We start from the raw sequence: 71,103 nt of genomic DNA, 5'->3' as shown, positions 1-71,103 counted from the left end.
GTAGGTGTTCCTGTTCACTGCAAGGGAATTGGACTAGGTGACCTTTAAGGGTCTCTTCCAACTCAGGCGATGCTATGATTCTATGTTCCCCTACTTTTTAAGACAAGGTACGTAATATCCTTTCATCACCAGTAACAAGGACATTCCCATAGAACAGCCTTGAAGAGCCTTGGAGAGAACTTTTAGAGTCATGTAAAAATATCATCTATCTGTAGTACCAGCCAGAACTTCACTGTTGCTGCTGCAGGAAAGAGAAAAATCTACCACCTCTGAATGACTTGAAGCAAGAGTCAATTAAAGCTATAATTCCAAATGGACAAGTTTTTACCTGGAGTACAGATTTGGAGCCTGCTGTTAAATAATATTTAACAGGAATCTCAGGACATTAAACTCTGCTACACACTGCAGGCACTGTAACATCCTATTCATTATGCTTTTTAATAGTAAATAAAAAACTCCAAGTACCAGCTAAGGTTAAGTTGTATGGTCGTGCATCTACTTGTAATGGGGCATTTTGTAACACAGCTGAATACAAAATACCATATTTATGTCAGACGTGAGCAGGGCCCACAACACGTGTGCACTGCCTTCCATCCCATTAGAGCTGCTTCTCAGCTGGGTGAACAATGCTACTTGAAGCTGTGTGCTGCTGGGACAGAACCACCTCCTTTACCTAAACAGCGTATTTGTCTTGGGTGTTTTGCAGTCTAAATCACAGACAAATCCAGGATTAGCAGCTGGAGAGCAGAAGATGAGCTGAGAAAGTTGCTCCTTCAGCCAGGTCAATGTAACAGATGAGTCCTGGGGAATGGAAGTTGAGGGTGCACCACAGTTCGAAAGAAATGCGTATCACTGTCTCCTAAAATGAGGCCTCTGAAAGGATTGCCTGTACCAATTAAACTAAATCAACTTCACAGCCTATCTTTCAGCACAGCACAATCATCTGTAGATGGTGTTATTTAAATTAAGAGCATTTTCTCTCAGTTTAGATTAAGCCAATTCTTTGCAGATTTTTAAAACATCAGTATAAACCACTTCTGAAGTAAAATCACAGCGTTGACAGCACACCATTAGCTGATTTCATCAAACCTTGATAAAGCAACTTCCCAGCAAGACATACAAAGTAATGAGCAAGGTTTTTGTTTCTTGAGAAGAGATTTATTATTACTACTATGATTTCCAAAATTCATTTCTAAAGCATTGTAGGACTTCACTTTAACATGGCTGGCTTTTTGCCTGAGTGCCACAAAGCAATTTGTCTGAACACCAAGGAGTTTTTTTGTTGATAAAAGATATTGAGAACTTACACCCTCTTAAGCTTGGACTATTATATGGTCACTGAGCATCTACCAAGTCCCAGGTGCAGGTTTTTTTTAATTAACATACAGATTTGTTTGAGCAAATATTAGATAACTTTTTTAAATCTTCTAAGAGATTTTTTTTTTTTTTTTTTTTTTTTTGCTATAGGAAAAAGAAACTCTTGAACGGTGATGCCAGCAAATGGTGTTGGTTGTTGAGTACCATCCATCAGATGTTAAGAACATTCAGAATTAGAATTGAAGTGTTCGGTCAGACTGAAACAGATTTACAGAGAAAGGGAAAGAGTGAGAATATTTGAGTTAAATTGTTTACTGGGGATATGTATTGGAGTTTTTTTTGTTCCCTGAAGCAGGGTTTTATTCACCTCATCAGAAACAAGATCCACTCCTGGAATAATTTTCATTATAATCATTTCCCATGCATGTATGGGAAAGGAGGGAGAGAGAAAAAGAGACAGAGAGGAAACTAGGGAGAGGAAAAATGAGATCGGATGATGTTTTCGGACTTGACAGCATAGATGTATTTCTGCTGGAAAATCACTGTAGCTCTTTTTTCTTTTACTCATGTATCTGGTATAAATAGGAATACCAAATGTAATATTTTTGCTGTAAGAACCTTATAAAGACTACAGTATATTATACAACTGTGAGCAATCAAATTACTACTGCTCAGCTCATAGTTCACAGAGATGTAGTGAACTGTTTGCACATCCTCAGTCCAGTTTAGTGTGAAGCAGGTTGGACCATTCTGGCTCTGGCAGTTTCAGGTACAAATTACCACTCCCACAGCTTGAACAGTTTCAACAACTTTCAGTCTGGGAGCTAGCTAAGCAGTCACAGCTTCTGCATCGAAAACCTTTTGAACCATTTCAGCTGGGGATTTTGCACTTCTCTGGTTATACTATAAGAGGGATGAGCAGTACAGCTATTTCACTACAGTACCTTTCTTCTACAATAGCCTATGCCCATGATCCAGGAAGACGTGATCGGGGGCTCTACTTGCAACATTTTGACAGTATTTCATGGTCCCTCCTCCTACTAACAAGCAGAAATATCAGCCTTCAAGCCACAGATAAGCAAAGATTCAGTGCCATCCCTCTAGCCAGCCCTCCCAGATCACTGCTACCCAGCCATATTATTTCCAAGAAATCACACTGGTATGACTTCTATCAGCAGCTCCAGCCTCTTAAATTGTCCTCTGGGAAGTTTTCCTCACCTAGAAAAGTTGATAACAATCTTACTTCAGTAGAGAATACATTAGTTTTCTGTAAGCAATCTACTGAGCAAGCAGGGAAGAGCACAAGGAAGAATATATATCAAGAAGACGCAATGTTCTTCTCTGGCAGTGTGGAATGACTGGCACATCATAATGTTCAGGAATACTAAATGACTCTCTAGCACTTCCACTTGCTACTTGATCAATAGGCTTAACATACTGACGTATCTGAAAAACAACTATCAGCCCAGATCTACAGACTGTGAAGGTCAAGGTAAGGGCAAAGGAGAACTATTAAAAACTACCTGAGAAATTTAGGATGAAAACAGAAAGAGTTAAAAGCAGGTTACATTTTTTCTTTTTAATTTTTGCTCCTAAAAATAATAATAAAAAAAGCAATATCTCAACTAAAAAAAGAATATATTGTCATCAAAGACACGTACAAAGTTGAAAGTAGTAGCTGCCATTTGAGTGACTCATGTCACCTCCGCTGTAGGCTGAGTTCTGTGATCAAAATGCACATCCTGTTATGCCTGAGGACATCATTCCTCCTCAGTCACGTGAAATCACTGCTTTTGGGAAACCTGGTTAAAAGGGCAGAATGGAAGTGTGAGGAAAATAAATGACAGTTTTCATAAGGATTTGGCACAACACTTCCAAATCCAAAGATTACTTTTGTTTCCAACGAAAAGAAGTACAAATTTCTGCCAGAATACCACTGAGTAACTATTTTATTACATTTTAATGATTAGAAATGTTGCCTCCTCAAACTTTGGGAATTCTCCTCCCTGATTCATAAGAAACAACAATGGAGTGATCTTTCTTCTTACATTAAAAAAGAGAGAATGTGGTGTTATACAACTTGGCTAATTTTGCTAGACTTTGAAATCTAGTAATTGTATTCTTCATAATTGATTTAGTCTTTCTCAATTCCACTTAAGTTAACTTTCTGCTTTAATTAAATCACAACATATTTTACGCCAGGAAAATGTTGGTCATTTTGAATTGGTATAATTACAAAATACCACTGCAACGCACAAGAGAATTCTGAGCTCGATGGCTATAAATAAACTTAAGAGTTAATTTTATGCTTCTATTTTCCTTACAATATTTACAGCACATTTGCATTGCTGATATGTTTTATGCTGCTATGTTTTATAGTGTTTTGCAGACAGTGCTGCAATTCTCAGCATGCAATAATAGGAATTAAATATTTATGGTTGTGTATAACTTCAATTATCTCTGCAGTCTTCAGGTTTCCTCTCAGAAGTCAGCATTTGTCAGCTCAGAGCCTGCACTGGCGCCAGCAGTGGTTGTACCAGCACCGCCTCTCACTGCAGCAAGGGCTCTCTCCAGCCCCAGCTCATCCATAATTCCAGCGCATTTCATCCCATATTCTTCACAGAAGAAGTTATCAAAGTCAAAAATGTTGCCCTACTTTTCAAATATGAAGAATACACTTGGCTGAACACAAGCCAACAGCATGCCCAGGTGGCCAAGGAGGCCAATGGCATCCCTGCTTGTATTTGAAATTGTATAGCCAGCAGGAGCAGGGAAGTGATCATACCACTGTACTCAGCTCTGGTGAAGCCACATCTCCTGTGCTGTGTTCAGTTTTTATACAAGAAAGACACTGAGGCACTGGAGCATATCCAAAGCTAGAAAGAAGTCTGGAGCACAAGTCTTATAGGGGGTGGCTGAGGGAACTGGGATTGTATAGTTCGGAGAAGAGGAGGCTCAGGGAAGACCTTATTGCTCTCTACAAGCTTTCCTGAAAGGACATTGTGGCAAGGTGGGTGTTGGCCTCTTCTCCCAGGTAACATTGATAAGATTAGAGGGAATGGCCTCAGCTTGTACCAAGGAGGTTCAGGTTGGATATTAGGAAAAATCTCTTCTCAGAAAGAGAGGTGAGACATTGGAACAGGCTTCCCAGGCAGGTGGTGGTGTCCCTGGAGGTGTTCAAGAAATGTTTAGAGTCGCACTGAGGGACATGGTTAGTGGGGAAATATTGGTGGTAGATGGATGGCTGCACTGGATGATCTTGGAGGTCTTTTCCAACCTTGGTGATACAATGATTCCGTTCTATGAACACAAAGCCTGAGAGATGAAATTTTGCCTTTACTTTACACATCTCATGCATACCTTGGAGTAGAGGTTTGATTCGGTATGTGAGAAGTGCAATTCACGCTTCTGACCAGGCCAGGACTTCAGCCTTTTCTGCATCTGACAAAAGGTCACATAAAAGATGCAAGGAAGAGGTATACTGGAACTCCCCATGGCATTTGATTCTTGCTGGAAAATGCATTGAAGGACTGATGGAGCAGGTTCCCAGGAACAGCCGGTCTTCTTCCATCAATAGCTACTACAGAACAGGACCAGAAGAGTATCCAACCTCTTAGCAGAGCCAAAGTCACAGCTGACGAACACAGTGGTTCAGACAAGTTTTTGCCTACTGCTGTCTTGCCCCCTTCTGGGTCTGGGTCTCATCTTTAAAACTGCTTCTGGCAATGTTCCCAAGTTTTAAGATCTTTTTCTCACTAGTAGACAGAAAAGTCACTGAGGAATTTAGCTGACACAGAGAAAATGGAGATGGTAACTTTAAGGAGGGATGTACTTTAACTATGGGTCACCTCATGTCCAGTCCCCAGCAAACACAGGCACAGCATAGAACCACTGCTTCCTTCCTGCCTCAAGCCAGCAAGCTGTAGCAAGCTACAGGTACACAGAACAGAAAACCAAAACCCATAAAGAATCAGAAGCCTCAAGAAATGCTTCTAAGGATCAGCATCACCACTGATGTGAATGACACCAGCATCTGATGTCATTGACCTTACCATTTACCTGAGAATTTAAAGCAAACAAAACAAAACAAAGCAAAACAAAACAAAAACTCACCTCAAGTTACTATTATCTCTACTGTACAAGATCAAATGGGCCTCAGTAAATCCGCAGCCTCTTCTCACAACTTTCAACCTCTCCATGTAAGTGATAGGGAAGGAGGTAATAACCATATCATTGTCATAAAGTAAGCTTAATTTCTTTCAAAGGAGCCTCAAAAAAGAAAGCTTACTTACAGTGTTCAGAAGGACACTCTATCTATCTATCTATCTATCTATCTATCTATCTATCTATCTATTCTCTATCGTCGGAACCCATCTAATACTAGTCCTTCATTCCTACAAGACAGAGAGCAACCTGAATTATCTGTATCTGTATTCACCTCCTGTGTTTATAAACATTTGCTTTATTCCCTTCCTGGCTTATTCTCTTATTGGATTTGTTGTTTTCTTCTCAACATAATCCGTTAGAGAACTGGTAAATCACTTTACATGGGCACACGTTGCCATTTTCAATCTTGAGTGTAACCATCTAAAGAAAAAGGGCAAGAAAGTCAAATATTCTTGTACTGTATGTACTCTCATATATTGTTCCTAAATATAATTTCCATTTCTGTCTGGCAGAAAGTAGGAAGGGACAGCAATGATTTCTCTTAAAAATGACAAAAGCTTAACAAATCCTGGAAAATGATTAATGTTTCCAAAGGCCTATTTGCCCAAAATGCCCTGCGTGTGTGTCTCAGTATGAGCAGAGGAGTTACATGTCTTCTTGTTTAGACATCAGACTGTTCCCAAGTGCCCTTTCAGAAAGAACATACAGTTTGTTACTCAGACACTCACTAAATAAAAGAAAAGTGAGGATAACCTTTTTATAACTGTGTGCATAGACATAGAAAATGATCCCTTACACATAACTGCATATGCAAATTTCAATTTTTTATACATGTGTATTTGTAAATATGTGTATTTTTATAATGGCATCTATGTAGAGAGAAATAATTAATTAGACAGATAAAGCACTTCTACCTATTCTGATGGTAAAAAATAATGAATATCTTAATGAAGTACAACTGTGTGGTAAGTAAACTTGTTCAGAAGGTGCATGATGCCATTATGCATGCATGACAACATTCTGCTATGTCTACCCTACATCTCTATTGGTCCAGAATTAATTCCCATTTCAAAAAAAAACATTCCAAAATGAAAGCAACTAGTTAAAGCTAAGAAAAACCATCTTGGCTTTTAGGTTCTACCATTACGACCAAAAGCAATTAGCATAGTTCAGTCCTGATCTTATGTTTAAATCACTTAGATGCCATGTAGGACATGCTGATGTAGTAGATACAGATATAAGACTTACGGTGAAGAAAATAAGCAAGTCACGATACATTGGTGCAATACAGATATGCAACATAAAACAAAAAGAAATCATGTTATCAAGAAGAAAAATATAAAGGAAGACAATTGTCCAAACTTCTCTGTGTAAAAAGTTGGGAACACGGTAGTTTTTAGGTCAATGTTTCTCACATGTCAATAAATTTAGGACAATGATTTTCTTCATTAATTGGTCAAACTTCAGATGATTAGCTCCAAGCAAAGTCTCAATAAGTAAGACTTTAACATTCAACAACAGACCAACTCACTTTTCTACCACAAACCAAAACATCATTCCTTGGGCACATGGCGTCAAACTTACCCAGAAAAGTTGTTTGTCCATGACCTAATCAGCATATGGCTTATTTGGTGTGGTGTGGCTTGTAACATTTAAGGTCTGGCCTTCTCTGCCTTTCACCTAAGGAGGTACAGCACAGAGTGAAGACATTACTTGTGTCAGTATTACATCCTCTTTGTTATATACATATAACTGATAAAAATTGCCTTGAAAGTGAAAGTATAGATTAAAAACTGGGGCAAAGAAGTCTTAAAACTACAGAGTTAATAACAGAGCAGCAGCTAGCAAAGTTTACAAACTATGTGCCATATAAACGGGCACAAGGACTCTTCAGTTAGTAACTTTATAGAGAAATAATGTGGGCGGTGTCTGAAGAATTTGCTCAAATATCAGCTACGTATGAACAAAGCTAGCCCCAGCCTTGCCAGAAAGCTGCAGAGAACTGTAGCTCTCATCTGAGTACCCAAACATAGGTGTCACCCATCCCGGAAAAGGAGTGCCCAAGGGATTTCTGCCCACTGATCACTAAATCTAAACCCCACATTCACAAAGTAGAGCCGCCATCTAGAGGTACTTTGACAGGTTTGAGAAGCAAGGCCATGCATAATTCATAATCTTCAACAACACTAATTGCAAGGTTCTGAAAACTTGGATAAGGGCAATCCCTAACATGAATATAGGCTGGGCAATGAGGGGATGGAGAGCAGCCTTGCAGAGAAGGACTTAGGGGTATTTGTGGATGAAAAGCTGAATATAAGCCAGCAATGTGCTCTTGCAGTCCAAAAAGTAAACCATATCCCAGGCTGAATCAAAGAAAGTGCAACTAGCAGATGAAAAGAGATGATTTTCTCAACTCTAGTTCCCTCTCATGAGAGCAACTACACCAGCATTCAGCTCTGGAACTGCCAGCACAAGAAGGATGTGGGCCTGTTGGAGATTGTCAAGAGGAGGGCCATGGCGATAATCAGAAAGCTGAAGTACTCTAATCTCCTATGGAGATGGGCTGAGAGAATTGGAGTTGTTCAGCCTGTAGGATAGAAGGCTCTGGGAAGACCTTATAGAGACTTTCTAGTACCTAAAGGGGGCTATAGGAAAGATTGAGAGGGACAATTTACTTGGGAGTGTAGTGACAAGACAAGGAGCAATGACATTAAACTAAAAGAGGGGAGATTTAGATTAGATCTTAGGAGGAAATTCTTCAGTCACAGAGTGATGAGACAAATTACCCAGAAAAGCTGTGGGAGCCCTGTTCCTGGAGGTGCTCAAGGTTGGATGGAACTTTGGGCAATGTGGTCTACTGGAAAGTGTCTCTGCCCCAGAGACTAGATGATCTTTGAGGTGTCTTCCATCCTAAGCTATTCTACGTCTAGGCTTATAGTAAATACATGCTTAAATCTCTATGAAGCCAATCATATATAGTCCATTGGGATGGGACAAGCCTAAGTAGGGAATATCTTTTTGTTTACTGAAGAGTAGCTGTGAAACTCGGATTTGAATTACTTGAATTATCATTCTGCTAGATGTATGTTTGATTTTTAAAGAAAAAAAATCAAAACCAAAATGACTTATTTTTATGAATTCTGATTAGACTCAAAATTTACAGACAACTTACTAATTGTTGGGCACAAATTCTCTTCTTTAGCATTCTGACAGTGACAGTCCATTTACTTTTCTTAGATGACTCACCTACAGTTAAATCTCACTGTCTGATTTAATTCCGAATTTTCAGATTAATTTTCTCTTTTCTTACCAATGTTTTGTCATTTGAGTGCACTTTCTGATCCTGGTTATTAAGAAGAGAGTTTTATTCAAGTTTTAAATTACAACAGCATTCTTCTCAGGACTATGTGCTGATAAACAATGCTATGCAAGTTTTGTGACCTTTCTCTTACAAATAAGAAAAAAAAAAAAACAATCACCAAAGCAATAACACTTTTATCTAAAGAGCACAAATATGCTGGAGGTGACCAACAAAGACAAAACAGCATTTCAATAGTTTAAATATTCTACAAAGTCAGCAGAGTAAGGATGAGTTTGACTGAAAAACACATCAATCAATAAAGCAACAATCATAATTTTAAATCACTCAGGGAAAAAAAATATGTTTATCTGTGGCTGCTTTTAAGACTGGAAAACTAATTTAGCAAACTTTCAGAGGTATATAAATGACCTTTTGGCAGAGTCACCATAGCAAATGTTTAATTACTTTCTAGCTTGTTGCAAGAGCATCCCATGTGGCAAGTGTAGAGTCACACCAGACAGGCCAAAGGGGGGTTCTTAATACTACCAGTTCAAGTCCTCTATTATAGCTACACTGATTTGAATAAAAAAGAAAACAGAGAAGGATGCATAGGCTAACTGAAATCTGTGATAAGGTGTGCTGCTACATTTTGGATCAATTGCAAGTGGCAGGTCAGTTTTACCAAACAAGATTGGAGTAACAGTTGTTAAATCTCGTAAAAGCATGGGTTATTATTGCCAGATCAATATATGATAAATAACAGTGTATCCCACGTGGACCGTGTATCTTAAATCAACCCTGTCAAACTATGTCTGTTGAAGCAAAGTTAAAAATGACATTGAATTTTTTATGTCATTTGTACTTCACAGTGAATCCATTCAGCCTGAATAGAAGTAAAGGAAAAGCAGATACTTTCAGAGAAATTATACTTATCTAGCAAGAGCATTCCTGCTTCCCCAGCACTGAGGACATTTTTAAAGCATCTAACTAGCAGTGTCGCTCAGGTATTCCTTCCCACGGAATTGGGTCCTTAATTGAAGAGTACATCGAGCATAAAATACAGCAGTGAATCACAACAGTCTTACCCCCCATGTCTCCTTATCTCCCTAGACACCTCCACTTTTGCTTTCAGTAACTAGTTTCCAAACTTTTCTGACAAATGAGTTACCATCCATCCACCCATGGCAGAAAAGAAGCCGCATGCAATTTTTTGGTGCTGAGAAAGGCTCACCCATTGCTACTGAGTGACTTGGGAACAGCCACAACATACAGCCCAAGGTGTGGGAGAGCAGGCCTCAGCACTGTGACCATATCATAGAAGCATAGAATGGGTTGGATTGGAAGGGACTTTAAAGATCAAGCTCCAACCCCCTGCTGTGGGCAGGGCTGCCACTTACTAGATGAGGCTGCCTAGGGCCCCATCCAACCTGGCCTCATGTCCCCCATTACAGTGCAGATCCTCTCAAAAAATGGCTGAGGGCTCCAGTTAATGTACTATAACCACTAACAATTTGGTTATTCCTCAAAAAATGGTGATTTTTATTTAACTATTTGAAAGAACCACCTCCTACTTACCACCTTCCCTCTGAATCTCCAAGTTTACCCAAATACTTCACTCCGTGCCTATCTCACCCTGTGTGGCTGCTTTTTCCACCTTCGTTTCCTTCTCTACTTGTTCTCTCTATTACCAGTAAGCTTCGTTTAATATTGTTTCAAAATTACAGTTTTAGATTAGTCCATCTAAACTTACTCTGACAAAAAAAAAAGTAAATGGCATTAAGTGTATTTGAAATTTGTGCTAAGCATAATCTGAAATGAAATACATATCTAAAAGCTTCTGCAGCTCTTTGCCATGTTATACTGATATTAGCCCTATTAGCTAGCTAATTTCTTAAAGTATGAGCCCTTTTTTTTTGCTTTGTATTTTCTCAGACACAAAATTCTTATTGTTTTATTAGCCCTCTATTTTTTTTTTCCTCTGGAGGATGTCTCTTCCCAATAGAACCACATAATCATAGAATGATTTGGGGTGGAAAGGACCTTTAAGGTCATCTAGTTCCAACCCTCCTGCTATAGGCAGGGACACCTCCCTCCAGACCAGGTTGCTCAAAGTCCCATCCAGCCTGGCCTTGAATGCCTCCAGGGTGGAGGCATCCACAACCTCACTCGGCAACCTGTTCCAGTGTCTCACCATCCTCACAGTAAAGAATTTCTTCCTAATATCTAGTCTAAATCTACTCTCTTCCAGTTTAAAACCATTTCCCCTTGTCCTGTTGCTACATGCGCTTATATATATACATGCTGTTCTGAAAACATCAGCAATAATTTCTGATTATAGGTAAATCAGCAGTATTAAATTATCTCCAAAGCACTTCTGTGGATGGTGCAAAATGTATATAAGCTATTACAGCCAGTTACTGACAGAATTATCTACCTTCTGGTGCCATTACACTGAGCAGACTAATATACATAATTACAGTGATTATGCGGAGTACAGTAAAAACAAAACCAAAATGATACGCTGCTTCACGCTGGCACTCTTTCAATCAAATTCATTTTCACATTTACAGTATTTCAAATACGGACAACATTATTAAAACATTATTATGAGTACAACTGCACACTAAGTTTGTGTTTTCCATCTTCACTACGTTGTAGGTTGCTGCTTTGATGTCTTCTTGATGGTACATTAAACCAGTGTATGTCCAAAAACCTGCAAACCTCTCTCTGCTTTTCTATCAACCATATCACTGAAAGTTAAACATTCCAGTATAGGTAGTCATCTCCTGTGTTCCCTGATTTACACGGCAATAGAGCTGGTCAGAATTATCAGATAAAAAGTCTTAGCATCGTGCCCAAAACACTGGTCCAAAAATCACATCTACAGGTATGTGGTTATTTAAGAGAAGATGGGAAGCATGGGGAAGACCTTGACAACAGCAGCCTGGCTCCTTCAGCCACTGCCATGGAGTTTCCCAGTCCCAAAGGACTGCTTGAGCAGAAAACCACAGATTGTTTCCAGACATTCCTTTAACCAGCTTCAGTTCTTATTTTAAGAGTGAAAGCTAAAACGCAAACATTTTAGGAAACAAGGCTATGCAACAATGCTCTCTTTTTGCCTTCTTGTCATTTGGTTCAGCCTGTTGGCCAGTTTTCTTTTAATACAACAGGCAGGAAGTCTCAAAGACTACACACTTCCAGAAAATATGGTGTGAGTATAAGAACTTCTTGATGCTGCCTGTGAGGGAAAGATTAGCGGGCAAATTCCCACCTCTTTAGGAACCAGACTGCAACCAAGAGAGAAAGCAAAAAGTAATGAGTACCTCAAGTATGTGAAAAGCTTCACACAGCTGCAGATGATACAAACAAAAAACTCAAGTTACAGGAATCCAAACTCCCTTTTTAATCTGTTTTTGACATTTGGTCTCACCATTTGGGATAATTCTACATTTTTAGTGTCATTACCTAAAATTAGAAAGGGACCGGATATGTCTGTGTGTGGGGCCAACTGTGCACATCTCTGAGCTCACAGAAGTTTGATACAGGAAAGAAACAAACCTCAAATAAAACAAACAAACAAACAAAAAAATTACTCATGCACATCAACTGCCCCGAGCCTGGGAAACTGCTGTCTGTAAGTGCTGATAATTGATGGTCATTGATGAAGCTCTGGCTGCTAGGTGAATCACGTTAAAGATGGCATTATATGAGCAGGACAACTTCTTACAGGAAAGGAAAGAAAATGTTTGATTTCCACAAAACAGCTTAAAACTGTGATGAAAGCTTTATAAGCAGAATTGAGGCTGTGGTTCACATATTAGATAAATATTCTGCTTCTGTGTGGAGATGTTATCCAGCTGACAAGAGCAGCTTTGACTCTTTGATAATATTCTCTATTTATGCTTTAGAGTCAAATAGCAGCCAGTTCCTCACAGTTCCTCCCCTAACTTGCTAGCCTCAGTTCTTGCACTCCTACCACGTTCTGGCAACAAAATAATCCTCAGTGGTCTTCACCTCGAAGCTACAGCAACTGCTTACAACAACAGCCTAAAAGAGTTTTTCGAACATCCTTTTTAATCTTAAATTGATTTTTACCTCAATTTCTAGAGAAAGAAGAAAAAAAAAAGATTAAAAGGTTTTAAGTAGGAAGTGTGATGTTTTTATTTAACTTTTTTTTAACCATAGCATTTTCAAATATTTGTCCTTCTCAAAAGAAAAACTTCCACTATGAGTACATCATGATATTTAATTTCTGCATCCAATTTATTTTATGGGAGTGTTATGTCCATTTTACTTCATTCCATGATGTTGCTAGTATGAATTAATGTTATGCTTCGATCAAACCACCTCCCTGATACGCTTACTTATTCTTTTGGCCATGCTGCCAGAGTTCAATGGAGCGCAACACTGAAACTGCTGAGACAGCACATCCAAACCTGCACAATACCAATGAGAGATCAGTTCTATTTCAAAAAAAATCATACAGCCACAACAGTATTAGAGCTAAAAGCCTGGCTTCTAAGCAGGTATATCCAGGTTAGGTGAAATATGGTGCTCACACTACTGTGACTGCTTCCTGTCTGCAGCAAATCTGATGGATAATCACTACTAGCTCAGGTATTTCTGCACATTGAACAGGGTAGATATTGCCCATGAGAGGGAAAAAAAAAAAAAAAAGGCAATGGGATTGGATGGAAATTAGCTATCTACTGACTCCTGTAAGTATATCAGTTCAATACAGAAACCCTCAAAATAGAGAACGAAGGTCTCTCTCACAACCTATGTAGGCACCTGCATTTTTAGCCATAGTGTTCCTCTAGTGCCCAAAGTTCAGCCCTTGAGCACATCCAGGCATTTGTGGGCAGATCAGGACTTGCTTCAGTCACAGGATCCCCCCAGGATATACAAACCCCAGCATTCATCCGCTCATGCACCTCATTGCTTCTGCCAGCTGCAGTCCCAGAACCACTTGAGCATACAATAGACCACACAGGATAGGGATGTAGGCAGAGAAGAGTATAACCAGGGAAAAAGATGACTGCAGACATTTGGGATGAGTGGTCCCAGCGGTGTTTGGGGAACAGCCTTCTCATTCATGTGTGCCCCTCGAGCACCAGCACTCCATAAGGGAAGCAGCCATTCTCCTCTAGGTCTAGCATATGTCTGCTTGAGCTTCCCCCCCAGTGCCAAGGAAGCAGTGACAGCAGGTGATAGAGGAACTACCAATGAACAATCACTGAATTTCACATTATCCAAGAAGGAATTTTCTTAATGAGTTCTAATTAAGAGAGGCTGTTTTCTTCCCTTTCTTGGAACATCTTAAAAGATACAGAAAGCTAGCATCAGTATTCACAAATTCTGTCACGAATTAAGATTACACTGAAGGCAGCCACTAATGGCCAATGGGCAATCTTCCATAGTTTTCATGGGTGGCAGCAGGATAAATCTAGAATTACAGCCAGTCCCCAGGAGGATGGCTGTCTGCAAGCTTTTAGTTTTCAGAAAAAGAGGCAAAAAGCTATGGATTTCAAGGAGCCCAGGTTGACTCAGTAAAGATCCTTTTTGGAGTCATCTTAAACTATCTCTACTGGACATAAGGGCTCTGTTCTTTTCTCCTTTCCTCATTAGAAGATCCTAATCAAAATGTAAAAATGTATTCATGATTCAAAAAATTGCAGATTGGTTGAGGCTGGAAGTCATCTGGTCCAACCCCCTGCTCAGAGCACAGTCAACAAGCAGGTTGCTCAGGGCCGCTACATCCTGTTGGATTTTGAAAATCTCAAGATCTCCAAGGAGGGAGATTTCACAGTCTCTCTGGGCAACCTGTGCCAGTGCTTGGTCACTCTCACAAAGAACCAGACAATGTACTGGTACATGCAACTGTTCCTCCTCAGAGGCAGACATCGGCATTTTCCTTCGCTGAATTTCTTGAGGCACCCATCAGAATACTTCCCCAACTGGTTGGGGTCCCTCTGAGCCGCAGCACAACTAGCTGGTACATCAACCACTCTTCCCAGTTTTGTACTATCAACAAATTTGCTACTCTCAGATGTGGCTACCCCCTTCCTGAAGTAACTCCAGTTTTATTAGTCAATCACCTGAAAGCACCAAGAACATTTCTCTCTGCATGGACTTTATTCATGTATTTGGTGATCTTCTGGCAGGAAAGAACAAGTTTTTTCCTATAGAGCTCAACATTAAATGAAGCAATGTTTCTATAAAAACCTTTATCTATAGTTTAATAAGAGATCTTTCTCCCTAAAACTTCACATCTCTTACAGACCAAAATCGTTGCTGCCAGTACTGCTGCTATTGCTACTATAAAATTTCAATTTTCTTATATGGCTTTAAGAGCAGGTTTTATGGATTCTTCACCAGTAGACTATTACTGACACACTTTCAACTGTGTCATAGGTTTTTTTGTTAAATTGTTATAAATCACACTTATTATTTGAAGATTTAGGCCTTCAGTTGAGAGGTTCATACAGAGAGTAAGGAAGCACACAGTACTGGAGGGGTACATTGTAGAGCTGCCTACTTCTTCCAAGACACCAAAAGCAACATCTCCACCACTACAGCCACCCTACTTTGCATCAAGTAGTGCTTTCCCTTTAACATCTGAAAACTATTCCTTATTTTAAAATGGCAGACAATTAAATAATCAGAGATGCATCTGCCTGTGGAGACCACTAAGTCCCAGACACAAGTGTGAGAATGTTTTTTTTTCCTCTCTAATTAGCACGAAGGCCGATTTCCTCCTTAACTCTTTATCTTACTACACATTTGAATTTCTCAGGGCATTCACTTTGACTCTAAGAAAAGCAGTGTTTAAAATGCTTCCACCTCTGCTGATGTCCGGATTAGCACTCCTCCTTTAGCAAAGCATTCCACAGAATGGCTCTGATTAGCAGGACTTGGCACCCTGTGTGCAAATCAATCCAGGCAATTTCAGGGTCACTTTTAGCAAAGGAAAGCCTGCCTGTTAAGACCAGATAAGAATGAGGTCATTGATTTATTTTTTCCTCATTATCTGGCAAGGTTTCAGTTGAAGCCTAAACCCATTATCTTGGAAATACAAACATGAGTTGGTCCCTTGAAGCAAGTTAATTTAGTTTGAAAACAGTTAGGGAGTTATCGTCTGAATTCAATTAGCTAATAACTCCTGGTGGGTATGGGTCAGAGCAGATCAAGGCATCGTGCTGGTTCAAGCTGAATGCAATTGCAGGTGATATCAAAGAGGTGTGTTTCCCTCGTACTGAACCACAGCTGCAGCTTCCAGCCACTGTCTCCAAAATCTCCACTAATGAGAGAGAAATTCAAGTTAAGGGGGGAATGCCTTGGGGATGAGGACTGCGGGAGCACTTTAGAGCCACAGAAACTTCCCTTTGTGCAGGAAGGAAACCAGTGGGGGAAGGCTCGTTCCTTGCAGCCGGGCTAAATAGGGCCCCTCCATTCCCTCTTGGTGATTAGACTGGATGGATGTCAATACCCAAAGCCCTCCATGCAACAAGACCGCAGCGCAGTGTGGGATCCATTTTCTATTCCCAGGCAGCGAGCAACGTCTGTTTTCCTACGTTTCTAAAGAAGTGACACTTCTGCATCATTCACGGGCCAACAATGCAGGGCTGATTCAGCTTGGGCTGGGAAAATATCTCCAGATTAACAGCCAGATTAGAAAACAACAGCCCGAGAGAAGCACTGGCAGGTCAGACTGGAGCACGCTTGCTGCTTTTGCTGTAATGAAGGGGAAGCCAGCAGCACACGGTGATGTCTCCCTTGAGGGAATGTGGGACTACAGCAAGCTATGTGCAGCTGCCTCCTACAGACACTACAGACTATTCCTCATGTTGCATGAAAGCCCTTTTCTTCCCAGTATTACCTCAGGACGTTAGTGGGATTATAATTCTTGTGTTTTTCCAAACTGCTTTCTACCTTAATTTGATTTTGAGCACCTGATTAAATTTGGCCTCCCTAAGGAAACAGACATTCAATTTAATTCCAGCTCGACATTATACTTGCACCGAAAATGCAGTGCTCATGGTTGCACTTTTAGTTAAAGAGCAATTTTGTCACTGTTTGGAAGTGGCACTCCCTAACCAGGGACAATATATTTGCTCCCTTCTGCATGCCTGCTGCTCTACACAAGCTCAGAAAGCAGCTAGTGCAATGCAATGTGCAGTGCAGAAAGGGGAGCCGGGCCTCCAGAGAACTACCACATGTCAGGTTACAGGACAAGGCCATGCATCACACCTGCTCAGTATATTGTGTGTGCCTTTCCCAAGTGACTCCTTCCATCCCACAAGTTGCACTATGGTACCATGCACAAGATGCAGCATCAGTGTCATCCTATGTGTCATCCTGCAGGGAAATGAGTTCAACACCCAAAAGCACAGGGCTCTTTGGTTCATTACAACAGCCCTCAGGACCCTCCCATTTTCACGTGGCTGGAATAAGACTTTCTCCTTTGAGATTCTGAGAGGATATCCAAACTATGTCTAAATTATGTCAGTGAAGAGAAAGCCTCAAGAGCTTGTGAGTCTCTGGTGTATTTCACATGCCTTTCTCCCAGGCTGACTCCTCATAAAAAAAATTACACAGAATAATTATATCAGATCAGATCAAAAGTCCATTTGGTCCAGTATTCTGCTGCTGACAAAAGCCAGTAGAAGATGCTAATGGAAATAATTTTTAAAAGGAGCCATCGTGCAGGCTTTTTTTTCTCCTTTACACCCAACATCCAGCAGCTTGTCACCCTGGGGACTCCTGCAGCAGGGTCATCAACTCTGTGATTATTTTTCCCACTACTTTGTGTGATTAGTTTTGAGCCCATTCAAGCCTTTGACACCCACAAGATGCTGTGGGGCTGATTCCAGTGTAATCATAGAATCATCAAGGTTGGAAAAGACCTCCAAGATCGTCCAGTCCAACCATCCACTAACCATCAATATTGAGCACTAACCATATCCCTCAATGCCACATGTAAACATTTCTTGAATATTTCTAGGTAACTCCACCATCTCCCTGGGCAGCGTGCTCCAATATCTCTTTCTGAAAAGAAGTATTTCCTAATATCCAACCTGAACCTCCCTGCCACAACTTGAGGCCATTCCCTCTCATCTTATTGCTGTTACATGGGAGACGAGGCCAACCCCCAACTCACCACAACCTCCTTTCAGGCAGTTTTAGAGAGCAGCAAGTTCTCTCCTGAGCCTCCTCTTCTCCAGACTGTACAATTCCAGTTCCTTCAGCCACTCCCCATAAGACTTGTGCTCCAGACCCTTCACTGTGAGGAAAAGGCTGTTTGCTGTTGTTTGCTTAAACTGTAACCTGTCAGTTCCACATGATGTCCTACATTCTTGTTTTGTGAGAAACACAATCATCTGCTACATATGTCCTCCATGCCTCTCGTGCCTTTTTACCTCCTCTTTTGCCTTCTGAGGAGTCCATTTAATCAGTCTCAATTCAGAAGCCATTCCATTCCAAGCAAACGCTTGTCAGGTTCCTCTGCTCCTTTCCAGCTCAACTCTACTTTTTCTCAGACAGGAAGATCAGAAGTGCTCATAGTAATCAAGAGGTAACTGCACAACAAAATAATTATTTTGTTTACTGTGTCTTCGCTAGTAATTTTTGACAATCTGTTTGCTGTTTTGAACATTGCTCTGCCAGAGACAACATTTCTTAGAACTACTCACAGCCACTCTGAGCTCCATTTCTGGAGAGGAAATGGGTAACTTAAAGCTCATCTTCAGCAATGTACAGTTGGGTTGATTTCATCCCACGTGCGTTATTTTGCACATGTTAGCTCTGAATGGAGGTTGCCATTTTACTGCAGTGCCTCTTGGTACGAGATTCTTTCACATTTTCAAGGGCAGATTTTTGTTTTTTCTACCCTGAATAATTTAGTTTAACAACCATCTAGCTCTTTGATGTTCAGCACACTTTCCAGGCCAGACATCACAGAAGCTAGCAAAGACCCTTGAGGGATTCAGGATGTTACCTCATCCTCCCATAGTACTCCATTCCCAGAACTATAGGGCTCTTGGATTTGGAGAGGACTTTAAAGACCATAAAGTTCCAACCCCATGCCATGGGCAGGGCTGCCCCCCACCAGCTCAGGCTGCCGAGGGCCCCATCCAACCTGGCCTTGAGCACCTCCAGGGATGAGGCACCACAGCTTCTCTGGGCAGCTGTGCCAGGGCTTCACCACCTCTGAGTAAACGGTAACCACCCACACTGTTTAGAACTGCAGCTTCTCTCTCACTCCCCACGACAACATTCTTCCAACTTCTCCAGAGAAGTGGCCTACAGATGCTGCTGGGTGTTTCCCACAGCTATTGGGTTCTGGGCATTGTTTCCACTCTGCTCATGCCCTCCACACCACTTGCAGAACAGCAGATATTAAATAAGTGAATGCCCATGACAGAATTCTTCTAATAGCATCCATTTGGCTGTAGATATGGTAGTTATTCCAAATTAGTCTGGTTACTCAAAATACGATTTAACTACACAAACATATTTACGTTCTTTCTAATGTTGCTTATTTTTGTGTTAACAGACTTATTTTTGTCATCATGCTTTTTAGATTTTCCCCTCAATGCCTTGAAATACAAAAATGCCACAAGACAACTCACCTTCTCAGATTACAACACAACTCCTTAGAGCTTTATAAATGCAATACATAAAAAATCCACCAAGATCGTAGGCACTGTTTTGCATGTATGAAGTGCTATCTGTAAAAGAAATCAATCAGAAAATTCATTACCAAATGTGAGAAATGGCCCAGAACCTGCAGTTCTAGCTGCAGCTGCAGCGTTCTGTACAAAGAATTTTATAAGTGGTATAAAGAGAAAATTGTTTCCAGAAGGTACCAGACAGATAAGACAGTAAAGATAAAGACTTCCAGACAAGAAGTCAGCAAACAGACCACACAGTGATGCCCAAAAAGGCATCAGTATAATTCAGATTACTAACATTCCAGTTAACTCTAAGCAAGTAAATATGTACCCACTCACATGAAATAAGACCTAGGATTAAAAGTGTTCCTGTCTCTGAAAGCAGATATTATGGAGTACGTTAATATTAATGGGGCATCCTCTATTGAAGTGGTAAAAGAAAAAAACAAGTTCATTTGAGTTTTCTCACCAGCACCTGTCTGAGCGTGTACATACACATAACGAGCTCACAGAACACTGTGGAAGTACATGCAGCAATCTTTGCACTGCCCAGCACACACATCCTTTTAAAACTTCAATAGGAAACAGATGAGGTGGTGCTACTTTCCCCTTGTAAAACATTCAGACATTTCATTTCAGAAGGAATGCTCTCTGGATGGGCCAGATGGGGCCATTTGTGTCACCGTGCTACAGTAAGTGCCACTAGTCAATAACCAATATCATTTACTGCAAAGTGTAGTGTATAAAAAGCCTCCTTCCGCAGCACTCAAGCAGGCAGGACGACACGTATAAGGGATGTTTCAGTGCTTAGCACTCATAAAGAAAGGAAACTCCAGCAGCATTAGATCCCAGACCCAACCATATTAAGACAATCACTGCACAGAAGCACAGTGTGAATGACAACTTCTGGCTAATTAAAATCTAACAGCTGAGCTGGAAACATTGCTGGGGCATGTCTCACTATTTTTTTTTTTCATTAATGTTCATTTCAAGTAATATTTTAGCAGTGTTTGTGGCTCCTGAGTCTCCTGATTGTAAGTCCTGATACACAGAGCGGGTCCAGCTTCCTTGCATCATTCTTCTAAGCTAAGCGCTGCACCCATCTTCTTGCGCAGCACCACAGACTAGGCCTGACTTGTGGCAGAAAAAAGGGACTCTTCAGTCCATCACTGTCACTATCTCAAACCTCCTGACTTTTTAGCATTTGGATTTGGCAATGCTGCATCAAAGCTGAAGGGATGTGACTCATCATGGCTTCTTCTAAGTAGCTTTTGCAGCTGAGGAGGGTTTTTATATAGGAAATTTGTCGTTGTGACAGTACAGAGATATACCTGCAAAATTCTAGGAAACTGGTTGCCTGACAGGTCTGGGGTTTTTCTGTGACATTTCAGTTCAGCTATTTCCTCTGTTCTTGTGCTGAGAAGTGCATTGCTGCTTCTCAGCAGCGAGCAAACCTCACACTGCTTTACTTGTGAGAGTAACACCAACAGCAGGCTTCAAACAGAGATTTTTGGGCTAAAAGCAGAAATCTTCACAGCTTTTGAAAAGCAGAACATCCTCCGTGGCTGCAGACAGAATAGATCTGCATTTTTTTTTTGAGAGGTGCGGACAGATTTAGCACACTTACTGAGCGGACTATGCATCCCATCTCCCGGAGCCTTCTGTTGGCTTCTTATTTGTGACTTTTCCAAAAATCACAGCATTAAAACAGGGCTGGCAACCCTGTTAGGTAATGTGGGGAGACAGCTGTGCACTGTGCTGCTGGGGACAGTCCTTTCCCGTCACCTCCTCCCTGTTCACTGCCTTGCAGCTCTCCCAGTGTTATCAGAAGTACCAGCAGATGAGAAATGTGGATACACTGAAGCACAAAGCAAAGTGGGACTGCAATGAGCTACTGATCCTTAACAGATAATTTGGTAAGTGCAAACAGCCGTTACCTATGGTCACCTATTCTGATACACCCAGCTGATCCGCATGCCAACAGGTAAACTTGCACGGCACGCTGCTGCTACCTGCAGAGGAAGGGAGAATAAAACCCATGGCATGGCGAAACTGCTCACCACAGTTGGTTCCAACAGCATCCAGAGTGCTCCAGTAAATAAACTGGCCTTGCAGAGAACTAAAGTGAAATCACCAAAGAGATGACCTGGGGCATTTGTCATGGAGCAATTCTGAATTATGCCTTGCTAACCAGCTATGTGTTCCATTCTGCTCATAATGCTGCTACCAGGAATAAAAGTGTTGAATCAGCCCTCTGTCAAATGGCAGCAAATCCTGCAAATGACCTTGAAGACTGCTTCCTTACAGGAAGATCAGGAGATATGAAACCTGACTTTTCAGAGGTCTGTTTTCTTTTTGTAAGTGTTGCTTGCTTCACTTCCATTAAAAATACCATCTGGCAGAAATCTTATCTCAGAAATCAACACTCAGGTCTAAGAGAGGAACTCTGCCCCAAAAACCATTCTGTGTTATCAACGTTTTTAGCTGGGAACTTCAACTCACTCAGCCAACTTTCAAGGAGAAATTCAAAGCATACGCCTGCAAAACACTTCCATTTAACAGGGAGCTGTGTAGTATAGATCAACACATTATTTTATTTATCCCACCAATACCTACCATCTCAACCACATGACCCAATCCACTTTTTTACTGCATTAACACTCTAGATTCCACACTGAAGAAAGTTGTGGTAGTATTTTGGGTTTTACTCTTCTAATTTCAGTACTTAAATTGCATACTGTGCTTTACCGTAGGCTTTGAAAAAGAGAGCAGCAGATACAACAAAATCATCTGCATACAACGTAGAAACGATTAGTCTTTTCTAAACATTTTCCTCTATTTTTTTATTCTGTAATGGTGAGATCATAGAATATAGGCACGTAAGTAGTATACTTTAAGTGTAGCATCCTGAACATTTTGTATCTTGAAATCTCTACGCTTTCACGTAACAGATCATCAACAAAGTGTGAATAATCCTCTTCTGAAGAAGTAAGAAAGAAATAATAAATGAAACTCTTAGATGGTAAATCTTTTTTTTTTTTTTTTTTTTTTTTTTCATTAAACTATGGGAAAACAACAGCACTCTTCAAGGTTTAGTCGTGGTAGGTCAAATATTGGCTCTTGCACAGAGGCATGGTTTCTCAAGGTCCTTTGAAGCTGACAGTCCAAAGCAGAGAAGGAGCTTTGGCCCAACAAGAGATTATGTTAGAATGTGATGAAATTACTGTACAGTTCACCACTGATGCAGCTTATATACTAAATCAAACTCTGCACAACACACGAGGAGATACAAGATCTTGAGATACCTACAGTATATTATATCATTTCCAATAATAAAGAAATTTTCTTTAGCAAGAAAATATCTAACTACTCACATTTGACAGGACAAGAGGTAGTGGCCTTAAATTGCACCAGGGGAGGTTCAGGTTGAATATAAGGAAATACTTCTTCTCAGAGAGTGGTGAGGCAGTGGCACAGGCTGCCCAGGGTGGCGGTGGAGTCACTGGCCCTGAAGTGTTCAAGTAATAGGCAGATGTGGCACTGAGGGACATGGAGGTGGACTGATGGTGGGGCTAGATGGTTTTAGTGGTGGTTTTCCAACCTCAGAAATTCTATGATTCTGTGATTGCACTAAGAATTTTCAGACAGCTGAATCTCAGAAATGTATGCAAGACTGAATTGGAATAGATGATAATATTAACATTAGAATGGTAATAGAATACCATTAGAATTTATAGTAATTGTAAATGGAGCGAAGACACCTTAGACTCCTAGTTTTTTCCTCTCAGAGATGTTATAACACCTGTAGATTTCATATTCTAGAAAAAATAAAAAAAGATTTGAGGACTTCATAGGCAATTGCAGAATGTCCAACTTCCTCTGTTTTAATTGGAAGAACAACATTTTACTGCCACCTAGTGAGCAATGTAAAACAGACCAACACATTAAGGTGTGTGTTTCTGGTCAAACACAGTTTTTCACTTTCATGTGTCCAAATAAATCAGAAAGGCAAAACTAGATATTGAACAACTAGGAAGTTAATAACACAAAAAGACTTTGTTTTTCAACCAGGAGAGAGGAGGAGCAGGCAGGCAGGATTGAGCTGGGAATTATTTAAGACCATATTATCACAAAATCACAGAACTGTAGGGGTTGGAAGGGACCTCCAGAGATCAAGTCCAACCCCCCTGCCAAAGCACTATCCCTGTCTCATGGAAATATCACATCCTCTTCTCTGCATACCTTGATGGGTTTCATGTCGTGGGCTTGACTGCAGGCCCGAGGAGGCAGAACCAAGGTCAGGACCCCAAAAGGGCAGATGAACCACTGCAAAGGACACCGACAGGGATCACTGAACTTGACACAGCTGTGCTTATCACTCTGTGGTGACGTGATAAGCTCCCCTCTGCGGGCTCAGTGCAGGTAGTTGGGTCGGCCTTGCTCACAGGCTCCCAGCTGTGCTGGTCTTGGGTTAGGTCTTGATGTCTGCATTGCTATTGAGGTGAGGTGCAAACATAGTTCATGATGATGATAGTAGATGATGAACATCTAACAGCTACAGTTCAGTGTTGATATTCTCTGTCCTCACTGTCCAAACATTGCACTAATTCTCAGAGAAATGGGAGGCGCTTTAATATTTGCTTTTTAACACAACAAGAATTGAAATACAGAGCGAACACATTAGTACTCACCTGCAAGGTGACAGCCAAAGCAGAACTGACAGGGCCCTGCAAGGACAACATTATTTGTTTGGTCAAGGAGACAGTTTTGCAGGACTTGTTTGTATTCACTAGTTGGTAGATCCTGTCAGCCCTTACACAGGTAAAAGAAAGCTTTGATCGGATGGCACTTTAGCAGCTATATTCCCATGACTAGAAATATCGAGTGCTCTTTTTTGTCATGCTCAGTCAAACACATTAATAACACACTCAGTTCTGTCTCTATCACACAAGCCCCTCAGGGTTCCTGACACTGATGCCACAAGGAAACAGAGCTGGCTGCAGTACACTCACAAGGAGGAGAAAGGGAAATAAATTAAGCACAGCTTTCCTTGGCAGCTGTGTTTGCAGAGGAAAAACACCACTTCATCCCCAAACACCAGTGCATTCCCCAAAGGTAGGCTACAGGAATAAGTATAGCTTTTATGCCACTCCACCACCTAGCGACGGACTTTATGAAGTTGCTGTTTACATTTAACCAGCCCTATTGCTTCAGCAGTGCCACTTACACCTGCAGTTAGGAGCCAGAATGACCTTGTCAGCAGACATACGGCTGGTCCCACCAGCCTTGCCTTATCAGGAGCCAACAAGGAAAACATTTCTCTAATTGGTGATTTTAACAGTGATCACTTACAAAACAGTTATTTTCTACCATCCTTTCTCCAGCAAAGTTTTCTACACTATAAATTTTTTGGCAAGCAAGACAATGTATTTATTAAAATGTAAGCTATGACAAGGACAAAACCAACTGCTAGTTTCACCAGCACGATGTTGAACATCTGGTGCGTCTGTTCCAGGAAGTGGTGATTGGCATCTCACTGCAGTATACTCTGCTATATTTTCCATTACATATTTTCTTTCTTTTCTTTTCTAGCAAGGTGAGGTGTTTTCTTTTAACAACAGATGAGCAGACAGAACATGTACAACCATTTTTAGCCTACTTGTAGCAGTGACACCTTGACACAAACAAGCACTTGCCCGAAGAGGGTGGGAGAATGGGCTGCCCAGAGAAGCTGTGGATGCCCCTCCCTGGAAGCATTCAAAGCCAGGCTGGATGGGGCCCTGGGCAGCCTGATCTAGGCTAGGGGGTTGGAATTAGATAGGTTTTAAGGTCCCTTCTGTTGGAAATGTCCAAATAATTTTTGTCAGGACGGTATCTCTGATAAAGCAGATTTTATTCGCAATTGCAATGGCAGGCGTCCCACAAGCAGGAGTGCATCTGTGGACAACATGACAGTCTTTATACCCTGTTTTCTCACCCTTGCCTCCTCTCCCTCCCCTGCTTCCCCACTGGCTGGGTACTCCAGGTTCACAATCTCATCAGAAGGTTTTACATCTGTTAATTACTTATTAATTTGTTTGTTATCTGGTGTCAGTCCTGTCTCCAAGATGTCTCAACACTCTTCTTGTTCATATTGATTTTGTTCAGAGTCCTTGTTAAACAAAGAGTACGGAAGGGAGATGCCCGATCTTCCTCAATACCTTCTTCAGGCACTCCCTGAGGCATGTAATGAATTGTCCTTTTAAATTGCACAGGATACTGTTGCAATGTGTGTGACATATATTCTCAATGCTGGCTATACATAAGTTGTTACTAGCTTATATGTGTATGTACATACATATTACTTTACTTATATACCAAGTATGTGTTGTTGGGGAAGATTTATCTATGGGATTACCAATGAAAACTTATCAGAGAACCCCAGTAAAGTAGAAAGGCCCCTGAAAAGAACTATTAGTTCTAATAAAGGACCCAAATGGTTGAGAGGCCATGACATTAACAAAATTCTTATTTTGTTCGGATGCAGAAACAACATTCAATTCCCACACTTCCATCCCCAGCCATTCCTTGATTCTATAACTCAAACTGAATCATAACTGAGGGCCCAATTGTGGCACGGCTTGCAGTAACGTAGCCTTTCATGCATCTGATAAAAGGAAGGATTTATAAGCAAGCTTTCACTTCACACATGGTAAACCCTACCTACTTCAGAAGAGCTGTACAAATGGATGATATTCAGCGGAGTGATCAATGTAGCACAGTATTTCCACTGTTTTATATTAACAGTATAACTAATTTCAGCAATTCAAACACAAAAATCAATCTTTGGGCCCATCAATGGACAAAGAGAGAAGGGTGCCTGTGTTATTGTAGAATCACAGAATGGCCTGGGTTGAAAAGGACCACAATGATCATCTGGTTTCAACCCTCCTGCTATGTGCAGGGTCACCAATCACCAGACCAGGCTGCCCAGAGCCACATCCAGCCTGGCCTTGAAGGCCTCCAGGGATGGGGCATCCACAACCTCCTTGGGCAACCTGTTCCAGTGTGTCACCACCCTCAATTCAGTGTTCCATTTGAACACTGAATGAAAAATATTTGGATTTCATCACGGATTTAATCTACAAAATTTTTCCTGTTTTAATGACATCCAGAAATCATCATAGTACTACAAGAGCCAGACAGTCTTTCTTTCTGATATTTTGAACTCTGAAAATGTCTACAAATACATAATTACACATGACTCTCAAATTAGTGTTAATATTATATCCTGCAGATCAAACCCGCTGTCCTTCATCATTTTCTCCATTCACAAGCAGTTCAATTCCTTTTTATTTTAGAGCATTATTTTTACTGGTTTTCTCTCTCATTTATTGGTATTTGGGAAGTTCTATTGACTGTGGGATGGTAACACTAAGCAAAGTGTTCAACCCTTCAACCTCTCTGTTTTTTTTCCACCTTACTTTATGACTATTCTTCCAATGACCACTCTTTCTTATGGTTCAAAACACCAGCAAAACAAGAAGAGTAGCACAACTAAAACAATTTTCTGTGCATGCATGGAGGCCATAGCTGTCACTTTCCTTACAAGCAGGGAGATTTAGGAAGACTTGGTGTTAAATGCAGTACTACTGGAGCTGGATCATATAAGACAGTACTCTATCAATTACCGTATTTTAGGAACATTAACCATAAGGTACACCTGAACTCAAGATGGATGGGAGTACAAAGACTCTGTAAGTGTTTTTTTCCTCCGGGGCCAGAGTGCCTAACACTTTGCATGAGCAAATGGGTTTTGTTCATCTTCCCTTTAATGACTTGTTCTTGATAGAGGAGGAAAGTGGAACTTAAACAGCAGCATTAAACTGAAGATCAGATTTTTTCCTGCTTCCAATATTTTAGGAGATATCATCAGATGCTGGACACCACCAACTCACTGCGAAAAAACAGGATGAGGGAACATCAAACCTATCCACTCTGGTGTGGGTGTTGCACCATCCTGGAAGTGTGTCTATCATAGGTAGAGATAGGATGTGATGCAGATGTTCCCCTGCAAGAGCCTGAACTGCTAGTTTCTCCAGAAGATGGCATCCGTGGTGCTCCGAGAGCAAAAGGTTACTGATGTCCCCACTTTGGAGGAGGCATACCTTCAGCTCTCTCACATATTCATTTCCAAGGACCCCAGTTACAATCTAACCAACCCATTTGAACCATGGTACATCGATAGGCTCAGCATAGCCCAAGGCAGCCAGACACTGTGCTGCCATGACCTACTGCTTGTCATGGAGCCATAGAACACCCAAGTTGGAAGAGACCCACAAGGATCACTGAGCCCAGCTCCTGGTTCCACACAGCGTCACCCAAAATCCAAACCCTATGCCTGAGAGTGCAGTCCAAATGCTCCCTGGACTCCAGCAGCTTGGTGCCGTGCCCACTGCACTGGGCAGCCTGGAATTATAGACCTACAGGATCAGAGGGGTTGGAAGGGACCTTTGAGGATCACCAAGTCCACCCCCAGCTAAAGCAGGCTCCCTACAGTTGGTCACAGCGCTCATCTATCAGTCTACTATGAATTGCTGCACACGTGGCACCTACTCAAGAATTTGAACCAAAACCAGCATGTTGCTCTAAACTGACTACATCTATTAGGGCAGAACACAAAAGCTCCAAGCCAGTACAGATTGGTAAAACCGCACACGATGAAATGCCCACTTTGCCACAGATGAGAGCTATCAGATGGGAAATCTGATACAGCGGTACAGTTCCCTTCCTCAATCACGCACCGCACGCACGCTCTCCCTCCACAAATACCACTTCATTCTTTCTCTCCAGGGAAGCACACGACGTACCACTCCCTGCGGGGGTCAAGCAGCCGCCACTTCGGGGCGGAGCCGCTCCCCCTGGCGGCGCAGCGCCTTGAGGCGACGCCGGAGCCCTGCCCGCTCCGGAGGGCGGCCAAGCTCCTCCCAGCCACCGCCCCTCCGCGCCGCGCGGCGGGGACGTGCACTCGCTCGGCGGGCCATGGAGGCGGCTCGGCGGGGCCCGCGGGCGGGGGTCGGGAGCCGCGCGTTGCTTCTGGCCTTGCTGCTGCACGGGGCGATGGGGGCGGAGACGGAGGAGCCGCGGCCGCCGCGACAGCGCGGGGACGAGCAGTGCCACTACTACGCGGGGGGACAGGTCTACCCCGGGGAGGCGGCCAGAGTGCCCGTCACCGACCACTCGCTGCACCTCAGCCAGGCCAAGAGTAGGTGCGGGGCGGACGGGCGGGGAGAAGCTTCGGGTGCGGGGCTGGGGGCGGATGGGTCGGGGTCGGGGCGGCGGCGGCGCGGCCACGTCAGGACGAGCGGTCGGCGCGGGGCGGGACGGGAGGGGGAATCTTTTGTGCCCTCGTTTGGATTAGGAATAGCGAAAGGCCGCCTCGCTCGCTCGCTTTGCCCGTGTCGCTCCACGTCAACCCTGCCGCAGCGAAGCGGGCGGTGATTGGAGTGCCTGCAGTCGGTGCGGGGTTTGGTTGGCCGCCTGCCTCTGTGCTTCTGCCCGTCATTCCGCGGCCGCGAGCTCTCGGGGCGGCACGTGGGCAGCAGGAGCCTCCTTTGGTGGAGCGGAAAGCGCAGAGATCCATCGGAGGCGATCTTCGCCGTGAGAGCTCACGCTGTTCGGTCGTTCCCCTGCGGCTTCCATTTTAAACGCTCCTCAGCAGACGGAATGAGAACGGACAACCAGTCAAGATGCACGAGGATTGTTTGTGTTTTTCTCCCTTTGTAATGCGGCTCTGCAGCGTCTCAAGACAAGTATTTCGAAAGGAAAAACAAAAACGCCTGAGTTTAAAAGCAGGTCAAAATACAGCCTATTTTCTCTTCCATCTCCCCCCTAATCGGCTGGAGGCAGTGCTTTCCTACAAAGAGAGGTGATTAGGGTTGCTGGTTTTGTGAAGAGTGGCGTTTGGAAGGCTTTGGGACAGCTCTGAGTAACTCAGGCATTAATCTCAGCTTTCGCTTGAGAACAGTCCCTTACCTACACTAAAAAAGCATTAGAAGTTCTGAGCTTGAGATCTGAGCAAAAATAATTCTACACAAGACATAAGAGGAAGAGCATTTCTTAAAAGTAGACTGAAATCATCAGTCGTGGCTGCTGATTCTCTCTGCTTGCATTACCGCATCCCTGTAGCTTACACAAGGTGAAACTGACAGAGGCCATTCCCACTTACAGGCCCTATGTCTGGGGCAATCCCTGCTACATCTCCTCACCAGCTGAATTCTGTAGCTGTGGGTCATTCTATGAAAACAAGCTTAACAGCACAGTCATCATCTGGATAATAATTAAGGTTCTATATATTTTTCTCAACAGCATAATAATCTCCTGGGGCAGTGTGTCAACATTCTGGACATCACAGGTGTCTTCACATCAGCTGGGTTCTACCTTTTGTATCTGACATACTCTACCCTTTGTCTCAGAATTCACACTGTTACAAAAATGGTATCTGTCAGAATAATTTTTAATATTTTTAAATTCAAGGCTCATCCTTTCAATAGGAAATACATTTCATGTGTTCAAAAAAGCACAGCTGTCTTCAAGTTACAGTTTGCTTAGGAGCTGTAATTTGGCTAATATATACCCCATTTTTAGGCATTTGCTTCTGAACATGCTGTAGTATGTATTTTCACATGAATTTGAATTGCAAATGGTTTTTCATGCCTACAGGATGAATTTGAACCATCTTAAGCTTCTTTTTCCTAACAGTTACTCAAAACAAATAGTGTGATTTCCTGAAATCTAAAACAGTCTCTCCTTCAGTCTAACAGATGTTCTCTTATGAGCTGATAGTAGGCTTGTGGTTTGTTAACTATGAAGAGATAATGCTTGTGCAGCCTTGATTACCAGTGATTTGAGAAGCTCATGCATAAGCACGAATTGGTTGCATTAGGGGGGGTTGGACTCGATGTCCCCTTGACGTCCCTTGCAAAGCCCTGCAGTTCTGTGATTCTGTCATTAGCTGCTTTCCATGCAACTAAAATGCACGTTCCTTCACTGTTGTGTTACCTCTGCCGCTTTGACCTCTGCAAAGTAGTAAGAAAGGTTGATTTTGTGACTCTGCAGTAGGTTGTTTTTCAAGCAAAAGGACAACAGTTGTCCTTGTGCATGAGCTAACGAACAGCTTGCTTTGAACACGTGCTTCATACTCTGACTTTAATTTGAATGTCCTTCATATTTCAGTCTCGAAGCCAGCGCCTTACTGGGAAGGAACAGCAGTCATTAATGGAGAGTTTAAAGAGCTGAAATTAACAGATTATGAAGGAAAATATCTTGTCTTCTTCTTCTATCCTCTTGACTTGTAAGTATGATATGAGTAGGCAAAGCAACACTGAGTTCACCTACACAAAACATCTAATTCCTTCATTTTTCTCTTTTATTTCTGTTTTGTTTTATTTGGGAAGGGTTTGAGGTAGAAAAAGAGAGCAGTAGGAGAAACTACTCTCTTTGCCATCGTATTATCATTGTGCACTGGTAAAATTAAAACATGATGCTTGTTGTACTAGGTGTGTCTGCTGATTTGCGTTTCAATTCAAAAGATTAATCTTCAGTCTCTGGTACCCAGTAGGGCAACCTCAGCATTCCATATTATGCTGTACATCGCTGCTGCAAACAGAGGGCAGCATCCCATTTGTATTTTCCAGAGTGTATGTAGGACACTGAGGGATGGTGTTTTCCACTGAACAAGAAATTACCAGTATGATCTTGTGAAACGCTTGGCATATCGTGCTTAAATGCAACCAGTTAATATTCAGAAAGTCTGTAAAAACATTTGTATCTAGACTGCAAACTAACTGTAGGTTTATAACTTTCAGTAATAAAGCATTTGGAACCAAGCTAGGATCAGACTGCGAAACTTGCAGGCAGCATTTTGCTAAATACTTGAAAAAGCAGGAAAAAATATGTGGAAGCTGAAATAATTTCTGATAAACCCATACTTTCCATTATTTTATGTAAAAATGTAAGTGCTTTGACGAGGCTGCTTATTGATATGTTAAACAGAGAACTTACTGAACATATCATGAAAATATGACTTTATTTTGTTTAAAATTACCTAGCACATTTGTATGTCCAACCGAAATAATCGCCTTCAGTGACAGAATTGAGGAATTCAGAGCAATAAATACTGAAGTAGTAGCATGTTCCGTGGACTCCAAGTTCACTCACTTAGCATGGTACGTATCTTACCCTTGTCTTTTGCTGAAAGTTATTCATAGGTCCATCTGAGCTGAGGAACCACATCCCCAGATTTCATAATGTGTAACAGCATGATGTTATTGATACAAATGTTAGAATTGCTTTTCAGTGATAAAATGTGTTAACACTCTTGTATGAAGATATCTTTATCTTTGAAGCTTGTTAATGTGCATTGTTTGAAATGTGCCCTGTCCCAGTCCAAAATTCTTCAAATACTAAAAATGAGATACAGATGCTAAAATCTATAAAAATGAGGTACGCTCTCCCAGTTGTAGGTATGTTAGTATAAAGCAAATATGACTGACAAGAAAGAGGTCACTGTTAATTGATGTGGCCAAACACTGCAGAAGAGCTACTGTACACGTTGCTGGAACCAGAGATAGCATTCACTTCCCTGGTGTGCAGAACAAAAAAATGTCACTTGCATTGAATTCTTCTGTGAGTACTATAATGGCTTTTGGCTTCTAATTTTGTGTAAAGAACAGAAATCATTATGAATAATACATTTGTAACTCATTACTTTCAAAGGATTAATACTCCTCGAAAACAAGGAGGACTCGGACCAATGAAGATTCCACTTCTTTCAGATTTAACACACCAGATTTCCAAGGACTATGGTGTATATCTGGAAGATCAAGGACACACACTTAGGTATTCCACTTGGTTACCGTTCATTTTGTCTTGATGAACTACTGCTTGCTACTTCATATCTAAATATACACTGACATCTCTCTTTTTTGCTATCCATTGAGCTGTATACATTAATATTGAAGTGGCTCATTTTTTTTGTACAAAATAGCACATCTCATCTAACACTGTTAGCACTCTGAGCTCTTCTTTATGGCTTGTTAGCAAGCCCGCAGTATGTACATACAAGAGGTCTTACCTTCTCATGTAAACAGTTTAAATTTTCTAACAACACATCATGCTGCTTATTTATCCTTAAAAAAAAGTAATATATGCTAAGGAACTTTTAAATGAAGTCTTCCTTTACTGCTTGAAAGCACACGAGTACTAAGCAGTCTGAGTGAGATCATAGTAATCCCCCAAAGATGTTGGCATACTCCTTTGACAAACTACACAGAACCAAAATGTGGTACTGTTGCAGAGCAAGAGCAGTTTTTGCTTGACAATTCATACCCAGAGCAGAGATAAGAATGCACAAAAACAAGCTGTAATGAGTCAGAACAAAAAGCATGGTTGATAACCCTGCATTACAGCCAGCAGATGTGAGGGCAAGGCAAGCACATGGTAAGAATTCCCCTGAATTGTTGTTACTCAGGGACTTCCCAAGTTCAGCTGGAGTCAAGAATACTGATAACTAACAGCCCCAAGAGGCAGGTCTTCTGTAAACCTCTGGGATCCACCTGACACCATAGCACCTGCATCATCCCCTGGTTGGGCTTGCCATCACTTACTTGTATGTTCTGCATAGAAGTGTATTTTCCTTGTTGTTTTTAACTTGCCCTCATCTCATCCCATAGCTCAGGTAGCCCAGTGGGTTAGTAGTATCATAAGGAGGTGGGTATCGTGTAGTGCTTGCAGAGATGAAATTTCTCCCCATCCAGCAGACATAAGATAGTGTGTGAACACGAGGCAATTAGTTTTGTTTCATTTAAAAAAAAAAAAAGAACTTGTTTGTTACAGGGGCCTTTTCATAATTGACGATAAGAGAATCCTTCGACAGATCACCATGAACGACCTTCCCGTGGGGAGATCAGTGGATGAAACGCTTCGTTTGGTACAAGCATTCCAGTACACAGACAAACATGGAGAAGGTGCTCTTTTAAGTATTTTCATGTTGAAGATTGTTTTACTTAGACTGGGAGTTGTATTTATAGATTTTTTTTTTTGGAAGAAAAGTACTCAGTAGCATTAGAGATTAGCCTTATCAAGTGAATGAAGTGGTTTGATGGTTCTGATACAATAATCTCTGGCTGGTCAGGGCTCTGAGACCTCCTGTAGCTGTAGGTGTCTCTGTTCATGGCAGGGGAGTTGGACTAGGTGAGCTTCCAACTCAAAACAAAGCATTCCCTGGTCTGAACAGAGGCATTATGTACTGTCAAAAGGATAAAGCAGTATAAAATACAACGCCCTGAAGAATCAGGGCAAATATTTCAGTATGTTTTGATGTCCTGAAAGAATCAAGATGTGGGTAGTCCTTGTCCTCTGTGGATGTTGCATGACAAGTAACTGTCAAGAAACACAATTATGCTGTGAAGGTTATGCTGCCACTGCTGTATTCTTTATAAGCACTATGTGATAATTTTCCACTGACAAATGTTTCACTGGCTTGTTATAACTTTGTCTCAAGTATGGCTATATTCCCTCACTGCAGTTCATGCATATGATGAACTTGTCATGTTGTTGGGTTTTTTTAAATATTCAAGTTAATGTATCTGTTTAAACGTGTTTATTTAACAATTAATGTATGTGTTCAGCACTTTAACCTCTATTTCAACTCAGGTGTGGGTTTTTTTTTTTAGTATTTAAATGTACCTTTATCTAAAGGTACAAATCATCATTATGTTTTGGTATACAGAATTCATAAAGCTGAATGCTGGTACTTAGGATATTTGTATCTGAGTGAGGAAGTTGAGTCTCCCTTTCTGAGTTACAAAGTCTCTACAGTGCTTCTACTGGATCTGTTGCACAGAACAGGAGGAAAAGTTCTCTGCAATTCCTGAATTGCATTGGATGTATTTAATCTGACAGAGCACCTTAAAGCAGTGTAGTAAGGCATAATGACAGTGGCTGAAGCATCACAACAGATGAGAGTTTCAATTTGGAATGTGCAACTGTTGAGATGGTCACAGAGCTTTTAGTTGCGTTGCATGTTAACTATGTGCTGTCATCTCCCGTTGCTCCATTTTAAAGAAAGGCAGATAGGTGTGTAGTCACCTGAACTTTATCATGAAACTTCTGTGCTTAAACAGAATGGGTGTTCATTTTCAGATGCTGTGCTTTGCCTAAAAAGCATGAGAATTAAACCAAGCTGTAGGCATCCATCCAGAGAGAGACAGTTTTCAGTTAACAGAAATGCTACGTGGTACCAATTATGAACTGTGTTACTGACACCATCCCATGTATAAAGATGACTGCATATCAGTTATTTGTAGATCCTTATTTCTGACACTTCAGCGGTGTTCTACTTCAAGTTCAGGAAGAGAACATGAAAGAAATTCAGAAAAGGAAGCGTGTGTAAAAATACTTGTACAAACTTTGTCTTTTTTTTCTTTTTCCTCCAGTTTGCCCTGCTGGTTGGAAACCTGGCAGTGAAACAGTAAGTCACTGTTCATGTTTAAATGCATATCCTATTAGGAAACACCAAGATAATTTCCTCTAAAGTCAAATCCAGAATCTTTGCAACTCTGAAGAAGATGATAGGAGTCAGTTCACATTACTGTAGTTAAAGCTTGAGTGGAAGTTGAAAGGTTGAGGTTAGGTTGACTCCATCCTGTCTTCTCAGTTATATGGCCATATAAATTCTTGGTTCTGTGGAGTCTCGCTGTGGATCCTAGGCACTGCCATAAAAAAGGATGCGAGTTCACAATCTGCTTTAGAATCTGGTAGAGAGAGTGTGCCACTATCACATCTCCAGCAGAGAGCACTGCTTTGCTACACAAAAGCTCTCGTGCGTTTGTTGGTACTCACCCACAGTTAACACAAGCAGAAGAGCTGGGGATCAGATAAACACCCATTGAACTTGTTTGTGTTCTCTGGGCTTGGATCAAGCTTCAGCAGGATAATGAAGCTTTTACTGGAGGTCTGAGCTGCTTAGGACACATGAGATCACTATCATTAATTTGAGAATGTGGCTTTCTTTTAAACCATTTGGTGATGACCGAGCACTGTTGTTTAAGAGCTGTCTCAACTGAAAGCAGGTTCCAGTAGCCTGTAAATATGGAAAGTAGTGAGCATTTTTAACTGATAATAAAAACAGCGGAGTGTTTCTTTACTGCATGTGAAAATGTTCGTTGATGACTACAGTCTATGAGTCACCTCTTTGCAGCTAGCAGAGGAGAGTCTTAGTGGGCGCCGATGGATTTTAAAATTGTAAGGTAAAAGAGGGCTGGCTGATCTAATGGAAAGACACATTCTGGCACTTCAGAGTTCTGCCTGCCCTAGCCATGGGTTACCTAAATAATACAAATTAGCATATTTTCTAAAAGCCATCAAAATGCCGAGAATAGGTCCAATAGTACTATTTTAAAACTGCTACGTAAGCAGTTGTTTTTCTCCTCTCTGCAAAACATGCAGATAATTTAAATAGCAGGGTAGCTCAGATACTTTCTCAAAGATGTAGCCATGCCTTGTAAATGTGTTTGATTTAATTAGATCAAACCAGAGGAAACCATGAGAGTGTGGTGGCCAAGGGAAGAACTGTAAGTAAATTCTAAGGCACTTGATTATAGAAACTAATTTATTAAAATATCTTGCTTCTGGGGCAAGGAGCATAAAGGTATTTGCTTTTAACTGCCAAAATGCTTCCATTGGTAGGCTGCACTCTCTCTTCCCCAATTAATTAACTAGTTTTGCTACTCCCATTAAGTATATTTAGTGATGAATAGTAATCTATTATCAGGTCAAATGATAGATTATTCTCCAGTGGTTATTGTGGGTTGGCTTTGCATCCTGATGAGATGCATCTGCAGGTCCTAAAGGAACTGGCTGATGAAGTTGCTAAGCCACTATGCATCATATTTGAGATGTTGTGGCAGTCCAGTGAAGTACTCACTGTCTGAAAAAGAGGAAATACATCTCCCATCTTTAAGAAGGGAAAGGAAGGAAGACAGGGAAGTACAGAGCAGTCAGTCTCCCCTCTACGGCCAGCAAGATCATGGAGCAGATCTTCCTGGAAGCTGTGATAAGACGCATGGAAAGCAAGGAAGTGATTAGTGACAGTCAGCATGGCTTCGCTAAGGGCAACTAATGCCTGAAAAATTTGGCTTCCTGTGATGGGGTTTACAGTATTGGTGGATAAGGGAAGAGAAGCTGATGTCATCTACCTGAGCTCATGCAGAGCGTTTGATACTGTCTCACACAAAGTCCTTGTCTCTGAAATTGAGATAAATGGGTTTGATGGAGAAGGAACTGCCTGGATGGTCACACTTGTAGAGTTGCTCAATGGATATGGGACTGAGTGCACCCTCAGCAAATTTGCTGATGACACCAACCTGCATGGTGTGATCATGGCACTGGAGAGGAGGGCTGCCAGCCAGAGGGACCTTGATAGGTTTGAGAGCTGGGCCCATGTGAACCTCACGCAGTTCAGCAAGGCCAAGTGCAAGGTTCTGCACGTGGGCAATCGCAAGCACAGATACAGTCTGGACAGAGAATGGATTAAGAGCAGCCCTGAGGAGAAGGATTTGGGGCTTATTGGTTGATGAAAAACATGAACTGGCACTGTGCATTTGTAGCCCAGAAAGGCAACATATCCTGGGCTGTATCAACAGCAAGTCCAGAGGAGGTCGCAAGGATGATCAGAAGGCTGGAGCATGTCTCCTAGAGAGATGGGTTGAGGGAGCTAGGCTTGTTCAGCCTGGAGAAGAGAAAGCTCCAGGGAAACCTCACTGTGGTCTTCCAGTACAAAAGAAAGCTTACAGGAAAGCTGGAGAGGCTTCTTACAACAGGATGTAGTGACAGGACAAAGGGGAATGGTTTTAAATTCAAAGAGAGGAGATTTAGATTAGACATTAGGAAGAAATTTATTCAGAGGGTGGTGAGGCACTGGAACAGGCTGCCCAGAAATGTCCCATCCCTTGGAGGCACTCATGGCCAGGCTGGGTGGGGTTTTGGACAACATGATCTAGTGGAAAATGTCCTTATCCAAACCACAGGTCTCTGATCTGAGTAATCTTTAAGGTCCCTTTCAATCAACCATTCTACGATATTTTCAAGTATTGTACTGTTCTGGATTCACAAGTTCTTGCATTTGCATAGTTTTGTTTTTAGACTAACATTTTCATTTTCTTTCTTGTGCAGATAATTCCAGATCCAGCTGGAAAACTGAAGTATTTTGATAAACTAAACTGAGGCTGACTTCTACTTAATTACTTAGGTCACGTTCAACTTGATTTTTGCCAATAAAATTTCGTTAATTTTCTTAAATTTCATGAGTGTGACTAATATATTATCTGCAGCAGACAAGTAAAGCTCTGGTAGCTTAAATACTTGTTAGAGGTACAAATACTATATTATCAGAGCATGCTTGTGAAATACATGTTTACCCTGTAAGTTTTGTTTAGGTGCTTGGTTTTCCTAAAACACATTTTTCTTAGCACCTTGAGCTTTGATTCACAAGTTTTGCTAAAGATAGATAGCTTAATTTTTGCAAATATCATTTGCTCAGTCATGCTGTTAGAGCTACAGAACAGGCGTTTGGTTGTGGTATGACCATAGTCAGGTAGGAATGGCAGCTAACCCTGAAGCCAGAAATACAGTTGCTGAATTAAATTTCCAGTTTTGCAAAGCTAGAAGATATTTTTCATTAAGCTCCTATGCACATACCCTGGGCTTCATTATTCAGTACATCTGCATGAAATAAAATACTGCTATTGTAGTTCATCATTCAAGAACTGAACCAGGATTTTTTCTTCCATGCTTGTATTTGTAGCTGATATGCTGATAAGATCAGTTCCATTACAGGTTATCTGCATTTTCCCAGGTCTTACACTGGTACTGAGGTCCATACTGGTTAGTGTTCTGCTCTGCCCCTCTCACTAGCCATAGCTCCTAGCTGTAAGGGAGCAACCCCAAGGTGAGTGTTGATGTGCCCAGTGGCCTTCAGAAACTCCTGTGGGTCACGTACACACATTTCTTCTTTCAAGGGGAAAAAAAAACAATGACCTTATAAGACACACTTAATCCTTTTGTGCATTGGAGCCCCCTTCCATAAGCATGTCTTTTATTGCTTGTTCCTATCTCACCCTCATTTTAATGTAGCATTCTAGTGTTTGTGAAGCTGGATAAAGATCATCTGAGAGCAGAAGATGACCTTCACCAAGATCATCCTTGCAAAGAAGGCAGAGAAGGCTTCCCCCCAGTTCTAATCCAGAAACGCTGCATTGCTAGCCTCGGGCCCCGTGCTCCTGAGACCTCAGTTCCTCTTCCCCCACCAGACCATACAATAGCTGTCCCTGTGCACACACCTCACTAACTAAGGTTCTGCAGAACTAGCCCAGCAGCTTTGTTTTCACCATGAAGTTACCTGGCTTTGTAAACTTTGGTGAGTACTGCCCAGCTGTGTCACTGCAGACAGGGAGCACATGCAGCTGCTGGACCTCAGCTTCAGCTCTGACAGAAGTAATAGCTAAGTGCATGTTTCACTCAGGCAGGCAGACACTGAGCACCACCGCCCCATCCTCAGGAGGCCTGGGGAAAGGAGGAGCATGTGGCAGAGGCACAGCTGTATGAAGAAAAGTGCCAAGGGCTGCTGACATGCTGCTGCAGCCCCTGCCATCTCCAAGACTGGAGGATGGCATGTAAAGAGCAGATTTCTCATGTAACTGTGGTGTTAGTCAGCCACTTGATTTTACTCAGGGTTTTGCCTAAAGCCTTCAACAAGCCTGAAGCACCTAAAATATTATCAACGTCTTCCAGGCCACTGCAGCGTGACTAATGCAGGTGCAGTTATTCATGGCTGGTAATAAGCAGCCAAAGGCATAAAACAAGCTTCAGCTATGTGCCTGCTTGTAGCAGCTGTGCCCTGCTCTCCAGCAACACCTGCCTGCCTCCAGCCAGGTCACTCACACCTACTGCTAGCAGCAGGAGCCTGTGTTACACTAAAGCAGCTAATGAGATGTTACAAAACAGCAGTAAGCTATCACCTGTGTTTTGAATGCGTGCCCACCTACGTGCTTCTTGCTGAGCCAGGTAAGCAGCAAGTCAGAGAACAAAACCACAGGCTCTATCGCTGTAGCAGATCAGTGACAGCATCAAACAAAAAGCAAACATGGAAAGCTGGACAAAGCCCAAGCTGAGAAAACAGGATCAAGAATGTTTACTGGGGGGAAAAAAAAAAAAAAAAAAAGCTCTGCCACAGGTTGTCCAGAGAGGTGGTGGATGCCCAGTTCCTGGAGATACTCCAGGTCAGGACAGACAGGGATCTGAGCACCCTGATTAAGTTGTAGGTGTTTCTGTTCATTGCAGGGGAGATTTGGACCAGATGGCATTTCAAGGGTCCCTTCCAACTCAAATGATTCTGTGAAATAGTCCTTAAGCAAAGGCCTGACTCCCCATATTACATTACAAGCTTGAAATGCTATTTCCATAGAAAGAGAATGGGGTTCTACAGAGAGGTCTGGGTATGCTGGCAGGGAAGCTGAGGAAAGGCAAGCCTGAGTAAAAAAACACAGACACACTGGTGTTTGAGATGAGAGGTGATAGCTGGCAGCTGGCAGAAAGAAAGACAAAAGTTCCAGGAACAAGAGGGACAACAAAGGAGGAAAGATAGTTCCATGAATGAAAGAATATTGGAAACTTGAGGAAGAAAAACACAGAAGTCTCTCATTCTGGGCTTGTTAGTAGGATTTGCAATGAAATGAAAGATAAGATGAGAGTCTTGCTTATTGCTGCCTACTAAAGCCACTGCCTTTCTAATGAATCTACTGAGAACTTTATTTCAGAGCACTCTGAGCCACCACATGCCATTTAATGGCATCAGTTGTTTTCTGTCTTGCCCTCCATGATACAGTAGCATGAGAAACAACTCAGAGCACTCCAGGCAACGGTTCCCTTATCTCCAGGGAAATATCAAGGAAGCAGTGACGGAAAGCAGAATATAAACTAACAGCATGTGAACAGAGTGATAAAGCTCTTGAAAGTGTACAGCTCTACTCTGCACTGACATTTGCTGGAAGGATCATGTTCTGTATGTTACATACATGCCTGATAAATGCAGTAAAATAGCAATGAATCAATCATGTAACTAAGGATGATGATGTGATAGCTGCTACTTCAGAGTCTGGGGTGACTGATCAACGCTTAGCATGATACAGCCAGCATGTGGAGGTTTGGAGATCTTCCAGCAAAACCACCAAGAAAAATAACTAGAGTTTGCGTACATCAGCGTCAATGTGGTCTGCAGTTGGCAAAGGCAGAGCAGAGGCAGTTGCAATCAAACATCTGAAGTTCATTCTGCCTCATTCATGCTAATGAAGTGCTGAGGCAGTACAAAAACCCACTTGCCTCTTCTACGTGCAAGGCTGGTTCCTGCCCTTAGCTAGGGGTGCCCTCAGTCCTGTTAGTATACCTGGGAACGTGTCATGCCCAGATGCAGGGCCAAGACCTCCATTCTCCTCTCCTGTTGGCTGGTGAAGCAGTACTGTCACGCACACCAACTTTAAAATGCACTCAGAGGAGGACCAGTAAGCCAGTCTGTCACCAAAGGCTGAACATACAGCAAAAGCAATCAGACATGCAGTAATTTTAGAGGCAGTTTCTGAACTAAAGCCCTCACTCACCGGTCAGTGCTTTAAGAGCTGCAGCAGATTTACATTGTGACTTAGCTGCCACAGTATCACAAATATTTGAAGAGGTGCTACCAGAAGCTGTTAGGGGAAGGTTGCTTTTTAAACACAGAAAAATAGAGGCACTGAAAACAAAGTGCTTTTTGGGCACTCAGCCAATCGCAGAGTTCTCCTTTTACAACAGCATTAACTGAGGAGGGTGGGGGGGAGGCCATCCAACTCTCGCAGCCCCCCTCCTTCTTGCTGTACTCCATGGCACAACAGCTGAAACATCTATTTCCTGCTACAGAGCTCCAGCCAGATATGTTAGCTTAATACAAAGATTTTCAATTAATAACTCTAGACCAAGTCCAGCAAGGGGTTGCTCATTAGGCTCCAATACAAACTTAGCATTAATTACTACGGTAAATTGTTTTTATTCTCAATGCAAGATCTAAAAACAAATAATTTTCATCTCATATGCACAAGTACACAGAGACATGCATAAATAATGTTCCTTGAACCAAGATTCATTTACCTATTTTCAAAGAGGGTGATAGTGTGGAGTTACTGTCGCAGACTAAAAACATGTGAGAACAAATTATATTTCTATATAGTAAAAGATGCATTTTACATGTTTTACATATGTATATATAAACACACAAGTTCTGCATAGCTGTAAATACATCTTTATAACTACTATGATTGCAGTAAATGGTAAAGTTGTCATGAACTATTACACACCCATCCTTTTAAGTATCTTCATTCATGGATTCCTTTTCTTTCCTATGCCCAGAGGTGCGATGTCATGCTTTGCTTCAGATTCTGCCATCTCCTTTTCTTCTCTCCCACCCCCCTCCCAGAAGTTGAATTTAGAAATGATGATAACTTCATATTTAAATAAAACAGAAAGGGCAGAGGAACAATTTGGTGCCCCCCAATGTAGGACCACTGGGTCAGTGATAAAAGCTTGCAGATAGTCAGAAGCAATAACACCTGGTTCTGAAACCTCTCTCTCCATTTCCTGCATTCCTGCTTATTTCTGAATACCCAGCAGTGACATAGGCAGTGTGGAAGAAAGAAGCTGGGCTAGAATTTCAGTTCTCTACTTGTGTGGTCAGTCAAGTATATTCAGTTTCCAAAGAGTTTTAGAAATAAGGAAAACAGAAAATACAATACATACCCACAGTGGCATTAACCGTTTAAGAAAATAACTGATATATGAATCAGCAACCAAAGAGAGAAATGTAAGGAGCCAGGAATCAGGAGCTTGCTATCTCTGCAGTGCATTAATCCCATTCGGATCAGACAATAGCCCTGGTTCCGCCAATGGAAAGCTGCCTAGCCTATAAATACAGGCAAGAAATTCTTAGAAAGAAAAAGCAGATGTGTAACATCGTTATTGTAATGGTCTCATTACAGAAAAAGCAATCAGCTTTAAGAGCCATTAACTTCACACTATCCTTCTAGGATCAAGGAAAGCTCCGCTCCTAAACATGGATCTTTAAATCTTTCTTACTCTAAAATAAAAATCACAACCCACTGATTTAGTTTGTCAACTTGTATCACCCATCTGCGTTGTCACATCACTTTCTCCCATCTGCTCAGCACAGATCCTCTGGACCTATCATTCTTACATCAATCAAACACACTCATTCCCATTTTTGAGGGGGGGGAATACAGCCTAAATTGGATGGCAAATTCCATCTAAGGCTAAACACCAGCACGAGATCGATAGCCAACAAGTAAGTGCAAGTGGAAAAGACCTTTAAAGAAATTCTCTACCTCCAAAAATCCAAAACATTCTGCTCTACAATACCATTTCCCAGCCTTACCCAATCTCACCAATCAGAACTGTGCAGGCAGTAAGAAATTGTTCATTCGAGAACTAGCATGCAGTTACAGCAAACGAAAAAAAAAGTTTTTCAAAGAGGCTGACGGGACCAGCTGTATAAAACTAGAATATCAGAACAGACCTTCCAGCCACCTCATCATAGAAGAACTCTTCCCATGAGGACAGGAAACCATCCAAACCAGAAGCTGCAACAGTCTTGTAAAATCCCAACTGATTGAAAACACCTGCTTGGACACCGTGCACACACTTAGAACTTCTGAGCTTCTGCTGCTGCCCAGACACCCCTGTCCTTCCTCAAAAACAATACCTTAAACCTAATTTACATGCAAATACAAGTCAAATGGCTTCAGCTGTGTGTATCTACTGATGGCAGATATTTTTCTGAAAGAACTTCCAACCCCTCTCAGAGAAACACAAACGGGAGCTACTGAGGGAAAGAAGGCAGATGGGGACAAGGGGGGTACGATAGCAAAGGGGGGTAATGAGATCTTTCAAAGCAGACAAGAGAAGCCATCTATCTAAAGTTTTTCAGTCTTGTTTCCTAACAGAACTGATATGCCAAAGTAGATTGTAACAAATCCTAAGAGCAGAGAATAAAACAAAATCCATTTCTGCGCAAATATATAAATAGCACTGAAAAGGAGCAGGGAGTTGCTTTCCTTGCTTTTGGTACTGCAAGCACATGTCTCCAGAAATGGCTCACAGACAGTTCCTTCTAAGCCATTATGCTGCTTACTCAGCTGACACAGCACTCAGTGCCTCTCAGATTTCTTTCATGATTGCAGCAAAGTGTCGCTTCCCATCTAAGTATAACATGGACTCTGAAACAAGGTGAAGAAAAGAGAATGACATGAGAAACTTAGTATTGATATTGGGCAACTACATAGGAAGACAAGCTTAAGAGGCAATCCATGTTGTCATAAAAGCATAAAATAAGCATTCTTTGTCAAGAAATTGATATGTTATTCAAATGCCAATTGTTCATCTAGTAAGATGATCAGTGTTACAACAGAAAGTCTTTTCCACAGTTATCGCCACAAAGCATTATTTGGATACTTGCCTCCGTAAGTTTTGGGGACAATACGTGGGACCTCGTTCTCTGACATAAATGTGAAATGGAAGATGTTGGTTGTGTGGTGCTCTCTGGTATCTGCATCATAAACCTCACTGTGGACTCGAACCTGGATGTAGTTTTTTTCTGTGTAGCAGACCTAAACAGTTCAGACAGGAGTTACAGTTCATAGTATAGCATTGACACCGAAAAACTGTAGCAGACTTGATTTTACTAGAGAAAAATCATACTCTCTTGTAATGTGCTGTTTGTTATCAGTGACTAACAGTGCTAACAAGAGGCATAAGTTTTTCCACTCTTCGAAGAGAAATCAGCTCCTACCTGTCCAGAAAGCAGTAATAAGGATCCAACCTCAACTGGCCTCTGAAACATGATATCATCAACAGAGACAATAAAAGGTCTGGAACACCTGAGCAAGAAAAAGGGAAATTTTTCTCTTTAACAGCTGTATGCTTGCAGAAATCAAAACTATTTCTTTGACAGCATTTTCATAAATGGCCACTAGAAAACAAGGTTTTTATTTAAATGCTGACCATAGGACGTGTTAAAGAATTATGCTATCACCCAAGACAAAAGTAAGTGGACAAAAGCTCTTGCACACATAAAAATACACATCCTTTAAGGATATAATACTGCATTATTGTTGTATCTTACGACTTATACTTGCTAGACAATCTTCATACCATCTGTCTTGGATTATGACATCATTCACACTTTCTAAGCACAACTTGCTACTGGAAATTGTTCAGAAACTATTCCTCGTGTGCAGATGCAGTACTTATTTAACAGAACGTTTATTTAAACATTCAGAAAGAAAATTTCAAAAGTCCATCCCAGTAGCTTAGCAAGATAAAACAAAACAGAAAAAAGATGCATTTTCTATCTTCACATGTTTAAAAACCAAGCTCCAAGGAACAAGATGCAAATCTCTTAGCAAACACAACAGGCACTCTAAGAAAAACAGTGCTGCACACAAATGGTGGAACATCCTGTAAGACATGAAAGTCTCTTCTATTCATGTCAATAGGTTGGTTAGCATGGTTTCCCAATCAAACTAATGTGCATAATGTTCTGGATTTCATCCCTGGAGGCACTCAAGACCAGGTTGGATGGGGCCCTGGGCAGCCTGAGCTGGTGGGGGGCAGCCCGGCCCACGGCAGGAGGTTTGAAATGAGTGGGTTTTAAGATCCCTTCCAACCTAAGCCATTCGATGATCTTACTGCAAGTCTGCAACTCACCCATAGCTGCAAGCAGTTGCCCATCCCAGTTCAAATGCCTTTCTCATTAGGAAGCCTCCAAAGATCCTGTTGAAGATGTTCCGCTCCTGCACACAGAAAAAAAACAAAAACAAACAAACAAACCCAAACTGCTATATCGCATCTGTTTTTCTCAAAGTGCTGTGTTGAAGACTGCATCTCAATTCAACTCTGAGTTTCTGAATGCATGAAGAGCACTACTGAAATATATACACAGAAGTCCAAATGTCCTAGGCAACTTTACTCATCTGACTGATAACATAAGACAAAAAACCTCAAGACTGTCATCAACTGAAAGTCCAACTTAAGAAATTTGCAAATGATTTTCTTTAGACAAAATGAGCAGTCTGGTAGGAAAAAAAAGACAATGAAAAATCTTCTATTTTGCAGTGGGAATCCATATAGATATTTTCTATTCTATTCTAAATTACGGATTTTCTTTTCTATTAGTAGAAAAATGGCAAAAGAAACTAAAATCTAAATACACTGCAAGGACTGCTGAACCTGAACAAAATAATGGATTGAGTAGTCTTAAAAGATGAATCATAATTCAGTAGGTAACTATTTTTGTAGTTTATTCACATTTTTCAAAATACCTGAGGATGGCAAATCTGTAGGCCCTTTAGCTTTGCATCTTCCATCCACACTGAATTGGGTGGCAATATACGACTCCGAAAACTTACTGTCCTATGGATGAGACAATACACTTTATAACCTCCATTAACAGAATGCAGAAAGTCAGAAATGCACAAGAAGCAAATGCACACACACACACCCCAAAAAAAAAAACTACAACCATCCAGAAATGCTGTCACTGAAAGCAGCTCCAACTGACCCTGAAGCCTTATCTAAAACGATATTGTTGATTTGTTATGGCATCATAAAGCCCTCAGTTCTCATCTTGCGGAAATGTCTGCTCATGTCCAAGCCCATGTGAAATATCAATCTCAAGAAGAGAAAGGTACACGAAAGAAAAGATATTCACAAAGCATACACTTCTCCACAAAAGCTCTACATTGCTCATTAAGTCACACCATGAATTAAAAGCACATAAGCTTCACATAAGAGAAATTCAATATCAAGCATGTAGAGAGTTGGAGCCGTTCAAATGTGTACGAGGCACAGCTGTTCATTTTAACGGAAGGTATGTCTCACTGTGGTAAACAGCTTTAAAAGTAACAATTGTATAATGCTAGTAAGTTAAAGAAATTATCCACAAATACAACAGTGCACTGGTGTTACTGCACATTTTTCTACAACCACGTGCACTGGGCAATTTCACAGAAATCTCACTCCAAAAATGTTGGCAGATATTATACCTTAAATGCATCACGAGGTTACCTGATTGAAATATGGTCAATTCGCACCCTGAAAGAGGTTTTTCTGTCAAATGTAGAAAGCTCCTGCATTATGCAAGTCACACAGCTGTAAAACCATCCAATTCCCTTCTTTGGATAAACATAATTAACCTCTTTCCTTGAGATTATTCATAACAGCTTGCTCAAAAGTTCTTTGTGCTAACACTTCCATCAGCTTGGCACAGCTAACACCCCTGGATGATGAAGGACTCTTTCAAGAAGCGTAGACTGGATATAAAAGTTTGTGTCTGCATTTCCAAGTAAAATGCCCCAGAGTTTAAATGGTGAAATGGGAAAGCAAAATGTATGACTTCATGCCAGACTACCCACAAACAGCCCACTCAAAACATGGATTACTTTTCTTTCTCAAGACTTCCTTTCTCCTCCACCCTCCTTCCTTACTTTGTGTCCAGTGTATTAAGAAATATGTCATGAATGACGTTTCTTTCTTCTGCAGTGGGAGCCATTTTCAGTAAGGAAGCAGTGCTGAAATCAATCCTCTTCAACTTGTTCACTAAGCAGAAAATACATCGGTGTATTAGAATTCAAAGGAAAAAGAAAACAAACACTTGATTTGGCTCTGAAGATTTTAATCTGTAATCAATTGACTTCCCTCTTTTTTTTTCCCCACCATTAAATTAAAAGCTAGAGGTTCACATTACTAGACTCAAAACAGAAATTTGGCTTTTAGAACTGACTGCAACTAAGAAAAAAAGAAAGACCTCTTGAATACTATCTGCTCCTCTTAGAGGGAATTTAAGTACTCCCCCTGAAGAACAGAAAGACATATCAAGCAAGGAACACTACAGAAAAAAAAAAACCTTCTTCAGGTTTTGTCAATGGTACACAAATGCAAATTTGTGATAAAAAAAAAAAATGAAGATTCAGCTACACTACTTCTCCCCTCCATTTTCTGAATGTCTTTCCTAAAGGTTCACGGGCACCAAGACAGGAAAGGAGCTGTGATGTGCTCCAGCAGACCCACCGTGGGGACAATCAACCAAACACAAAGGCCACGTTCCTTTCAGTGCTGACATCAAGGTAACAGCCTGGAAATAGAAACGTGGGGTGCAGAGTACAACAGGAGCATCCTTGTCCATCAGTTTAGCTAAAGAGCTTCCAAAAATGAGACAGTAGTCTTTGAAACTCTCAGCAATATTGACAAAATATGACCAAAAAAATGGTTTCAAACAAATTAGGACCATTTGTAAGAAGCAGAACTTCTGCAGTTTACTTCCTTCCAGCTACTAAATTGGACCTGAGGCAAATTTGCATTCTGGTAAGAAATACAACATACATTCTCCTTGCTTGAAGATTTCTTCTTCCTCAGGGCTCTCAGGAACAAGTGGATTAACAAAGGCTGGCCTGTGGACAGAGGCTTATTTGGTAAGTTACAGACTATAAAAGAGTTTGTCCCATAAAGAAATTTTAAGTGCTCCATTTGTGTTTACAAACATGCTATAAGATTAAAAGATGTACTTCAGATTATATCACATAAACAAACTCTTATTTCATAATGTGGCAGCTGCCCACAAAATATCACATTCACCTCAATCCTGAAGAGGCAGTGAAGTGAGTCAACCTCAATCAAGCATAATTAAGAAAAAATTACTGATGCAGCGATGCTTCTTAAGGAGTTAAAACTGTACCCACAGATTACATGGAAGATCATTAAACTATTTGCTGAGTTTCTCAACAGTTTTCTGAAGAAGTTGTGATCTAGCACAGTCTAAAACAGGTGCACAAAACTTTAACGGTAATATTCCTTTTGGAATAGAAACAACACAGTGCTGTAGCTACCAAAATTTCTTATAATCTACACATTCCCATGACAGCCTTATCAACAGCCAAAAGCTGTTTACATGTGCACTGCTTATCAAAAAAGATGATGTGAGGCTGCCTTGAGTCCTAATTCCTATGTCTGTTTAACTGCACAAATAAACGTACTCTAACATAGTTGTAAAAAGCTTAATTATTCCTTTTCACAAGGCAAGGCAAAAGCTTATTTTCAAGACCCATTCATCCCTGTAATTTCCACATTATTTTTTTTATATTTTAAACATATATATATGAATATATGCTCAGATGCTCAGAATAATATATGTTTAGACACACAAACACTCATATACATACACATACATACACACAGAACCATGCAAATCTGCCAAGTAGTTTATCTCCACCCTCAATCTTTATCTTTTGGTAACAAAAAGCCTGTATGAGACTTCTCACTTGGAACTGCCTGCTCTTTTCCCCTGGTTTGTTGTAATGTTGGACTGTTGGGACACACCAGCTCCTGCTCTATTGCACAGCTCATTCTCTCTCTTTCCAGCTCAGGATCCCTCTCCATTAGTTCTCTTGCCAAAGCCCCAAGATGCTGAGATGCAAGTTTGTCATGGTCCAAAAGCCACACAGCCACACTTCTGTGGCACTATACCCAACCTAGCATATTCTGTACCTCTTTGAAGGGCTTTTATCTCACACTGAATACTTTCTGAACACAGTTGGCTTGTGGCCAGCTGGCTTGAAGAACATCCACTGAAGTCTGTACGAAGACTTAAGCTACCTGCATAAGCCCATGCACATTTCTCCTTAGTTGTCCTCAACCCATTTCTAAAGCAGGTGCCCAGTGCGAGGACCAGAGGCATAAACAGGAGCACAGGAGGTTCCTGCTGAACACCAGGCAGCAATTCTGTGCTGTGCAGCTGATGGAGCACTGGCACAGGCTGCCCAGAGGCTGTGGAGTCTCCTCCCAGGAGATATTCAAAAGCTGCCTGGATGTGGGCCTGGCACCCTGCTGTGGGTGTCCCTGCTGGGGCACAGGTTGGGTCATTTGGACCCAGAGGGCCTTGTCAGCCTCAGCCACTCTGTGACTCTGAACCACTGAGACTCAATCTTTCATTTTTTTTAGGCAAGAAAGCAATTCATTCTAACTATTACTCTGTAACACATGTGGGTTTCTGTTTTTGTGAGGATAGTCATTCAGAGGAAAATCTGACACAAAGAAGGGACAGACCACATGGCTAGCAGCAATTCCTAGTGTCATCTGACTCCTGAATTCAATGCTCTGAAGCTTGCCCTAGCAAAGTAGCATTTGCCAAGAGAATATATCAACCATACAATTCATTTGTAGCCCACTCTGCACAGCTTCACACATACACAGCTGCCACCTTTCACACTTTCACCACAACAGCAGTTTGTTAAGACTGTTTCCTTGTCCTACAAATTACCGTTTGTTTTCTGGATCCCTGGCCACCATGACAAAGGTTGCATCTAACACAGGGCTGTAATCACCATCGTGCAGCTGAGAGAGACAGGAAACAATTATATCTTAAACTCTCAACTTACAAAAGGTTTTTAGCAAGCTACCAGCTACTCAGTTGACATCACCTATGCAATTGCACTTAACTTGCACTAGTTTGTCATCTAAAACCTCTCACAAAAAGCTAAGCAGAGAAGAACACAGAAGTCCAGCTTCAGAAATTCTGCAACAAAAACACTAAGCAGAGGGATGCTAATTTTCTACTATTTGCATCTAGGGAAAAATATTTTATATATATTTTATATATAATTATAATATAATAAATAAAATAAAATAAAATCAACATAGGCACTGACTTTTATTCTGAGAAATGCCAAAACAACAATTTGTTATCAATGCCAAACTGGCACCACTCTCAGCATCAGGATGCAGTGTGTAACATTATCTTCTACATTAGAGCCACCCATTTTCTCTCTATGAGTACACCGTTCTCAAAGTTAGCTACAAAATGCTGCTTAAGAAAAATTGAAGTACTGAAGAGCACCTTGCCGCACCTAGACCAATGGAAATCATCTTGGTCATTCTAGAAAGTGTAACTTAGACTGCTAATGTAATCACCCAGAACTCACTCTGCAGCAACTCATGGCTGTCATAGCAGAGGCACAGGAACTAACCTGCAACATGTGCATCTTCACTTCCATTGAGGTCTTCCCAACCCAAGAAACATTGCCCGTAAATTTGATGTCACAGTCCGGATATATGACTTTCTTGCACAAATCTACAAGACAAACATTGGACATTGCTGGAGACAACACACTCATATCTGATATTAGAAAGACTGTTTTTTTCTAGGATGTGTGTTTCTGTGTTGCGTAAGCAGCAACACACGTGAAGAAAAGTCAGAAAAGATAGGAGCTGCAAAGGACAACACTGCAGTTTCTGCTTTACCTGTTTTTACTAAAACCAGAAGAGGCAGCAGGCATGCATCTGTCAGACGGACGGCCGACCCACAGAGGGGTTCAGCAGAATGTGACAGGAGTGAAGCCCAGCTCCACCAGAACAAGCACCGTTTAATAACAAAGCTAAGAAACGCACATGCTAATACACATAACCAAACACAGAAGCGCAGGAGACATTAAAGTTGTGTTTTTAAAGGAAGGGAAATATGAAATTCTGAAAAGCATCCTCTTCTGCTCCTCCCTTCAAGAAAACCCTGAGCATACCAGAATTCAAAGCCAAACCAGTATGAATTGAATTCAACAGGAAGAAAGGGAAGAAAGTATCCTCAGTAACAACCATGGCAACACAATAGCTGCTGAGCAAGTAAGATAAACAGATGAAAACATTTCCACTGATCAAATTGCCACTTACTGATTTTATCTACCAGGGCTGTAACTATGGATAAGGGAGATCTCGGCTGCATTTCCTGCTTGGTGTGAGTGTAGCAAATAAGAACTGTGAAGAGACCAAAATGGAGTCAGATCTTAGTTTTCTTGGGGTTTTTTTTGTTTTGTTTTTTTGTTGTTGTTGTTGTTTTGTTTTGTTTTGGGGTTTTTTTGTTTTTGTTTTTGTTTTTTTAAACAAGAACTTTAGCAAAAGATATCAAAACCATCTTTGTGAAGTATAAGAGGCACCTACAAAGCACAAATCGAATTATAGGAGTGCACAACATCCACATTTTCATGTACATAATTCACGATTGCTATTAAAAAAAAAAAAAAAAAAGCAGTAATTTAGCAGCTGTGTCAGTTGTATGCATATTTACTTACCATAAAGAGAAATTTAAATTAACTTATTACTCTACTCCTTCCATTCCCACTCATCTGTTCCCTTATCCCTGCAACTGCCTGCCACAGATCCTTCATAACCTTCTCACTGCCCACGTTGACTTCATGCAGGTTGTTGAGGGTTACATACTATCAGAGGACTTGTTTTCAAATACTGATTCTTTTAAAGAGGTGCAGATTAGATAAGCTATGCTTCACAGGCATAAAGTCATAGTTGGAGGTATTTACCACACTGTAATACCTGCTACCAAATGACTATTTAACTCAATTAGCTTTGCTCAGAAGAGTATATGCAAGCAAACAGACTGAGAGTGACAATGTTGCAAAGATATTTTTCTTGGTATTCAAGTGATTTTCATTCGGTACAGTTTTCAAAATTATCTCTCTGTACTTAATGAGATAAAAGATCTCTTTCCAGGAGATTTCCAGGAAATGCAAGGTTTTCTTTCCCTAAAATTCCCTAATTCTAAGAACTTTTATGCCTACCAGTCATGGCATCAATTCAGTTAATAAGAGTCTGAATGGGAATCAGGATCCCATGGCCAAAGACAAAATATTATAAATTGATCAGGATAAGCTGCCCAGAGAGGTGGTGGAGTCTCCCTCTCTGCAGATGGTCCAATGCCCCTATGCCTTCATGTGCTTAGGGAACCTGCTTTAGCAGGGGGTTGGGCTGGGTGATCACCAGAGATCCCTTACAAACCCTATGATTCTGGGATTTCCATCTCTTTCAGCATTGCTATCTTTTTTTCTTCTCCCTAGAGAGGGTCGTCATATTGATGTGATCCTCTCTCTGTGGACATCATAACGAGCAGTACTCAAACTTACTCTCTTTGCATTATTACCATATTCTTTTCACAGGCTCATATACGCACCTCCTAAACTGTCAAGATCTTCAAGTATTCTTCCAAACCTGTAAGATACATTTTTTTTTATAATTAAATAAATGAATCCATACTACATCTAAGTTAACACTTTATTGTAGGTGTAATATACTTGCTTTGTTACCTTACACTGTTGTGCACATTCAGATACTTCTCTCGTATTTCAGGTTGACTTCCTAGAGGCAGAAGAACTTCCAAGTAGCTATCTTTCATTCTTCTAGGAGGGAGATCTTCCTGCCGTTTTGCCAATAAAGTATGAAGAGCTTTTCTTTCTTGCATTGCTTGCACATGATCCCTGGCAAGAAAAGATGCACTCTCTGGATTCTAACAGTACACTTGACAGCTGAAACCCCAGCTAACAGATCTCACGTAACCAAAAGAAAAATGAGAAATAACTTAACATTCTAAGGCAAAACAAGTGTGTCTTGAAAAGAAAGATAAAGGCACATAAATCGATTTACAAAGCAAGACTACTGAAGGAAAGGATTAAGTAGCCTTGTCTATTAGGGCAAGTGCATACTTTACAATAAAGAGATGAACAAAACACATCCAATTCTGAGTGCTACAAAATCGATTCTCCTTGAGAAAAACTCAATTAAAAAAAGAACATAGTTTACATACAATTGAACCTGTAATGTTTTGTGCCTATTCGTGTCTTCCATAGCTACTGTACTACAGCTCTTCCTACCCCGTCAGTTTTAGAGGACTGTCAAGTTAGAATCTCACCCAAGAAGTAAAACAGATGTACTTGTTAGTACTGAGAACTAAGAGAACTAATCTGCTAAGAACTGCTGTCATCTACAGATGATTTCTTCCCTCTCAGCATCAATTCATGCAGCATACACTTAACTAGCACACAAAAAAATCGAGAATTAATCTAGGTATTTCCCTTTCTTTTTCTATTCAGTTATCTTACAGCTAAACCGGAAAGTTGTGAAAAGAAATAATACAGAAAAGGGAGTAATAATTCAGTTACTTTTTCAGCCCAATCATGTCTAGAGGAGCTGCAGGTCTCACAAGGCAGTGCAGCCAACTTACTGTCGTTTCCTTCCAATCTTCCAGGCTGGTTCCTTGCACAACCATCTGTGATGCAACAACCTTGCCCATCATATTCTCTTACCTGTTCATCCAAAACATCCTCACCTTAATAGTGCAGCCTAACTGAATGAAGCAAGTAGTTCACAACATCCTTTGAATCAACAGTAAAGCATTAGAAAACTAAGGGTTAAGCACATGATATTTCAGGTGTAAAGCAAGATATGCATGCACAACTATTAACATTTCACAGTGCATGAGAAGGCATAAAACACTAACCAAACTCAATTGTAAATTGTAGTGGATATGTGCCATTCATTCAGCAGTACATGCTGCATTGCTGTGGTTTGAGTGCCATTTTGTTTAACAAAGCCAATTAAAAAAAAAAAAAAAAGGAAGAACCTTTTCACCGAAAAGAAAGTTTGTCTTACGTTTTGGCTTTGGACTAATTTTGAGTACTAGTCATACCGTGAGATAATGACTTTTTTGACTTGGGTTTTTACGTTTGAGGAGAGGAAGAAAGCAGAAATACTCCATAATCAAAACCAGTAGAAGTTTAGTAAAAAAATGTCTTTTTTTTTTTTTAGTGTTTAAAAAAATGATATGTTTTACCTCATTTGGGCAACATGACTACCACAGACTTCAGAAACAGAGAGAAGATAACAACCCACTCTAAATATACTATTTTCTAAGATACGTCACTGTGTAGAAATGGAATATACCAGTTGACCAAGAAAAGGTGCAGTGTCCAAGATGATGCACCTTTACATTTGCTTTAAAAAAAAAAAAAAAAAAAAAAAAAAGAATTGTATTCAAGGCCTTTCAGTGAAAGGTTTAAGATAAATTAATCAGAAGCAATCAAAAATTTGCCTACAAGCACACGAAAAACAACAAAATTTCAAATACATTCTGTTTTCACCAGTGCCTTTGAGTCAGCAGCAGAACTCGTCTTGACTTCAGCTTCAGAATGTACTCTTCATTATACAGAAATATTGAGCTCAAGGCAATAATATTTTTCAACTGATAATACTTCTGCATACTGCAGTATCAGTCATACAGCAATAATATTCAATTTAAGTATTAGCTAATAACTGCCTGAAACATTCTGCAAAATGACATTATTTGTTTCTGAAATGGCTACCAATTTTACATTAGACCTCATTACAGTTCATGCAGTCATCCCATTAATCTGGCATTAGCCTGTATTCCAGACCAATTTTACAGGCCTTCTTACATACAAACCTTTCCACACAGTAAGCCTAAGTCATCCTCCAGCACTCCCAATTATGGGCTCCATGACCTTACTTCTGCACGACAGTTGAAGTGTACAATGCCCTGCAAACCACTTATATTGTATTTTAGACAGCACAAGAAATGTGCCTAAATAAGAAAAACACTGCTGTGGTGATCCTGGCTTCAGCCAGCTCTCCTTTCAGACTGGGTGTCAGTGGGGGGAAATTAGAGAATTAGATTTGTCCAGAGCCTTGTAAGGCCTCAGACCCTCAGACAGTACTTCAGATAGCACATTTCCTCCTTAGCCATTCTGGGCTGAGGGAAAGACTTCTATCAACTTCTCAACCCATTATCAGGTGACCTACCACAAATTTCAAGCCCCACCATGCTTGGTTTATCAGTCCTACTAACTAAAAACTGGCTTCACAGATTCAGGTATTTTCATCAGTGTGCCTATAATACTGTTCAGATAAACCTAGTTAGAGCCAGGATATATCAGTTATTCCACCAAGGCAAGCCTCTCCACATTTCCTTATCAGTGCACTAAGTGTGAAATGAGCTCAGCAAATACAGTCATAAGAAAATCAGTGATCAAGAAAATAAACATTGAACTAACCAATCAGCAACAAAATTTCCCCTGATTGCTACACTGATTTATTCAGAACTCTTCAGAGCTACGGGATTATAGTAAACTCTGGCTTATCCAAGATAGTAGAGGGGGAGGCAGGTAGCCTGGATAAAGGCAAAACTTAAGATGACACAAATCAAATGTTAATTAATCTACAGTTAAGTTACAGCAGAGAGAGGAAATGCCCGAGATACTCCCAAATGGAGAGCACAGGCCCGAGGGGTACACTCTTATGGCTGCAGGGATGCAGCCAGGCCATTCATGGCATGGACTGCTTCAAGCAGAACCAACTCAGTTGCCTACAGATCCAGTACAGCATAAATCCACTATGGGGATAATCCATCAAGAGATAAGAGAAAATTGCAACATAATATTTCTAGTATAGCTCTAAAGCTTTTAAACTTCCATCAGATTCCAAGTTAACAGGAGAATCCTGTAAGCGTCAAGCTCATGTATTTTGTTCCCTCGATGCAGAAGATCTGCCAGAGAAATCCAAGAAGTTTGTGATTCACAAAGTAACAATTTGAAACTTTGTTTGCATTGCTTTTTACTTTCAGTCTTGCTTTCTTCCCATCACCTAGCGATTACTGTTGATTTCTAGTACCACAACTTGGTGCTCCCTCAGGGTTTAAGAAATAAAGTAAAATATGTTTAATATACACTGTACCTCCAGTTGGTAGATGCTCCCACTATATCCCTCAATCTGCTTCTCACTGAAACAAAACAAAACAAAACAAAAAAATAAAATCAAAGCAAACCAAGCTTGGTTCTGCACGTAATGAATGTGAGGTGGCTTGGTGCTAAAAAGCACAATCCTCATCCCAGAATAAGAAAATTAAGCAAATTCATGCAAGTAGTAGCCTGAAAAAAAGAGACTTTGGCCAAATCCACCGATGCTGTTAGTAGGTGTATCACAATAATGGGTTGAGTAACATGATTCTGTAGCTTATTTTGTACAGCCAACAAAGAATGCATTTTGGGTGTCTGTTAATGCAATCGAATGCCTGCAGTGCTGATTAACAGCTGAATGAAAGAAAGAGCAGATCAAGACCAGATCACTGAATTCTGATGTGAAGATATTTTAGCCTAATCACAAACAGAAATCAAAGATAACACAGATCAGAAAGTCATAAAAGAACCATAAAAGAATAGTGCAGCTGGGAGACAGAGAATGAAAAAAGATCATTTTTAGCTAGATCTACCCATGAAGGGCAGGCAATGCCAGCACATTGGCAGGAGGACTCTATAGCTTAAGTTTCTAGCAGTCGTAAAGAACACTGAAGAGAGCTCTGTAAAATTGCTTACCACATTGTCTACACTATCTATGTTAATATTAGCTCTGCCTAAGACTTTCCTAAATTTCAAGAATAACCCACTTAGAGAGTTACTCTTTCATTAGGTAGGACTATTAAGTGAGCTAGGGTCTCATCACATCTATGACAATTCTCCACCACTGTTAGGCAGGTGAATGTGTGCTACTTGGAAACATCTAAAACAAGTAGCAAAAATTCCCAAATTCAGGGGGAAAAAAAAAAGAAATCTAAGACTTGGATAGCACAGATGCTTACAGAAGAGGGTTTAAATGCTATGACAAAATAGTTGCTGACACATCAGGGAGGGGCTACCAAAAAAAGAAAAAAAAGACATTCCCAAGGAAACAGAAAGCAGGCTGCTAATGACTCATGAGCTGATTATTTTTATGAGACACCACCAGTCCTTGCACACTACAAATTGAATGCCTGGGGGTTGGACTAGATGATCTCCAGAAGTTCCTTCCAATCCTTACACTTCTGTGAGTATTCACACAGATCAGCTAGCTGACCACCAAACTCTGGAGCAAAGCCTGATTCCCTACAGATTTAAATCACAGAGCCCTCCATTCGTTCCTTACCTGCAGCACGCTCAGCTCCCCTCTGGACACCCCCTAGATCTGTTTTGCTCACCCTCCAGTCAAGCATCAGCACAAGCTGTGGTCAGCCCAGAGCTCTGCCAGGCTGACAACCAGCTGCCATACATAAAGAGGCCAGGCACTTGCCGACTGCCATCAGGTCACTGGCCAACCTGCAACACTAGCTCTAGGACCCTCATCATCCCTGATTCAAAAGGCAATTTCCACAAACCTTCTGGACACACAGTTCGAGATTTGTGCTCATCTACTTTTGCTGGCACCAAGCAACAAAGAGTTCTGGAAGAAGAAGGGGACAAGAAGACAGACAAAAAAAAACAGATTACTTAGGCCTCATTTATTTGGGAAACCAAGCTAAACATGTTTTGAAATGAGTTCTACTACTAATTCCAACAACAAATTGTCAATTAAAAAAAAAATGATTGGAAATTGAAGAGTGGATTTTTTTTTCTTTTTTTAGAAGAGACAGAAATTTCTGACTTCTTTTTCTCAAGAAGCAGCAGGCTTGCTTACATAATAAGTACTACTTTCCTGTTACTCACACCCCACCTGTGAAGTTGCCATTACATGCACTAATTAATACAATGTTAGCAGAAACACTGTTTTAGCTTCTAGAAGACAAAACCTCCTATTTCCAATAACGTGTGGGCTGTGCAGGGATGGAAAGGGAATAAACAGCACTTTCTCTGTCTTGGTTTAAACTAGGTTCATCTTCCTTGTCAGCTTTAGAGAGGTAAAAAGCTCTGAAATATCGTGGATCCAAACCTGCAAACATGTATATACACTGTTAGTCTCATCTAATACTTCTGATTTCAATTTTAGGCATACATTTGCCAAGCTGAAACCATTATTGTTTGAACAGTAAGAGGATTTATTGTGAAAGTGTTTCTAAGAGGTTGCCAATCTAAATCTAGTCCATTTTACAGACTCATAAGTATATATTTTCTCTCTTTTTTTTTCCCTGGGAAAACTACATTGCTTTTCTAGATGTCACTTATTCTATAACAAAGAATTAAGTAATTAAGCATACAAATTCATACACTTTTTTTTTTTTAAATTGGCAAATATCTCAGACACATGCAACAATTACAACAAATGGATTATATCCCTTATTATCACTTTGTGTATTTCACACTAATTTCTCAACTGTGGCCAGTAGATCATTAAAGCCAAAGCAACAGGGCCTGAGTTTGTTTAAGCTGTGCAGTACAGTAACAAAGTACATGAGGGCTGCTGGACAAGCTCGCTGCATCCACCTCTGCCATCCCCACTCCCTCATGCAGATGCCTCCCTAGGTTGAGTCACATTACCAGGACACATTTTACCACCAGATCTGGTGCAGGGCTTGGTCTGGCCTTCTGGGAAGGATGAAGATATCCACTGCGTCTGTATGACCGACAGCCTTCTTCACTCAAACACCTAACACGAAGCTAAGTACTGCAGGAGCTGCTACGTAAGAGATTTTGTACCCCACAAGGCAGTTAAAAATGTGTTATCCAGCATGCTATCAGAAACAAACACAGGTCTAGTACAACAGTCTGGTCACAAAGATGACCAGAGCCACTCACTTGTCATGATCAACAAGCCACATGTCAACAACCAACAGACCTTAAAGAAGGCAAAGGGGGGTTTAAGCAAGTCAACAGAAGAGGTTTTCATTTTTCAGGAATGCTGAAGTAAGGCAAAACAGTAGCTAAGGAAGTTTAGCATTTTAGCAAATATTAAAATATATACAGGTTACCACAACACACCATTATTCACATGAATGGGTAAGTGTCCTGTGGAGTGGAAAACACAGGTTAGATTAACAATTAAAAGAAACAATGGAAATTACATCCATTAAGGGCTTTACTTATTTATTTTACCTGCTTAAACTCCATTTAATAAGATAGGCCTGAAGTTTAGTAAGCAACTGTAAGCAATTTGTCCTCGCACGTGGCCAAAGATTTACAGCTGATACCTTTGTTATTTCAACTGAGTTACCAAATTCAAGGAAACTAGTTCACTTATCAACAGAAGCTTGCATAATGTTCTTTAAATGCTACAGTTTTAGATCAGAACCTGGAAATATTTACTGTCATTATAGTCCAAAAAATATTAGTATTCCTTAGACCCAATATGGAGGCAAGGTCAGGGTAGCTTTGCTACTTTTACAGGCCTCCTAGGTGATATAATCACAAAACATCCAAATAAAAGAGCAGGGCAATATTTGCAATTATGCGATGTCCTGTATCCTTGCTTCTCTCCTTCAACCTCTCAAATTACTGTCTCTAAGAAATATTGAAGAAAAGCTATCTAACAATTGAAAACCCTCATCCCTTTAATTGGATAATCTGGGGTTTCTGTTTAGAGTGAAGGGGGAAAAAGTATCAGAAGTAGGCAGAGGTCCACAAATAAATAGTTTGTATCTATTTTCAGTGCTCTTCCTTCTTCCTGTTTCTCAGTACATGGGATAAGAATGCAAGGAAACATTTTTAATGCTTCTGAAACAGCAACAGTGTGGTTTATTAGTAGTAGAGTGTTAAAACAATCTTTCCACACAAAGCTCTATTGAGCTTCCAGTGCGCTTTCGCAAGGCAATCACACTAATCAGATTAATAGGTTTCTCTAACTTTATAAAACTAGCTGTACTGACAACTTAAAAGTTCTGCACAACTCATTGTTGCCACTCAGTTCCTCTGTCTTTTGGCCATTCTACTCAGGCCCCTTGGCACCTTGTTTTATTGCATTGACTTCTATCTAGACTTGTTCCTCCAAATAGAATTGCTTGCTGTTCCGAGACTAAAGATTCAGACATCTGTAACTTCAGTGACCTATGCATGCTTGTTGCCACGTATCTCCAAAAACACGCAGTAATTTTCTGACACTTTCTAAACATTTATAACGTAAGAGTCAAGGTCATGCCCATTCACAATGTACACAAACCATACAAACAAAATAAGCTGCTGAGAAACATTTATAAATCTTTCAAAGTACAGGCAATTACTTTACCTTCAGCCATGTCTGGAAGCAATGGTGAGCCATTGGTCCCAGACACCAGTGTTCTAGCCAGAAGAGAAGGAAGTTTCCGCATGGTGTACAACCTAAGTGGAGGAATTCAGTGTGATTAGTTTTAAGGCTGTGAGAATAATATAAGATTTACTTTGGAATGGCACCAATTACTTCAGAACCACCATGTCTTGCCTTTAGTCTGATTTTTAGAACCAGATGCAATCTGTACAGCAATTCAAGCTTGCTGCTGCTGTCTGCAAACAGGAAGGATGAATGATTCACTGAGGTGAATATTTACTGTGACTGTTAAGAGGCGGGAGGGAAATCATTATGTTTTTATGTGGGTAGATAGGACAAGAGGAAACGATTTTTAAATAAACGACAGATTTAAATTAGATGTCAGGGGGAAATTTTTCCCTGAGAGGGTGGTGAGGCACTGGCACAGCTGCCCATAAAAGCTGTGGTGTCCCATCCCTGGAGGAGCTCCAAACCAGGTTGGATGGGGCCCTGGGCAGCCTGAGCTGATGGCAGGCAGCCCTGCCCATGGCAGGCGTTGGGGATGGGTGGCTTTAGCGTCCCTTCCAACCTAAACCATTCCACGACTGTATGATTCTCCGATACCCTAGGACAACCAGCTCAGACTAAACACTAGCTTTTACACCACAGGCATCCTGACACAGACAGGGTCTGTGCGCATCTGGAAAATCAGCCATGACCCTAAACATACGCTTTGCCTGCATGGGGCTGGAATGCAAAAAAGTGTAAGGTGGAGTACCCTGAGGTGCCTATCACAGAGCCTCCAACTCAGCGCCACTCAGCTAACCCTGCTGTTCCTGCTCATGGTTCGGTATAGGTGCAACACTGAACAAGCCCAAAGAGCAGGATTATCCCTTAGCTGCTCAGCAGAAAGGGACAACCACGAGACCTTTCACAGAATGTAACGCACCCTGCAATTCACCGAGCGCTCAACCAGGCAGCACAGCAAGCAGAACGGTGACAACACAGCATAGGGATAAAGGAATAAAACCCCGGATAGAACAGTGTCCTCCTGGCAAGGCACGGGGCCTGCCAGTGCCTTAAGCCGGGGCTGGGGAGCAAAAAGCTCCGCAGACTCCCATACACAGCGATCAGAGCGGTAGTGACGGTACAGCCCTCCGTAAGGACCCAGCTTCGGGGCTAAGCTCCCCTCCCACAGCCCGGCCAGCAGCCGACCTGTTGCCTTTCACCTCAGAGCCCGCCGCCCGCTCCCTTGTTCCCCACTACAACCGCAGCCGGCGACCGCGCCCAGCCCTGCCGTTAGGAGCCACGGGACGTATCCCGCTCCGCCACAGCCCGTTCCCCCCGGCCGGCGGACCGCACGGTAACAGGGGGGAGGTATGGCCCCCCCGTCCCGTCCTGCCCTGCCCTGCCCTGCCCGCGGGGCAGCCTTACCGCGCGGCCAGCATGGTGCTCCCCACGTCCCCACCGCGGCTAGGCACCGCCGCGGCGCCACGCCTGCCCCAGGCACGCGGTCCTCCAGCACCATAGAGGCGCGGCTGGACGGCGCGGCAGCGCTCTTGCGGGGCCCTTCCGCCGGGGTGCTCCCGCCCCCAGGCAGGGAGGTGGCGGGCGCTCAGGGCCAGGCTGGATGGATGGAGCCCTGGGCAGCCTGAGCTGCTAGGGGGCAGCCCTGCTCACGGCTGGGGCTGGGTGGGCTTCGAGCTCCCTCCAACACAAACCGTTCTATGATTCTGTGATACGTCTTCAAAAGCAATAACGCAGAGTAATGCTCCTTGTATTTCCAGTATGGATATTCCATGTAGTTTAATTGCATGGACCTGTTAATTCTGCATTTACCCCACATTCTGAGCAGTACTACCACAATATTTCCTTACCACTCTGATATAAATGGATGCTTTTGCCAGTGTTGATAAACTGTAAGTTGCTTGAAAAAAAAAAAAAAAATCTGAAAGCAACTGTGAACTTACAAATATCAATTCTAGGTATTAGCAACAACAACAACAATAACAAATAGCCAAGTGAAATGCTAAGAGAACCCTGAATGCTGTCCTAACACTAGTCAGGAAAAATAACGGATCAACACTGAGTATTATCTGAATATGCATTGTCTGTATTTTGCTCTGGAGATTTGACAAAGAGATATAATTGGACTGAAGTACTTGTAAACAATACTGTAATTAAAAAGTAAAAAATTAACTTATTGCATTTTAATGTGGCTAAGCTTTTCTTATCCTTATTTATTTATTATAAACAACAAGGCCTAAGAGAGGCACTAATATAGTAACTTGAGGAAACTTCCAGCAATTGAAAAAATCAAAACCTAAAGAGTTTGATTAGTGCAAAGTAAGGAAAGAAAGCTGGTGCCTACTTTGAGCCTTTCCCTCCAGCCTTCAACAGAGGAGAAAATTCAGGCAATTAGATGCAAATTAAAAACCTGTTATCAGTGCAAGTGTCGAGCTGAGCTTCCCAATTCTCTGAATCACATCACCATTAAAGGATCCTGGGGAACCAGCATGACTGTTTCATGTGGGCTAAGACCAGACTGGGCTTCTGTCTCTGTGGAGGACATGGGGAAAACATGCGTTAGAAAGATACATGGCACCTCATATACTTGTATTAATACTAATTAATATCAGGACACTTACACTCGTTCCCATCAGAAGTGCAAATAAATAGGCTGACCGAGCCCTCAGGAAATCATCTGGAGTTTAAGTATCGATTTCTGCTACGTCAGGTGTGACATCAGCAACACCGAGAAACGAAACTAGTGGAATGTGTCCCTGCCACAGCAGGGGAGGATGGAACTAGATGATCTTTAGGGTCCCTTCCAGCTCAAAACACTTGGTGACTCATTCTGTGATTCTAAGACATTAAACTTTCTTAAAGGCAAATGGACCTGAGACAAGTGTTAGAAGCTACTTCAAAAGTACAAAGCTCAGCAGCCAGACTTACTCACAAAACTGAGTTCTTTTAGAACCTCTTTGTTAAATATGCTTGCTATTACACTGAAAAAAATACCGATGTTAACATATAAATAAAGAATTGCATCATAAGCTCTGAGATCTCAATATCTTAATCATGAGTGGGGTTTTTTTTATGGGGGGCAGGAGGGTTGTTGGGTTGATTTTTTTCTGTATTTGCTGTTGGTGCATAAAACTATTTTTGAGGCTTGGTGTTCTTACAGTATTTTACTGTTGTGCCTTCTGAGTTTGAAATCTAACTCCAATGAACTGGGTTAACACAATGTCAGCATATTTCTAAGCTATTTAGAGCAAGACTCAAAAACGTTCTGGTTGGAAAATGTGGGTTTGTTTGTTTGTTTGTTTTTGATTTTTTTTTTTTTAATCTGAAACTTCTAAAATCACGACTCTTCTGGCTTGAAAATGAAAGAAACCAGGCACTTTCTGCTCTTACACAACAGTAAGATAGTATTACTTCCTCATTGTGAAATAAAAAATAGTTGAGACAATTCATGTACTGTTTTTCACAGGCAGTATTCCCCATTTCTGATCCCAGAGAGATTATGTCTAGGAGTTGAAAAGACGTCTATTCATGAAATCCATTGTAGTTAGGCTGGACCTGATTTTGGTAGCTCATTTTGGTTGTCTCCCTACCAGATTTGCAGGATTTTCAGATCCATAGCTCCTCCTGAACAAATCTTGTCTTCTACTGGCCATTGACTGAAAGGCTGAGAAACCTGGAACTGTTCAAGGTGGAGAAGGCGGAGAAGGGATCTCATGTGAGAGTCAAGTTGATGGGGCAAATTCTTTTTGGTGTTGAGCAGCAATAGAACAAGGGGCAATGGGCAGAAACTGGAATGCAAAAAGTTTTGTACAAACACAAGGAAAATCTTCACTGTGAGGGTGACAGAGCCCTGAGACAGGCTGCTCAGAGAGCCTGTGGAGCTTCCTTCTCTGGAGACATTCAAGACCCATCTGGACACTTTCCTGCGCAATCTGCTATAGGGAACCTGCCTCAGCAGGGTGTTGGACTCGATGACCTCTAGAGGTCCCTTCTAGCCCCTACAGTTCTGTGATTCTGTGATTTTGTGACTGCCACTTCCTGTTTTGGATATGCTTCTGCTTTTTGGATGTCTCCATATTTGCTCTAATAAAGGGCAAACTGAATGTAGGGTGAAATTAAGATACTAGAGTGTCCCAGGACTCTAAGCATGTGCCAGATGATTTTCTTGACTGAGCTTGACCACCAGAATACATTTTTCCATACAGTTCTTTTGCAGTATCATGTTCCATACTGGTACCTATGTCTAAATGAAGACAAACTTCTTAAGTCATTGTGTGCACTGAAAAACAGGGTGTGAGTGTTGTGAAAATGTTCTGAGATCTGTGTTTTAAGAACTGTAATTCTGCATGACTTAATGTCTTCACATACCCCAAATTACTCTTGAAACCAGTTAAACCAGATAAAGCTAAATGTAGAGAGGAGAGGAGAGGAGAGGAGAGGAGAGGAGAGGAGAGGAGAGGAGAGGAGAGGAGAGGAGAGGAGAGGAGAGGAGAGGAGAGGAGAGGAGAGGAGAGGAGAGGAGAGGAGAGGAGAGGAGAGGAGAGGAGAGGAGAGGAGAGGAGAGGAGAGGAGAGGAGAAAACGCTCATTTACAGTATCTAGGAGTGGATGTGACAGTTGCAAGGTTTATAGAAAAAGGTGAAAATAAAACCATGTGTATTCCAAGTAATTCTCTACTTCTCATCCAAGTGGCCTATCTGGTTGGCCTACAGCCATGCATGTCATTTAGGCTAGGATCCAATGGACATCTAAATTATCTGTAGGTTACATTTCATACTCCAAAGCCTTGAAGAGCTCTATTAAGACAGAATTTCTCCAACAAATCAGGCTTATGGCCCTGATCCAGTCAGGGAAAAACAGCTTGGCTGGGCACTGTGCGAGCCCTCATCACAGGCATGGTGACAGCTTTGGCCAGGAGGGTACCTCAGAATTGGGCATTTTCGTTCTCCAAGAGGTCTGGTTTTGCTCCCTCTGCCAGGGAGCACATGCAGGAAGGTCTGTGTGCCTGCAATGACCAAAGGGCTGTGTATGTGTACTCTTGTCCTGAGGAGGAAGGGGACCATAGCCCTCCACATAGAGTTCGGCATCACAGAATCACAGAATCGCTCAGGCTGGAAAGGACCTTAAAGATCATCGAGTCCAGCCACAACCTAACCATACTACCCTAACAACCCTCTGCTAAATCATGTCCCCGAGCACCACATCCAAACGGTTCTTAAACACATCCAGAGATGGTGACTCAACCACCTCTCTGGAGTGGAGATGGTTATATGCACTACGGAGGCTTTTATTTCATACAAGTGACAAACAAGTGACAAAGCCCCCTGCACACGAGACCCCCGGGCCGCTGAGAGAAGGGAGAGGCCTGTCCTGCTGCGCCGCCCGCCTCCGCCAGGGGGCGCGGTGGGGGCGGGGAGTCACGAGACATCCGCAGCAGCTGTTGCTGGCAGGGCGAGGCAAGATTCCGGGGAGGGGCGCTGCCATTGGCTGGGGGCGAGTGCTGCGGGCGCTCCCATTGGCTCTCGTGCGGGGAGAGGCGGAACGCGGTCGTCTATAAATGGAGGCGGAGGCGCCGGCGCAGGCATATTTGGGGTTCGAGCCGTCGCCGTAGCTGGGGGAAAGCCGTCTGCCTGTTGAGCGCCGCCGGGACATGCTCGCAGCCTGACTGACCGCAGGTGGCCGCCGCGCCCGGGACACGAATGAAGAAGCAGTTGCTCCTCCTGTTCACGCACCGGGGACTCGTCAGCCGAGGGGGCCGCAGGGGGAAACGCCGTCGAAAATGGCTTCGTTCAGTATCCGCGCCGCGCGTCCCGAGGACTGCTCCGACCTGCTGCGACTGATCAAGGTGCGGGCGCGGGGGGGATGGGAGCGACGGGGGGGCTGGGGAGGCGGCCGGTCCCGGGGCAGGCCACGGCTGAGAGCGCAAACAGGGCGTTGCGCAAGGCTGCGGGGGGGGGAGAGCGGCCCGGGGGAGGCGGCTGACTTGTTGTGCTCTTCCAGGAACTAGCCAAGTACGAGGACATGGAGGATCAAGTGGTGCTAACCGAGAAAGGTAGGCAGGCGGCGGCCGCCCGCCCTGCTGCGGCTCGGTGCCAGCGCCCGCGGCTGAGCTGTCCGTTTGTTTTGCTTTCGTAGAGCTGCTTGAGGATGGCTTCGGCGAGCACCCTTTCTACCACTGTCTCGTTGCGGAAGTGCCAAAAGAACAGTGGTCGTCTGAAGGTGAGGTTTTGTGCCGCTCGTTTTTACGCAAGAGATGCCTTGTGCTTATTGTGACCTATCTGACGTTAGGTTCCAGCGAGGAGCTGGGTAGGAGGAACAGGCTAAGCTTAAATGCCGTAACATAGAGTGATGCTGTTCTGAAGTAGTTGCTAACCTTGGAGATGTTGGATGATCAGGTGTAACAATGTACTTAATGCCAAGTAATTAAATGGCTTTTCTTGTTTGACCCTAACTTAACCTTATGTAATCCTGTTGAATCACATGTTTTCTTTAATTTGTCCCCAATCTTCAGGTTACAGTCTCTAGCTTCGCCATGTACATGGCCCTTCTGTGTACATGGATGGGCGGGGAGGTAACTAAAAGATCCGTTACACAATAAAGTAGATGATCATAATATGAGGTAAGGTCTACAGGGACAAGTGCTATTCCCAAACCTTTACCAAAGACACAGTAGATCAGAAGTTTATGCACGCTTCCTTTAGAGTATGTGCAGAGTATTATGGTAGATGTTATGATTTTTTAAGGCTTAGATTTGAGTATGCTACTGCTGGAAGAGTTGGTTTCTCTTTCCTGTTGAGCAATGCAGTTGTGCTTGAAGCTGCAGCTTTATTTAGCTTGACTTGCTGGTGCCGAAGACAAAACAGTGCAATACTATCAGTGTGCACGTAAGTTGAGGTATCAGAAATGCTGCTGAAACAGTTGTCTGTGAGCACACCTCTCACAGTACTTACTGAGAGATACATTGGAAGATAAACGTTCTGTAGAGTTTCATAGATTGTTGGGGTTGTCAAGAAGGCAGAGTTGGGGCTGTTACATAGGTTTTGAACTGTTCTGTATTCCAGAATGCTATGTATTCCAGAAAGGAAATACTGATAAATCAGTAGGGTATGTATTTGTAGAAAAAAAGCCTTTGTTCACTGCTTACTATAACATTGCTCTTGAGCATTTCAGGGTGTGAAGAGGGCAGTCTTCTGTTAGGTTGATGCAAGTTTATACTTATGTTTTCAGTTGTGCTTAATTCTTATTCTAACCTTATAGCAAATGGTTGCATGTCACAATCTGTATATTTAAACATGCATGTAAGACTTAACTCTGATTAGCAGTTTCAGACCAGCTAAAGCTGAATGCTTTGTTTCAGGGCACAGCATCGTGGGCTTTGCTATGTATTACTTCACTTACGATCCATGGATTGGAAAGCTGTTGTATCTTGAAGATTTCTATGTAATGGCTGAGTATAGAGGTAAGTACTACGGACTTAGATGAGTTGCTTCCTATAGGGCTACTTTAAAATTCAAATTTTCTTACTGTTTTTTCTCAACTGTATTTTTTGTTGCTTTTTTTTTTTTCCTTAGGACTTGGCATTGGATCAGAAATTCTGAAGAATTTGAGTCAGGTATGCCTGAGTGATAAGTCTAAACAAAGAGCACTGAGGACACGACAGAGCAGTAGTCTTGCTGGTCTTGCTTTTCTGTTAGCAGCAATCAAGTTTCTCCTTGAGCACTACATAGGATTAGCATATCTGAGTTAGTAAGAGAGATGATAGAGCACCAGACAGCCTTAAATGCTGTCTAGAGGCAGTTAAACAGTGACAAGTGCTGAACTGAGAGATAAAATGAACTTCATGACTCGTAGTGATATGCAGCTGGCTGCTGCTTAGTGTAAGGCCAGTTAAGACCCACTGACCTGTGGCTGGTACTTGAAATGTTGTTGCACTTCTTCTGCAGGTTGCTGTCAAGTGCCGCTGCAGCAGTATGCACTTCCTAGTTGCAGAGTGGAATGAGCCCTCCATCAGGTTCTACAAGAGAAGGGGTGCCTCTGATCTGTCCACTGAAGAGGGCTGGAGGCTCTTCAAAATCGACAAAGAGTATCTCTTGAAGATGGCATCAGAAGAGTAGTGAGAGAAGATTCCAGCAGCTAAACTCTTCAAATGAATATACGTGCTCTCTGAATAAACTCCTTGCTTTCTGTGTTTGTAGTGGAATAAAATAGTGTGGATGCTAATACTATGCAACTGTGGTCATAGAGTAATTGGTACTGTGAGCTGGAGTGGAGGCATCTCAAGTTGAATATGTGCTTGTATCCATCCTTTACCAGTGTGGGCTTGTAATCTTTGTATATGGAAACTTCATTCTTGTAAGTGTCATTCAAATGTGTACAATGTACACACTGGTAGGGTTTGTTTTATTTCCTTTTATAAAAATAAATAGTTTTCACTCTATGGCAGTGGTCTGACTTAATTCTCATGTGTAGCCTTCATTTGGATAACATGACTTGTGTCACCCAAACATACCTTCACAAGTGAAGCACTGCTTACTGCTGTTCCCAGAAGGGAGAGAAGGTACTCTTGCTTGCAGGACCAGGGGCTGAGGTTCTGCAATGGCTGGACATCTCTATGTTTTCCACTGTGGGAAATATTCTAATGAATGTTGGGTGTGCTTGAATATACTTTGTAGGGAATGCATGAAGCTGTACTGCTCATCAACTCTTTAATCTGTTCAGTTTGAAAATGAATGTATCAACTTTGCTTTGCAATACAGTGTCTGGCTTCCTTCCAAAAGGCCAGTGAAAGTGGATGCATGAGATTTTTATATTTGTCCTTTCGCTCCATAGGATGCCCACAATGAAAAGCCTCTTTTGACCAGTGCTGCTTTCATGTCTAAGGAAGGAGATTTAACCTATCTTGTAAAGTGCAATGGGTTAAAGGAAATGAAGTTTTACACTGACTTTGGTTATTGTATAAATTGCATTCTTTGGAAGATGTCTCCTCATTCTAGAGCACTGGGCAGTAAGAGCATGTGGTAACCCTAATCTAAATTTGACAATCGGGCACATGTCAGCCCAGAGGGTGACTCCTAGTAGAGCAGTTTAAGAATGTTTTTATTTTCAAATTAACAGCTCATTAGATATCTAGGACAGAACTGCTTCAGTGTCGAGCCCCGCTCCTGTAGCACAATTGAGCTATCAAAGCAGCATGACTGAATGCAACAAGCTTACTAATTAGGCACTGTAATTAGGAAAGCAAACACCCTAGACACATTTTCAAGCAATTTAAAAGTGTTTCTCATATCTTGCTCATCTCCTTCTGCCCCTGCAGTCTGGCATTGTTTTGTTTCTAAACGAATTCCACTGAAGCAGACTCTGAAGGCATCACAAAAAACCATGCAGGTGGTGGTAATGGAGAAGACAGCCAGCTGCAGTTGTGCTAAACCTTCACATGCAGAGGTAAAAGCAACCTTTCTGATGTGGTTTGTGGTAGGGGTTCTAAAACCAGCCCCTAAGAGAGTGATGGCATAGCTCAAGAAAACAGCAGTGCTAAGGTTTGTTTGACAGCAAACCAGTTATTTTCAGTGCAGGAAGCACAAAACCAGCCCTTGTACTCGTGTGTGTGGGCTGAAGGTATCTCGGCCTCCTGCCTTTTATCTCACTTGCTTGGTATGGTTTTCCTGCCTCTGGGGAAGTTAGAAAAGGGGCATACTGACAGAGATGGTAACGCTTACAGAAAGGTGAAACCCTTGCCCTCCCAGAAACATTGGGAAAAAGGCTCTTTGAGCAAAGCAAGCCAGAGAAACCTTTGCAACTAAAACCTTCCCATCGGGTGGGAATGGAAAGGTGGCCTCGGGTTGAGGGAAAGGACAAAGGGACCTCTCCCTGCCCCTCCTTCTGGATGTTCTCCTGCTCACAGGCTCCCTCACAACTGTAGCCATAGTGACAGCCTAGAGGGAGGATTTTTTTGCCCATTCCACTTAAAACATAAAACGTGCAAGAAAAACAGCCCTGCCCCCTCCCCTCTTCTTCTTGCTGTGGCTGCTCAGAGCAACCAGCAGTGTCTGCATGACCCCATGTGCTGCCCTGGACACCACAGCCTGGCACATGGCCTGCTGATCCAGGCTGGGCTGGGAAAACCCCCGGGGAAGTGTGCAGCCGAGTGCAGAAAGCCATTGCAAAACATAATGCAAATGGGCTGGATGCTAGCATAATACTGGTTCTCGCCTCCCTCTGTTGATGAGAAAGGAAGGAAATGCACAAGACCCGAATGCCCTAAAGGAGGAAATCTTACAAAGTGCTGAAGGAGCCTGAAATGTTGCAACACCAAGCACCTGACTTCAGTTGAATGGAACAAGCTGCCCCTTGCTTGGTGCTACCCTGTGCCCCCATGCCCTGTACCACTGCAGTCCCCAGCCCATGGGTCACTCTGCAGCTTCCCCAGTGGTACAGAAACCTTGTGCCAGCACTTTGCTGCTCCAACAGATCTTGGGAACTCTATTCCAGAAAAGAGGATGTAATTTCAATAAAAGCATCAGGTGCTCTAAAACAAAACAAAACACAGCTAGCACGTTGGCAGCTGGTGTTTAATCTCTCTGCAATCTCAGAGCAGGCTGCAACTCTGCCACCCAGGCACAGCTCCCTCCCCATGCCCTCCCTGCCCCCAAGGCCCAGCTGATCCAAGCTCTTTGCTAGC

General features: G+C 41.9%; 3 protein-coding genes across 17 annotated transcripts; 2 read left to right on the top strand and 1 right to left on the bottom strand.

Annotated features, from left to right (window-relative positions):
• The first annotated feature begins 28,400 nt into the window (after positions 1-28,400).
• On the top strand, positions 28,401-37,797 carry PRDX4 (peroxiredoxin 4). Of its 3 annotated transcripts, XM_085210804.1 has the most exons (8): positions 28,402-28,702; positions 30,673-30,790; positions 31,548-31,664; positions 32,215-32,337; positions 33,334-33,464; positions 34,935-34,969; positions 36,025-36,071; positions 37,672-37,797. In XM_085210804.1, the coding sequence occupies exons 1-8, from the start codon at positions 28,480-28,482 to the stop codon at positions 37,673-37,675; spliced, it is 798 nt and encodes a 265-aa protein (XP_085066930.1). In that variant the 5' UTR covers positions 28,402-28,479; the 3' UTR covers positions 37,676-37,797. The 3 variants fall into 3 exon arrangements, with proteins under 3 accessions (XP_085066916.1, XP_085066930.1, XP_085066921.1); XM_085210795.1 differs by lacking the exon at positions 36,025-36,071; XM_085210790.1 differs by lacking the exons at positions 36,025-36,071; positions 37,672-37,797 and having other exon boundaries at positions 28,401-28,702; positions 34,935-35,992.
• A 3,755-nt stretch (positions 37,798-41,552) lies between these two features.
• Positions 41,553-63,066, bottom strand: ACOT9 (acyl-CoA thioesterase 9). Of its 13 annotated transcripts, XM_085210753.1 has the most exons (18): positions 63,048-63,066; positions 62,837-62,958; positions 60,403-60,494; positions 58,980-59,019; positions 57,626-57,690; positions 56,173-56,218; positions 52,734-52,904; positions 52,601-52,638; positions 51,310-51,393; positions 50,613-50,716; positions 49,907-49,980; positions 47,974-48,041; positions 47,079-47,190; positions 45,915-46,005; positions 45,301-45,386; positions 44,384-44,471; positions 44,051-44,201; positions 41,553-43,811 (listed from the first exon to the last, which is right to left on the bottom strand). In XM_085210753.1, exons 3-18 carry the CDS (start codon positions 60,482-60,484, stop codon positions 43,753-43,755), a joined length of 1,359 nt encoding a protein of 452 aa, XP_085066879.1. In that variant the 5' UTR covers positions 60,485-60,494; positions 62,837-62,958; positions 63,048-63,066; the 3' UTR covers positions 41,553-43,752. The 13 variants fall into 13 exon arrangements, with proteins under 13 accessions (XP_085066879.1, XP_085066881.1, XP_085066875.1 ...); XM_085210755.1 differs by lacking the exons at positions 57,626-57,690; positions 58,980-59,019 and adding an exon at positions 59,163-59,189 and having other exon boundaries at positions 63,048-63,063; XM_085210749.1 differs by lacking the exons at positions 62,837-62,958; positions 63,048-63,066 and adding an exon at positions 61,834-61,992.
• Positions 63,067-65,978: 2,912 nt separating this feature from the next.
• SAT1 (spermidine/spermine N1-acetyltransferase 1) lies at positions 65,979-68,862 on the top strand. Its single transcript, XM_003203033.5, has 6 exons — positions 65,979-66,270; positions 66,426-66,477; positions 66,561-66,644; positions 67,783-67,884; positions 67,997-68,037; positions 68,369-68,862. The coding sequence occupies exons 1-6, from the start codon at positions 66,205-66,207 to the stop codon at positions 68,537-68,539; spliced, it is 516 nt and encodes a 171-aa protein (XP_003203081.1). The 5' UTR covers positions 65,979-66,204; the 3' UTR covers positions 68,540-68,862.
• Positions 68,863-71,103: the final 2,241 nt, after the last annotated feature.

This window comes from Meleagris gallopavo, chromosome 1 (genome assembly GCF_905368555.1).
Source record: "Meleagris gallopavo chromosome 1, MGAL_WU_HG_1.1, whole genome shotgun sequence".
Classification (NCBI taxonomy): domain Eukaryota; kingdom Metazoa; phylum Chordata; class Aves; order Galliformes; family Phasianidae; genus Meleagris; species Meleagris gallopavo.
Note: the sequence above shows the minus strand (reverse complement) of the source record. Positions and strands in the feature narration are given on the sequence as shown.

Excerpts from the sequence above, each read along its gene's own strand:
- PRDX4 (XM_085210790.1), top strand. The coding sequence starts at position 28,480 with ATGGAGGCGGCTCGGCGGGGCCCGCGGGCGGGGGTCGGGAGCCGCGCG. Across the intron at positions 28,703-30,672 it reads GCACCTCAGCCAGGCCAAGA|TCTCGAAGCCAGCGCCTTAC; the intron begins GTAGGTGCGGGG and ends TTCATATTTCAG. Across the intron at positions 31,665-32,214 it reads AAGTTCACTCACTTAGCATG|GATTAATACTCCTCGAAAAC; the intron begins GTACGTATCTTA and ends TTACTTTCAAAG.
- ACOT9 (XM_085210747.1), bottom strand. The coding sequence starts at position 61,927 with ATGGTGCTGGAGGACCGCGTGCCTGGGGCAGGCGTGGCGCCGCGGCGG. Across the intron at positions 60,495-61,833 it reads AGCACCATGCTGGCCGCGCG|GTTGTACACCATGCGGAAAC; the intron begins GTAAGGCTGCCC and ends TCCTCCACTTAG. Across the intron at positions 43,812-44,050 it reads TGTCCCCAAAACTTACGGAG|AGTCCATGTTATACTTAGAT; the intron begins GCAAGTATCCAA and ends ACCTTGTTTCAG.
- SAT1 (XM_003203033.5), top strand. The coding sequence starts at position 66,205 with ATGGCTTCGTTCAGTATCCGCGCCGCGCGTCCCGAGGACTGCTCCGAC. Across the intron at positions 66,478-66,560 it reads AGTGGTGCTAACCGAGAAAG|AGCTGCTTGAGGATGGCTTC; the intron begins GTAGGCAGGCGG and ends TTGCTTTCGTAG. Across the intron at positions 68,038-68,368 it reads TTCTGAAGAATTTGAGTCAG|GTTGCTGTCAAGTGCCGCTG; the intron begins GTATGCCTGAGT and ends CTTCTTCTGCAG.